This window comes from Drosophila miranda, unplaced genomic scaffold (assembly GCF_003369915.1).
Source record: "Drosophila miranda strain MSH22 unplaced genomic scaffold, D.miranda_PacBio2.1 Contig_AX12_pilon, whole genome shotgun sequence".
Classification (NCBI taxonomy): Eukaryota; Metazoa; Arthropoda; class Insecta; order Diptera; family Drosophilidae; genus Drosophila; species Drosophila miranda.
Genome location: NW_022881657.1, coordinates 995 through 71,490, shown reverse-complemented (window position 1 = coordinate 71,490; position 70,496 = coordinate 995). Strand labels below are relative to the sequence as shown.

The window sequence follows — 70,496 nt, the reverse complement described above, 5'->3', positions numbered from 1 at the left end:
GTAGCATGGTTACACAGGCCATCAGCACGATGCAAAACGAGGTGGTAGCCCAGCTCACGGACAAAATGGCTCAAATCATTCAGTCCAGCATAGCAGCACATTTCCAAGAGACTGGCAATAGCATTCCTCAAGGGAATAGACGTGGGGAAGCGGATAATCCGGTCCAACAAAATAGGGACAGAGAAGGGGAGGAAACATTCCGACAGGGACTGAATAGTCAGTATTCAGCACAGTTTACGAGCTACGACCGTCCAAGCAGTGCAGTCTCAGATCTGAGTCAGCGACCGGACAAAGTCGCCCATATCTTCAATAGTTGGAAATTACGTTTTAATGGGACCCAAGAAGGATTGAGCATTGATAATTATACCCGATACTCAAAATGAGTATTGGGGTATATTAGATTTGTGGTAAAAGTGGATGTGTGTAACGTCCAGAAGGAATCGTTTCCGACCCCATAAAGTATATATATTCTTGATCAGCATCAATAGCCGAGTCGATTGAGCCCTGTCTGTCTGTCCGTCTGTCCGTCCGTCCGTCCGTCCGTCCGTCCGTCTGTCCGTCCGTCCCCTTCAGCGCCTAGTGCTCAAAGACTATAAGAGCTAGAGCAACGATGTTTTGGATCCAGACTTCTGCGATATGTCACTGCTACAAAAATATTTCAAAACTTCGCCCCGCCCACTTCCGCCCCCACAAAGGACGAAAATCTGTGGCATCCACATTTTTAAAGATACGATAAAACCAAAAACGCAGAATCGGTGAGGATGACCATATCTTCTACAGTGCAAAATCTGAACCAGATCGAATAATGATTATAGCCAGAATCAAGAAAACAATTTCATTCTTTCTCGCTCTGTCTCTCTCTAACACACAGGTTTCATGGTCGGTTTTGTCAATTGCAAAATATGAGTTCAAGGATCTCAGAACCTATAAGAGCCAGAGCAACCAAATTTGGTATCCACACTCCTGTGATATCGGACCTTGACCGTTTCGTTTCAAAATTTCGCCACACCCCCTTCCGCCCCCGCAAAGGACGAAAATCTGTGGCATCCACAAATCTCAGAGACTATTAAGGCTAGAGTAACCAAATTTGGTACACACACTCCTTTAAGATGTCACTATAAAACGTATATCTCAAAATTTCGCCCCACCCCTTCCGCCCACACAAAGGACGAAAATATGTTGCATCCACAATATTGCAGATTCGAGAAAACTAAAAACGCAGAATCATAGATAATCATAGATCATAGATCTATCAGATTGCTGAATCTGGATAAGATCAGATCATTTTTATAGCCAAAAGGAACAAATCAATTTGCAGTGGCTAACCAGCGCCCGACGTCACGCTAAGACTGATTTTCTGTCTCTCTCGCACGCACTCTTTGTCGTGTCGTTTAATATTAGCGGCGTCTGCCGGAGGAGAGCCGTACTGACTTAGTATCGGGTATAAATTTAGAGTTGCGGTCTCCGCAGCAACTCACAACGTTCCCCCTCGTTTTCTCTATAGGGTAGAGGCTTTGACGCATCAGACTCTCGACGGAAATTTTCCAGTTCTGTGCAGTAACGCCAGTCTGCTTTTTGACGGAAAGGCCAGAGATTTTTATTGGCGTTACCACAAGACTTCCGGATCGATGAGATGGGACCGGTTATGCCAAGCCCTAAGAAAGCAGTTTAGGGATTCTCGAACCGATGTGGATATCAGAGAAGCGATAAGGGACAGGAAGAAAAAAGAAAAAGAAAATTTCGATTCCTTCCACGACGCCCTGATACAGCTGATGGATGATTTGGAAACTCCCATGTCAGAGAAAGCGATTGTGGAAACTTTACGGCGCAATTTGCGACCTGAAATTAGACATGAGCTCCTGAATGTCCAAATCGACTCCGTAGAACGTTTGAGAGAAGTCTGTCGTAGAAGGGAGGGTTTTCTCGACGACGTTAGGCGGAGTCATGGGTACCAGAAATTGATTCCTTTCCGGAAACAGGTTGCGGAATTGGTAGAGGAAGCCCAATTAGAGGAGGCCTCCGAATTCTCGGATGTAGAAGAAGAGGACGAGGTGGCAGCCATGGCACTGATTTGCTGGAACTGCCGAAAGGAGGGGCATCGCTACCACGATTGCGATAGCAAAAGGAAAATTTTTTGCGTTGGTGCGGAGCACCTAATAAATATAAGCCGTCGTGTAGCAAATGCCAAAAAAACGGCAAAGTGAACACCCAGCCTCGCCAGCCGGTCAGTGTTCAGCGCAAGCAGTCGAGTGCAGAGGCGAAATCCCAGTAGGGATACTTAAAACTACCGCCCAGCTTCCGTCTGAGAAATCAGAATCCGACATACACCAAGCTTTAGTCTGGCCACAACTAGTCCATGCCAGATCCCATTCGCTTTTCACCAACGACCAACCCACAAGGAGTGCAAGAAGGATGAGAGCGTTCCGGAAGGCGGCGAAAGCGATAAATTGCATTCGTTACAAGCAGAAGGACAAGCGTCCATATGCGGAAGTTCGCCTGTTGGATCAAACGGTCCTTGGTCTATTGGACACCGGAGCAGCTATGAGTGTTATAGGCGGAAAGTTAGCAGAACGCGTAATCCAAAGCCGAATTCCTTTTAAGAGAGGAGTTGTAAATGCTTCCACTTCCACAGGCAAGAGGTAGTGGGACGACTGCGGACACCGGTGCAGTATAAGGGTGCAGTGAAGGACCTTGAGCTGCACATTATTCCATCGCTCAGCCAGGACTTGTATTTAGGGATCGACTTTTGGTCAAGTTTCGATTTATTACCACCCAGCATGTCGCTGGCAGAGATAGTTCATGAACCGCAGAACCTCAGCCGAGGGGAAATGGACCAGTTGCAAGCGACCATCAATTTATTTCCTTCGTTTTCCGTTTCCGGTCTAGGAAAGACGGCTCTGCTTTCGCATTCAATTGATGTAGGTGATGCAAAAGCCGTGAAGCAGAGACACTTCCTTGTATCTCCTGCGGTAGAGAAATTGTTATATGCGGAGATAGATCGGATGCTCAGCTTAGGAGTGATAGAGGAATCCGATAGTGCGTGGTCATCACCGGTAGTATTGGTGCAGAAGCCAGGAAAGGTGAGGCTATGTTTAGATAGTAGGAAAGTTAACGCGGCGACCAAAAAAGACGCGTATCCGTTACCACAAATTGATGGGATTCTAGGACGTCTTCCTAAGGCGTTGTTTATTTCGAGCCTGGATCTTAAGGATGCCTATTGGCAAGTTCCCGTAGAGCCGAGCTCACGCGATAAAACAGCGTTCACGGTTCCGGGGAAACCTCTCTACCAGTATAAGGTAATGCCTTTTGGTCTCACTAATGCTTCGCAGACCATGACAAGGTTGATGGACAAGGTAATTCCGGCCAGTTTAAGAAATGAAGTTTTTGTGTACCTGGACGACCTTTTGATTGTGTCGGACATTTTTGAGTCACATCGGAGGGTGTTGAGTGAAGTGGCAAGTTACATAAAAGCGGCAGGGTTAACGCTGAATGTGGAGAAAAGCAAGTTTTGCATGAAGTCAGTGCGGTATTTGAGGCATATAGTAGGCGAAGGGGTGATTCGTACAGATCCGGATAAGATTTCGGCCATGTCCGATTTTCCTTTGCCAAAATCCCTAAAGTCTCTGCGTCGCTTCCTAGGTATGGTAGGCTGGTACAGGAAGTTTACAGGCAACTTCGCATCGGTAGCCGCGCCTCTCACGGACTTGCTCAAGCCCAGACAGAAATTTTCAATGACTCAAGAGGGTCAGGAGGCTTTTGAAAAGTTGAAGGAGATGCTTTGCTCAGCGACAGTTTTGCGTAGTCCTGATTTTAGCAAACCATTCTATGTTCACTGCGACGCTAGCAAGACAGGCGTTGGGGGAGTGCTGGTGCAGAAGACGCCGGAGGGGGACGAATATCCGATTGCGTTTGTATCGAAAAAACTCAACAAAGCCCAAAAGAATTATTCGGTCACCGAACAAGAATGTCTGGCCGCAATAGTTTGCATAAATAGGTTCAGAGCTTATATCGAGGGGCATGAATTTACTGTAATCACTGATCACGCCTCTTTAAAGTGGCTCATGTCACAAACTGACTTACACTAACGTCTAGCCCGATGGGCATTAAAGCTGCAGAGTTTCTCAATTAAAATCGAGCATCGTAGCGGCAGGCTTAATGTGGTTCCGGATGCTCTTTCTCGCGTAAATGAGGAGGAAGTGGCGACTCTAGACGCGAGCAATGTGTTGTTGGTGGATTTGGAATCGCCAGAATTCAAGGCAGAAGATTACGTGGAGATCGTAGAAAGGGTTAGGGCCAATATTGATAAGTTGCCAGATCTCAAAATTGTAGATAACTTGTTGTATCGTAGGTCAGATCACGCAACAGGAGAGGTGCTACATGATGAACACATGTTCATTTGGAAACTCTGGATTCATCAAGGGTTAGTGGTTGACGTTAAGCTGGTACAGTTGACCGGGGCCAAGAAGAAGATTCTGCCACCGCCGCCGAAGACAAAATACACATGGGACATGCTGCACGAGCCACCGATGACGAGGGCAAGGTCACCCACAAGCGTCCGCCAGCACCCACCTGGAGTCGCAGTAAGTTAGCGTTTTCTGTAGCCAGTGTCTGATCTAATCTAAAATTTTGTGACCCATTTTCAGGCCATGTACGCGGCGAAGCGATTGCCATGCAGAGCCACTGTCCCACCGATGTCATCGACAGCTTCTTCTCGGTGGCCCCCACCACTCCGGACCTGAAACTGATTTTCCCCAACATCGATCCCAGCCAGCTGAAGCGCAACTCCAGCGTGCTCTGGTCCACGCCCCCACGCTACTCGGAGCTCCCAAAATACTAGTTATACACAAACACGTATGTATATAAAATAATCCCCTGTTTTTATACCCGATACTCAAAATGAGTATTGGGGTATATTAGATTTGTGGTAAAAGTGGATGTGTGTAACGTCCAAAAGGAATCGTTTCCGACCCCATAAAGTATATATATTCTTGATCAGCATCAATAGCCGAGTCGATTGAGCCATGTCTGTCTGTCCGTCTGTCCGTCCGTCCGTCTGTCCATCTGTCCGTCTGTCCGTCCCCTTCAGCGCCTAGTGCTCAAAGACTATAAGAGCGAGAGCAACGATATTTTGGATCCAGACTTCTGTGATATGTCACTGCTACAAGAATATTTCAAAACTTTGCCCCACCCCCTTCCGCCCACACAAAGAACGAAAATCTGTTGCATCCACAATATTGAGGATACGAGAAAACTAAAAACGCAGAATCATAGATAATGATCATATATATCAGATTGCTGAATCTGGATCAGATCAGATCATTTTTATAGCCAAAAGGAACAAATCAATTTGCACTGGCTACGCAGCACCCGACGTCACGCTCAGACTGATTTTCTGTCTCTCTCGCACGCACTCCTTGTCGTGTCGTTTAATATTAGCGGCGTCTGCCGGAGGAGAGCCATACTGACTTAGTATCGGGTATAACTGTAGAGTTGCGGTCTCCACAGCAACTCACAACGTTCCCCCTCGTTCTTTCTGTTTTGTTCTATGGAAATATAAATGAAGTTTAAATGTATTTGCGAAAAGTAATGCAAGATACCGCACGATACCACTTCCATTCCACTTGATTCCCTCTGACACTAATACCAAACTGCTTAAGAACTATTAAAGCCGCCGGCGTGCTCAATTCAATTTGGGTTCGTTGGTATGGTCCGGCGATCCGCAATCGTCGGCTATGATACCTAGTAATGTACATTTGCCGAACGAGATTCTTTTCCTAGATGACTGTTTTAGTATGGGCTTATCCCAAGTAAATAATGTTTTTAATAGGCTAAATAAGATTTTAGACTTAATTTTTGTTAGTTCGGATATAGATTGCCATGTTACATGTTGCGAACTCCCCATCGCGGAATGTGACATGCATCATATGCCGTTGGAATTCTTAGTCAAGTTCCATTTTTATTCGCTCTGGGCGGAACCATATTATGAATACTTCTTTTCTAGTGTAAGCCTGAATGCTTGTGTGGTTCGGTTGTCCTTCTTGAAGATAATTTAATTTTTATTGGGCCAACATCGAAAGTAAATGAAACAGAGATAAACAGATAAAGGTACATAAAATAAAATCAAACATAAAACGAAAATAAAAATTCCAAATTCCAAAAATATAGGTACATTTTAGTAGTAATTTCGATAGATAATCTCATCGTGGATTCGGCCACATGCGACTTTCACGTGGCGACGGGAGCTTCAATTGATTGCCAAATCGAGGCCTCTCCTCCTGATTGACCGCCTGCTTTGACGGTGTGTTGGCGGCCGACGCCACCGAATTGTGGTTTACGAGGACATGGCGAATTCGTGGCACAGCCACGCGATTGCGCTGATGCTGAGCCCCGCCGACGGGCAGCACTGAGGAGCGACTCGTGGGCACAAATTCGTCATAGGAGATCCCGGCTTCGCGGTCATTTTCAGTGGTCTCATCGGTCATATACTCGGAATCGCTGGGCGATCTTGTATCCGGCACCGCTGATTTTGTGCGTGGCTTCTTTTTCGAGCGTGTGCCAAGGCTGCGTCTGCCCAATCCCCCGCTGCGACGCAATGTGTTGTCCAGGACGCGGACCCGCCTTAGTGGCGACTTGGACGCCTTCAGCTGGCTGTTGGCCAGCCGATACCCCGAAGAGCTGGCGGCTGCTGATGGATTTAGTCGCTTGTGCAGATTCCCAGTGCTCTTGGTCATATTGGGAGTGATCAGCTGGATTGTTGGGGTCTTGCGCAACGACATTGTCGAGGTCGACATTGAGGACATGTTCTTCAAAGTTCGGGGCGTGCGAGGGGCTGTTGAATCGGCAGTCGGCGGTGGCATCATCAATATGCTGCTGCTGCCCGTCCTCGTGGTGGGCGGGGCCTTCTTGCGGGCCGAGCTCTGCTTGGCCTGCCGATAGTTCTCCCATTCGCCAGCCATCAGCTCCAGTATGTTCTCGCCATAAACCAGAAACGGGCCATGCGATTGCACCTCATAGGCGTGCACCAGTTCAGTGATCTGCTGCTCAATCTTGGGCAGCTTCGAGATGGCCTTGCGTTCCTTTTCCTCTTTAAGGAGCTGGCCGCCACGATTTTTGAAACGATTCGGCTCGTTGGCCTTTGCCTCTAGAGCCTGCATGCGGGACCAAAGTTCTGCACGGCTCTCGTACAGATCGAAAATCTCCTTGTTGCACGTGTAGAAGCTCTTCAGATCATCCAGCTCCAGCTCGTGCAGCTCCAACAGGTCTTCGTTGTAATACTTATTGTAGTAGTTGGAGAAACGCTTGCGCTCCTGCTGGCTCTTGAGCGTTAGATCCCACCACTTGCTTATCTCGACGCGCAGCTGCTCGATGAACGTCTTGGGGTTCTGGCTGCGCAGTGCCTGGCAGCGCTGCAGCTCCGAATGGAGGATGTCATAGGTGCGCTGCGTATTCTCGGTGCATTCGCGCACTCGTCGCATGGCGCTTTCGTCCGTCTCCTGGAGGCGATCCCACAGAACGTAGATCTTCTCGCGCATGTCATGGATTTTGGAGCGCAGCTCCTGGATCTGCTCGGCATAACTGTTGCGCATCTGCCGCAGCCGCTCTAGTGTCTCTGGTGTTAGATTGTGGCTCAGATCGTTCAGTAGGCGATCCTCTGCATCGGTCTGGGGCATCAGCTCGAGCATCTTCATGTCATGCTTGATGGCCTTGCGCAGCTGGTCCAGCTCCGTCTGGCGCACTGCGCGCTGAGAGCGCAGGTTGTCGAGATGGTCGCGAAAGCCGTCCATCTCATCGGGCAGGGGCAGCGGGTCCGCCAGTAGAGGGAGCGGCAGTGCGCCCAGCTCTTCGCAGAGCTGCTCCTGCTGGAGCAGCAGCTCCCCGATCTCCGCCCGACGTTTCGAGAGCTCCTCGCGCAGATGCTCAATGCTTTTGTCCAGCTTCAGCTGCCATATGATCAGTGGCACATCGTCGGGCCTCTGACCAATGTCCACCGTCTCATGGAGGAGTCGGGTGAGGTCGCTGGCCTCGGCTCGGAGTGCGGCTATGTCATCCAGGATGGCCGCCTGCTTCTCCCGCGACTCGGTCAGCAGATCCGTATAGAAATTATCCGCGTGCGCCTTGAGTTTGTGCAGAAAGTCCTCGCATGTCTTCGGCTCGAACATGAGGGACCACATTGAATGGAGCTGCTCCACATGCTCGCCAGTCATCTCAAGGATCTCTCCCTTGATGGAGGTTGGGTCAACCATAGCCAATAGGAATGGGTCTTGTATTCGCGAATGGAAGGAATTTATTTGATGTGTGCAGGATTTCGATTGCACAATGTGTTGCTCAAGGAAAATGCCTCCGCACAGATAAGTGACGCCTCTCGTGTTGGCACAAATTGCACAATGAAAATTTTGTGTTCTTGATTTGACTCATGCCTCAAAGCACAAAACAAGTTGATTCTGATTGATGTGCGGCCAAAAAAACACCTACTTTATATTGCAAATAAGTTCCTTCAAGGTTTTCCAGTTGTAAAGATAATTTAGGATGAGAAATGTGTTTACTAAAGCAGAATGCCACCGCACAGACTCGAATGACGCCAGACAAAATTTCGGTAAATTCAAAATGATGCTATTAGGGATAATATGTTAAATGTTAATTGGGTTCTGTTCTCTCGCATCCTAGTGTAGACACGTCCTATAATGTTTTCCTGCATACGGTCCGTCGTATTATTGGTAACAATGCTTCCAAAAGGGTGCATGGCTCCTATAGACTGCCGTGGTATACGAAGGGTCTTATGAAATATAAGAATCTTCGTAATAAGTACTTTAAACGATTTGGTAAGACCCGGGACCCTGTAGATTGGGCAAGGTATGTGCAACATAAGAGGGAGTTTGCTTTTTTAGGCAAATTTTTGTATAACCAATATATTGCCGACGTTGAGAGGGAACTTTAAGTCAATCCCAGGTCATTTTGGCATTTTATAAAGTCCAAAAGGTCAACGAGCTCTCTTCCTTCCGTTATGAACCTGGGCAGCTTAAGCGCTAATACGGATAATGGTATAGCAAACCTTTTTATACCCGATACTCAAAATGAGTATTGGGGTATATAAGATTTGTGGTAAAAGTGGATGTGTGTAACGTCCAGAAGGAACCGTTTCCGACCCCATAAAGTATATATATTCTTGATCAGCATCAATAGCCGAGTCGATTGAGCCCTGTCTGTCTGTCCGTCTGTCCGTCCGTCCGTCCGTCCGTCCGTCCGTCCGTCCGTCCGTCCGTCCCCTTCAGCGCCTAGCGCTCAAAGACTATAAGAGCTAGAGCAACGATGTTTTGGATCCAGACTTCTGTGATATGTCACTGCTACAAAAATATTTCAAAACTTCGCCCCGCCCACTTCCGCCCCCACAAAGGACGAAAATCTGTGGCATCCACATTTTTAAAGATACGATAAAGCAAAAACGCAGAATCGTAGAAGACGACGATATGTTCTAGAGTGTAAAATCTCAACCAGATCGTACAATTATTATAGCCAGAATCAAGAAAACAATTTCATTCTTTCTCGCTGTGTCTCTTTCTAACACACAGGTTTCATGGTCGGTTTTGTCAATTGCAAAATATGAGTTCAAGGATCTCAGAACCTATAAGAGCCAGAGCAACCAAATTTGTTATCCACACTCCTGTGATATCGGACCTTGACCGTTTCGTGTCCAAATTTCGCCACACCCCCTTCCGCCCCCGCAAAGGACGAAAATCTGGGGCATCCACAAATCTCAGAGACTATTAAGGCTAGAGTAACCAAATTTGGTATCCGCACTTCTGTTAGATCTCACTATAAAACGTTTATCTCAGAAATTCGCCCTACCCCCTTCCGCCCCCACAAAGGACGAAAATCTGTTGCATCCACAATATTGCAGATTCGAGAAAACTAAAAACGCAGAATCATAGATAATGACCATATCTATCAGACTGCTGAATCTGGATCAGATCGGATCATATACCCAAAAGGAACAAATCAATTTGCACTGGCTACGCAGCGCCCGACGTAACGCTCAGACTGATTTTCTGTCTATCTCGCACGCACTCTTTGTCGTGTCGTTTAATATAGCGTTTAATAGCGGCGTCTGCCGGAGGAGAGCCATACTGACTAAGTATCGGGTATAACTGTAGAGTTGCGGTGTCCGCAGCAACTCACAACGTTCCCCCTCGTCTTTTTTAAAATCGTTTCAAATCTGCTTGGATAACAGAATTTGAATAGTAATTCAATTAAATTAAATTAAATATAAATATTTTCACACGTATTCTGCGAGCAGTGGCTCTGGCATGTGGCCTTTGTAGCTCCTGCTGTTGCTGCAGTGGGTACTGCGGGCAGTGCGTGGGCCACGGCTGGTATGTTCACCGTGTTGTGCGATACTTTGGTATAGCAATTCGATTCCTACTATAGTTTAATTTTTTCTTATCCCGCGCCGCAGGACGGCCACTCCTGGGCCACCTCTCCTTGGGCTCTCCAGGAAAGAGATCAAGTACCTCCCTCATGCCTCCTGCAATCTGTGAACGGGAGATCGAATTCCAATGTGTTGTAATAAGTTCGTACTCCGTCGCAGATCAGCCTTTTGTGTGGCTCTCTCACCGGCATTCGAGTCTTGCTAAATTGTCTGCACACACGTTTGGTCCGGGGGAAGACAGCAAAATTTTCAGCAGGGGGGAAGCCCTGCCGTGTGCCGTTCCGAGTCGTGCCCCAGTTTTTGGAGAGGCGACGTCGGTGCTACCGTGAGTGCCTGCTGGTCTTGCAGTTGCAATTGCTGGGGCGTCTGCTGTTGGTTCCTGCTTCTGCTTCCTCCAGAGCGTCCTCCCAGGATATCGTTGATGGAATGCTTTGTGTTCATCTGCTGCTGCTGGTGGTGGCTCCCACATGGGATGTGTGGTGGCAGACCAGGCCACCAGGGCACTCCATCGACGGGATAGAGGGGATGCTGGCAAGGGACCTGCGGCCAGGTAAGGGCTGTCCAGGAGTGAAGGGGCGGCGGCGTCTAGGTGTTGGAGCTGCTGCGGCAGACCGGAAGTCAACAAGTTCAACACAGACTAAAGAAGATTCTCGAACAAAAGGTTCGTTTCTTTTATTAACTTCAACTTTATGCGAATGAGCCGTTCGTTTTAATCCTCGACGAGCTGCATGTTTGTTAGGAAAGGGAATGCTGCCAATGCCCTGTGCTGTGGGACAGCATTGAACCGCGCAAAAATTTGGCGAAGGAGTACACTGAAACTTAGGATGGATTTGGGGCCACTGCTGATCTATGGCAACAACAGAGATTTAAACATAAGCTTGATTCATATTTATTTTGAAGGATGATATGATGCGATGCGAGTGCAGAAAGTCCACGCCGGTTAGGAGCTCACGCGAGAGACGCTACCATGATCGGGATCCCACACAATAGCTAGATAATGCTCATGGCAGGAAGTGGGACATGTGGACGCGGTAAGGGAACCGTTTTCCCAGATTCGTAGATCTGGTAGATACGGTTATTCTCAATAATTCTGCGCTTTTAGTTTTCTCGTATCATTTAACTAGATACTGGATACAAAATTAAGTTTCTCTAGCCTTTAAAGTCTCTGGGATCTAGGCGCTCATCGGTTCGCACAGACGGACATACATACATGGCTAAATCCATTCGGCTATTGATGCTGATCAAGAATATAAATACTTTATGAGGTCGGAAAAAATTAAAATTATCTACCCTTGAAGGAAAGTGATTCATCAATCGGATAAAATTATGAGTTCGGAACTGAGGGTTATTCTTCATCGGCTTAACTCAGGCTGTTGAGCTGTTTCAATTGAGGGTTTTATTGGTAGATTAAGTGGGTTCAGGTGAAGAGGCGACTCTGAGTAAATGCTTAAAGTACGCTTGTAAACATCAAATAAAACTTCCCATTACATTTTTATACCCGATACACAAAATGAGTATTGGGGTATATTAGATTTGTGGTAAAAGTGGATGTGTGTAACGTCCAGAAGGAATCGTTTCCGACCCCATAAAGTATATATATTCTTGATCAGCATCAATAGCCGAGTCGATTGAGCCCTGTCTGTCTGTTTGTCTGTCCGTCTGTCCGTCCGTCCGTCTGTCCGTCCCTATCAGCGCCTAGTGCTCAAAGACTATAAAAGCTAGAGCAACGACGTTTTATATACGGTCTTCTGTGATATGTCACTGCTACAAGTATATTTCAAAACTTTGCCCTGCCCCCTTCCGCCCCCACGAAGGGCGAAAATCTGTGGCATCCACAAATTCAAAGATACGAGAAAACAGAAAACGCAGAATCGTAGGAGATGTCCATATCTTCTAGAGACCAAAATCTAAACCAGATCGTATTATTATTATAGCCAGAATCAAGAAAACAATTTTATTCTTTCTCGCTCTGTCTCTCTCTAACACACAGGTTTCATGGTCGGTTTTGCCAATTGCAAAATATGAGCTCAGGGATCTCAGAACCTATAAAAGCCAGAGCAACCAAATTTGGTATCCACACTCCTGTGATATCGGACCTTGACCGTTTCGTTTCAAAACTTCGCCACACCCCCTTCCGCCCCCGCAAAGGACGAAAATCTGGGGCATCCACAAATCTCAGAGACTATTAAGGCTAGAGTAACCAAATTTGGTACACACACTCCTTTAAGATGTCACTATAAAACGTATATCTCAAAATTTCGCCCCACCCCCTTCCGCCCACACAAAGGACGAAAATCTGTTGCATCCACAATATTGCAGATTCGAGAAAACTAAAAACGCAGAATCATAGATAATCATAGATCATAGATCTATCAGATTGCTGAATCTGGATCAGATCAGATCATTATTATAGCCAAAAGGAACAAATCAATTTGCACTGGCTACGCAGCACCCGACGTCACGCTCAGACTGATTTTCTGTCTCTCTCGCACGCACTCCTTGTCGTGTCGTTTAATATTAGCGGCGTCTGCCGGAGGAGAGCCATACTGACTAAGAAGCTGGTACAGTTGACCGGGGCCAAGAAGAAGATTCTGCCACCGCCGCCGAAGACAAAATACACATGGGACATGCTGCACGAGCCACCGATGACGAGGGCAAGGTCACCCACAAGCGTCCGCCAGCACCCACCTGGAGTCGCAGTAAGTTAGCGTTTTCCTTAGCCAGTGTCTGATCTAATCTAAAATTTTGTGACCCATTTTCAGGCCATGAACGCGGCGAAGCGATTGCCATGCAGAGCCACTGTCCCACCGATGTCATCGACAGCTTCTTCTCGGTGGCCCCCACCACTCCGGACCTGAAACTGATTTTCCCCAACATCGATCCCAGCCAGCTGAAGCGCAACTCCAGCGTGCTCTGGTCCACGCCCCCACGCTACTCGGAGCTCCCAAAATACTAGTTATACACAAACACGTATGTATATAAAATAATCCCCTGTTTTTATACCCGATACTCAAAATGAGTATTGGGGTATATTAGATTTGTGGTAAAAGTGGATGTGTGTAACGTTCAAAAGGAATCGTTTCCGACCCCATAAAGTATATATATTCTTGATCAGCATCAATAGCCGAGTCGATTGAGCCATGTCTGTCTGTCCGTCTGTCCGTCTGTCCGTCCGTCCGTCTGTCCGTCCCCTTCAGCGCCTAGTGCTCAAAGACTATAAGAGCGAGAGCAACGATGTTTTGGATCCAGACTTCTGTGATATGTCACTGCTACAAGAATATTTCAAAACTTTGCCCCGCCCACTTCCGCCCCCACAAAGGGCGAAAATCTGTGGCATCCACAATATTGCAGATTCGATAAAACTAAAAACGCAGAATCATAGATAATCATAGATCATAGATCTATCAGATTGCTGAATCTGGATCAGATCAGATCATTATTATAGCCAAAAGGAACAAATCAATTTGCAGTGGCTAAGCAGCGCCCGACGTCACGCTAAGACTGATTTTCTGTGTTTCTCGCACGCACTCTTTGTCGTGTCGTTCAATATTAGCGGCGTCTGCCAGAGGAGAGCCATACTGACTAAGAAGCTGGTACAGTTGACCGGGGCCAAGAAGAAGATTCTGCCACCGCCGCCGAAGACAAAATACACATGGGACATGCTGCACGAGCCACCGATGACGAGGGCAAGGTCACCCACAAGCGTCCGCCAGCACCCACCTGGAGTCGCAGTAAGTTAGCGTTTTCTTTACCCAGTGTCTGATCTAATCTAAAATTTTGTGACCCATTTTCAGGCCATGTACGCGGCGAAGCGATTGCCATGCAGAGCCACTGTCCCACCGATGTCATCGACAGCTTCTTCTCGGTGGCCCCCACCACTCCGGACCTGAAACTGATTTTCCCCAACATCGATCCCAGCCAGCTGCAGCGCAACTCCAGCGTGCTCTGGTCCACGCCCCCACGCTACTCGGAGCTCCCAAAATACTAGTTATACACAAACACGTATGTATATAAAATAATCCCCTGTTTTTATACCCGATACTCAAAATGAGTATTGGGGTATATTAGATTTGTGGTAAAAGTGGATGTGTGTAACGTCCAAAAGGAATCGTTTCCGACCCCATAAAGTATATATATTCTTGATCAGCATCAATAGCCGAGTCGATTGAGCCATGTCTGTCTGTCCGTCTGTCCGTCCGTCTGTCCGTCTGTCCGTCCCCTTCAGCGCCTAGTGCTCAAAGACTATAAGAGCGAGAGCAACGATGTTTTGGATCCAGACTTCTGTGATATGTCACTGCTACAAGAATATTTCAAAACTTTGCCCCGCCCACTTCCGCCCCCACAAAGAGCGAAAATCTGTGGCATCCACAATTTCGACGATACGATAAAACCAAAAACGCAGAATCGGTGAGGATGACCATATCTTCTACAGTGCAAAATCTGAACCAGATCGAATAATGATTATAGCCAGAATCAAGAAAACAATTTCATTCTTTCTCGCTCTGTCTCTCTCTAACACACAGGTTTCATGGTCGGTTTTGTCAATTGCAAAATATGAGTTCAAGGATCTCAGAACCTATAAGAGCCAGAGAAACCAAATTTGGTATCCACACTCCTGTGATATCGGACCTTGACCGTTTCGTTTCAAAATTTCGCCACACCCCCTTCCGCCCTCGCAAAGGATGAAAATCTGGGGATATTCACAAATCTAAGAGACTATTAAGGCTAGAGTAACCAAATTTGGTATCCGCACTCCTGTTAAATTTCACTATAAAACGTATATCTCAAAATTTCGCCCCACCCCTTTCCGCCCACACAAAGGACGAAAATCTGTTGCATCCACAATATTGCACATTCGAGAAAACTAAAAACGCAGAATCATAGATAATGACCATATCTATCAGATTGCTGAATCTGGATCAGATCAAATCATTTTTATAGCCAATAGGAACAAATCAATTTGCAGTGGCTACGCAGCGCCCGACGTCACGCTCAGACTGATTTTCTGTCTCTCTCGCACGCACTCTTTGTCGTGTCGTTTAATATTAGCGGCGTCTGCCGGAGGAGAGCCATACTGACTTAGTATCGGGTATAACCGTAGAGTTGCGGTGTCCGCAGCAACTCACAACGTTCCCCCTCGTTTCTTCTTTCTTTAGCTCAAATTTTGAGCCATACGCAGCTTGGCACAGTTTCGATGTCTTAAACTCTATACCCTCGGTGGTCAATATTGGTACACTCGATGTATCGGAAGAGGACATTTTGGTGGCAATTGATGAATTCGATAATTCTAATAAACCCGACTGTGATGGCATTTCTGCCTTCCTGCTTCGCAACTGTGTTGTAGCGTTCTGTGAACCTCTCAAAATTCTATTCACAAATTCGCTGTTAACGGGTCAGTTTATTGGTAAGTGGAAAGCTGCCACGATTACGCCAATTTTTAAGAGAGGTACCAAAAATCTCATTTCCAATTATAGACCAATTGCCAAACTCAGCAATGTTTCAAAACTTCTAGAGCGAATCATTGCCAGAAAAATCACCTTCCTCATGAAATCCTACATTAGCCCAAATCAGCATGGTTTTATGCCGGGTAGATCAACAACCACTAATCTCATTGCTTTCAGTAATTTCTGCACTCGTGTCTTTGAAATGCACTCTCAAGTCGACGTTGTGTATACTGACTTTGCTAAAGCCTTTGACAAAGTCTCCCACTGGGCTTTAATAGCCAAGCTGTATCGGTTGGGGATTCATTCCTGCCTGCTCAGTTGGTTTAGGTCGTATCTTGAGCGGCGAGAGTATGTCGTATTGATAAATGGAAAGCCTTCGGCCCCTTAGGGCCAGTCGGTGAGTGAGAGGGAGAAGTGCCCACTCGAATTGGTTTCGTAACATTACGGAGTCAGCAAGCAAGTTAGTTTGTCCATTTCGGACTTATTTTGTATATCGTTTGTATGACACATAGCCAAGTATTTGTAGGAATTTTATACATATATTTCATTTAGCTACTCTTTTAATGTGGGTGATTATATTATGGTATTTGCGGGTAATGATAGTGTTTTAGCCAGTAAGTGAATAAACTTTATAATGTATTAATCTACCGCTTTGCTTTCGCTGGCAAATTCCCCATGTAGGACACCCCGGACAAAGGGGCCATTCCGTCATTAAATCGAACGGTTTGGAATGGCCATGGTAGGGTGGGCGACACGACCTCGACAACACCAGAGGCGGAGTTGAGATACCTTTCCAGCACACATCCACAATTCTATTCAGGGATAAACAGTGTCTCCCGGTTAAGCATTTTCGTCGTGACACGCTACTTCATTCGCGGTATTATGCGTATAGGCCACCAGCAGGAGGGGGGCAAGAACATCACTCCAATAGCCGACGAGCAGAGGCCGGAACCCCAAAGCGTGTGCTTCCCTTCGCTGAATGACAGCTAGCCTGGCAGGATTTATATACACAGACGTGCGTAGATGACACGTTACATCTATGAATCATAGATATAGTATTATAACTAAAAATTGGCGCCCAACGTTGGGCCACACCTATTCAGGTGCGACACCATCAACACTGTGACATCCTTTTTTTTTGTCTTTAAAACTTCCCGATTCAGCATAGACGGCATTGACCAAAATTGTTTCTCTGGAAGTGGTCATTGCTCAAGAATATCTTCTTTTCTCAACACCAAGTAGAGGGCTTGTCAGACGATTCGGAAAACGGAAGCAGAAGTTTTGACTTTTCATCCGGCCACGTCTGAGGAGCGTTTCGAAAAGTGCATCGATCTTAATAATACCCTACTTTTTCTGAGGCAGGAGTCTTAAACATGGTCTTTCGGGCGCATAGGACTGCAGAGGGAATCTCGTTTACTTACGGAACACTGCCCACGGCTGAAGGACTGTGCGGAAGGCTTAGCCATTGCTGCTGATGAGCTTTAGCGCGTTGGACATACTCGGATTAATCTTGATTATAGAATTCCGTTGGCCACGAGTGAAATCAGAAGCAGCATGCTCATTTCAAGTGTAGAGTGCCGAGCCGAGATGTTTGGACGACAGCGGCGCGAATCAAAGCAGCAGCTGGCCACGGCTCGCGCATGCAGTTGTTGTTGGTTTTGATTAGACAGCGACAAGTGCAAGGCGTCTGCGCGCCTACACATTCTTTTCATTTTCTTTTGTGCTTAGGAATTGGGGTCTCAATTAGCATAGGGTCCGTTTCGCATGGGGATTAGCTATGCGTAAGGCAACAATTTTTATGACTTTATTTTATCGTATCATATTCTTTGCGTTCTATTCTTGAGGTTTACATTCCATGTGTGTTATTTGGTAGGGCTGTTGATTTGCTAGCTCTCTCGCTGTACAAGGGAAGCGAGACTTGAGAACAGCTGTGCCGTTTGCTGGGCCATTGACCCTAAGTTGGCAACGTAGGAAGCTATGAATTATAACACGAGGAATCAGTTCTCTTTGCAATTTGAGTTCACGTACAATTACTTATTATTTTTGAATTTTTAGGTCATCTTAGGTTTGCTAGCATAAGTTATCTGACTTTTAACTAGAATACTTAATTTAGTTTTACTATTAACACATTTTTAACTTTGGTTTTGTCTGCGTTTGATAAGTAAGTGTTTAGGTTTTGTCGTGTAGTTTTTGTGGGACATATTTTTGTCAGGACAGTTAGCAATTAAGTTTGATTTATTTTTTTTACAATGGAGAACCCCGATAACGAGCCTGAACCGGCTCCGGCGCCAAAATGCCAGTTGTGTGGGAAAACTTTGGCTTCGGCTCCTACATTGAAAACAAAGTGCAGCCACGAGTTTCACAAAACTTGTATTGAGTCACATGTCAAGACCCATACTACCTGTCCCACATGCAAGACGCTATGCGTCGAAAGAAGTACTCCTCATAATACCAGGTCCCAGGCCAGGCAAAACGATGCAGCAGCCATAACCGCTGAAAGAGTTAGTAGCATGGTTACACAGGCCATCAGCACGATGCAAAACGAGGTGGTAGCCCAGCTCACGGACAAAATGGCTCAAATCATTCAGTCCAGCATAGCAGCACATTTCCAAGAGACTGGCAATAGCATTCCTCAAGGGAATAGACGTGGGGAAGCGGATAATCCGGTCCAACAAAATAGGGACAGAGAAGGGGAGGAAACATTCCGACAGGGACTGAATAGTCAGTATTCAGCACAGTTTACGAGCTACGACCGTCCAAGCAGTGCAGTCTCAGATCTGAGTCAGCGACCGGACAAAGTCGCCCATATCTTCAATAGTTGGAAATTACGTTTTAATGGGACCCAAGAAGGATTGAGCATTGATAATTATACCCGATACTCAAAATGAGTATTGGGGTATATTAGATTTGTGGTAAAAGTGGATGTGTGTAACGTCCAAAAGGAATCGTTTCCGACCCTATAAAGTATATATATTCTTGATCAGCATCAATAGCCGAGTCGATTGAGCCCTGTCTGTCTGTCCGTCTGTCCGTCCGTCCGTCCGTCCCCTTCAGCGCCTAGTGCTCAAAGACTATAAGAGCTAGAGCAACGATGTTTTGGATCCAGACTTCTGCGATATGTCACTGCTACAAAAATATTTCAAAACTTCGCCCCGCCCACTTCCGCCCCCACAAAGAACGAAAATCTGTGGTATCCACATTTTTAAAGATACGATAAAACCAAAAACGCAGAATCGGTGAAGATGACCATATCTTCTACAGTGCAAAATCTGAACCAGATCGTATTATTATTATAGCCAGAATCAAGAAAACAATTTCATTCTTTCTCGCTCTGTCTCTCTCTAACACACAGGTTTCATGGTCGGTTTTGTCAATTGCAAAATATGAGTTCAAGGATCTCAGAACCTATAAGAGCCAGAGCAACCAAATTTGGTATCCACACTCCTGTGATATCGGACCTTGACCGTTTCGTTTCAAAATTTCGCCACACCCCCTTCCGCCCCCGCAAAGGACGAAAATCTGTGGCATCCACAAATCTCAGAGACTATTAAGGCTAGAGTAACCAAATTTGGTACACACACTCCTTTAAGATGTCACTATAAAACGTATATCTCAAAATTTCGCCCCACCCCCTTCCGCCCACACAAAGGACGAAAATCTGTTGCATCCACAATATTGCAGATTCGAGAAAACTAAAAACGCAGAATCATAGATAATCATAGATCATAGATCTATCAGATTGCTGAATCTGGATCAGATCAGATCATTATTATAGCCAAAAGGAACAAATCAATTTGCAGTGGCTAAGCAGCGCCCGACGTCACGCTAAGACTGATTTTCTGTCTCTCTCGCACGCACTCTTTGTCGTGTCGTTTAATATTAGCGGCGTCTGCCGGAGGAGAGCCGTACTGACTTAGTATCGGGTATAAATTTAGAGTTGCGGTCTCCGCAGCAACTCACAACGTTCCCCCTCGTTTTCTCTATAGGGTAGAGGCTTTGACGCATCAGACTCTCGACGGAAATTTTCCAGTTCTGTGCAGTAACGCCAGTCTGCTTTTTGACGGAAAGGCCTGAGATTTTTATTGGCGTTACCACAAGACTTCCGGATCGATGAGATGGGACCGGTTATGCCAAGCCCTAAGAAAGCAGTTTAGGGATTCTCGAACCGATGTGGATATCAGAGAAGCGATAAGGGACAGGAAGCAAAAAGAAAAAGAAAATTTCGATTCCTTCCACGACGCCCTGATACAGCTGATGGATGATTTGGAAACTCCCATGTCAGAGAAAGCGATTGTGGAAACTTTACGGCGCAATTTGCGACCTGAAATTAGACATGAGCTCCTGAATGTCCAAATCGACTCCGTAGAACGTTTGAGAGAAGTCTGTCGTAGAAGGGAGGGTTTTCTCGACGACGTTAGGCGGAGTCATGGGTACCAGAAATTGATTCCTTTCCGGAAACAGGTTGCGGAATTGGTAGAGGAAGCCCAATTAGAGGAGGCCTCCGAATTCTCGGATGTAGAAGAAGAGGACGAGGTGGCAGCCATGGCACTGATTTGCTGGAACTGCCGAAAGGAGGGGCATCGCTACCACGATTGCGATAGCAAAAGGAAAATTTTTTGCGTTGGTGCGGAGCACCTAATAAATATAAGCCGTCGTGTAGCAAATGCCAAAAAAACGGCAAAGTGAACACCCAGCCTCGCCAGCCGGTCAGTGTTCAGCGCAAGCAGTCGAGTGCAGAGGCGAAATCCCAGTAGGGATACTTAAAACTACCGCCCAGCTTCCGTCTGAGAAATCAGAGTCCGACATACACCAAGCTTTAGTCTGGCCACAACTAGTCCATGCCAGATCCCATTGTCTTTTCACCAACGACCAACCCACAAGGAGTGCAAGAAGGATGAGAGCGTTCCGGAAGGCGGCGAAAGCGATAAATTGCATTCGTTACAAGCAGAAGGACAAGCGTCCATATGCGGAAGTTCGCCTGTTGGATCAAACGGTCCTTGGTTTATTGGACACCGGAGCAGCTATGAGTGTTATAGGCGGAAAGTTAGCAGAACGCGTAATCCAAAGCCGAATTCCTTTTAAGAGAGGAGTTGTAAATGCTTCCACTGCGGATGGACGGAGGCAAGAGGTAGTGGGACGACTGCGGACACCGGTGCAGTATAAGGGTGCAGTGAAGGACCTTGAGCTGCACATTATTCCATCGCTCAGCCAGGACTTGTATTTAGGGATCGACTTTTGGTCAAGTTTCGATTTATTACCACCCAGCATGTCGCTGGCAGAGATAGTTCATGAACCGCAGAACCTCAGCCGAGGGGAAATGGACCAGTTGCAAGCGACCATCAATTTATTTCCTTCGTTTTCCGTTTCCGGTCTAGGAAAGACGGCTCTGCTTTCGCATTCAATTGATGTAGGTGATGCAAAAGCCGTGAAGCAGAGACACTTCCCTGTATCTCCTGCGGTAGAGAAATTGTTATATGCGGAGATAGATCGGATGCTCAGCTTAGGAGTGATAGAGGAATCCGATAGTGCGTGGTCATCACCGGTAGTATTGGTGCAGAAGCCAGGAAAGGTGAGGCTATGTTTAGATAGTAGGAAAGTTAACGCGGTGACCAAAAAAGACGCGTATCCGTTACCACAAATTGATGGGATTCTAGGACGTCTTCCTAAGGCGTTGTTTATTTCGAGCCTGGATCTTAAGGATGCCTATTGGCAAGTTCCCGTAGAGCCGAGCTCACGCGATAAAACAGCGTTCACGGTTCCGGGGAAACCTCTCTACCAGTATAAGGTAATGCCTTTTGGTCTCACTAATGCTTCGCAGACCATGACAAGGTTGATGGACAAGGTAATTCCGGCCAGTTTAAGAAATGAAGTTTTTGTGTACCTGGACGACCTTTTGATTGTGTCGGACAGTTTTGAGTCACATCGGAGGGTGTTGAGTGAAGTGGCAAGTTACATAAAAGCGGCAGGGTTAACGCTGAATGTGGAGAAAAGCAAGTTTTGCATGAAGTCAGTGCGGTATTTGAGGCATATAGTAGGCGAAGGGGTGATTCGTACAGATCCGGATAAGATTTCGGCCATGTCCGATTTTCCTTTGCCAAAATCCCTAAAGTCTCTGCGTCGCTTCCTAGGTATGGTAGGCTGGTACAGGAAGTTTATAAGCAACTTCGCATCGGTAGCCGCGCCTCTCACGGACTTGCTCAAGCCCAGACAGAAATTTTCAATGACTCCAGAGGGTCAGGAGGCTTTTGAAAAGTTGAAGGAGATGCTTTGCTCAGCGACAGTTTTGCGTAGTCCTGATTTTAGCAAACCATTCTATGTTCACTGCGACGCTAGCAAGACAGGCGTTGGGGGAGTGCTGGTGCAGAAGACGCCGGAGGGGGACGAATATCCGATTGCGTTTGTATCGAAAAAACTCAACAAAGCCCAAAAGAATTATTCGGTCACCGAACAAGAATGTCTGGCCGCAATAGTTTGCATAAATAGGTTCAGAGCTTATATCGAGGGGCATGAATTTACTGTAATCACTGATCACGCCTCTTTAAAGTGGCTCATGTCACAAACTGACTTACACTCACGTCTAGCCCGATGGGCATTAAAGCTGCAGAGTTTCTCGTTTAAAATCGAGCATCGTAGCGGCAGGCTTAATGTGGTTCCGGATGCTCTTTCTCGCGTAAATGAGGAGGAAGTGGCGACTCTAGACGCGAGCAATGTGTTGTTGGTGGATTTGGAATCGCCAGAATTCAAGGCAGAAGATTACGTGGAGATCGTAGAAAGGGTTAGGGCCAATATTGATAAGTTGCCAGATCTCAAAATTGTAGATAACTTGTTGTATCGTAGGTCAGATCACGCAACAGGAGAGGTGCTACATGATGAACACATGTTCATTTGGAAACTCTGGATTCATCAAGGGTTAGTGGTTGACGTTAAGCTGGTACAGTTGACCGGGGCCAAGAAGAAGATTCTGCCACCGCCGCCGAAGACAAAATACACATGGGACATGCTGCACGAGCCACCGATGACGAGGGCAAGGTCACCCACAAGCGTCCGCCAGCACCCACCTGGAGTCGCAGTAAGTTAGCGTTTTCTGTAGCCAGTGTCTGATCTAATCTAAAATTTTGTGACCCATTTTCAGGCCATGTACGCGGCGAAGCGATTGCCATGCAGAGCCACTGTCCCACCGATGTCATCGACAGCTTCTTCTCGGTGGCCCCCACCACTCCGGACCTGAAACTGATTTTCCCCAACATCGATCCCAGCCAGCTGAAGCGCAACTCCAGCGTGCTCTGGTCCACGCCCCCACGCTACTCGGAGCTCCCAAAATACTAGTTATACACAAACACGTATGTATATAAAATAATCCCCTGTTTTTATACCCGATACTCAAAATGAGTATTGGGGTATATTAGATTTGTGGTAAAAGTGGATGTGTGTAACGTCCAAAAGGAATCGTTTCCGACCCCATAAAGTATATATATTCTTGATCAGCATCAATAGCCGAGTCGATTGAGCCATGTCTGTCTGTCCGTCTGTCCGTCCGTCCGTCCGTCCATCTGTCCGTCTGTCCGTCTGTCCGTCCCCTTCAGCGCCTAGTGCTCAAAGACTATAAGAGCGAGAGCAACGATATTTTGGATCCAGACTTCTGTGATATGTCACTGCTACAAGAATATTTCAAAACTTTGCCCCACCCCCTTCCGCCCACACAAAGAACGAAAATCTGTTGCATCCACAATATTGAGGATACGAGAAAACTAAAAACGCAGAATCATAGATAATGATCATATATATCAGATTGCTGAATCTGGATCAGATCAGATCATTTTTATAGCCAAAAGGAACAAATCAATTTGCACTGGCTACGCAGCACCCGACGTCACGCTCAGACTGATTTTCTGTCTCTCTCGCACGCACTCCTTGTCGTGTCGTTTAATATTAGCGGCGTCTGCCGGAGGAGAGCCATACTGACTTAGTATCGGGTATAACTGTAGAGTTGCGGTCTCCACAGCAACTCACAACGTTCCCCTCGTTCTTTCTGTTTTGTTCTATGGAAATATAAATGAAGTTTAAATGCATTTGCGAAAAGTAATGCAAGATACCGCACGATACCACTTCCATTCCACTTGATTCCCTCTGACACTAATACCCAACTGCTTAAGAACTATTAAAGCCGCCGGCGTGCTCAATTCAATTTGGGTTCGTTGGTATGGTCCGGCGATCCGCAATCGTCGGCTATGATACCTAGTAATGTACATTTGCCGAACGAGATTCTTTTCCTAGATGACTGTTTTAGTATGGGCTTATCCAAGTAAATAATGTTTTTAATAGGCTAAATAAGATTTTAGACTTAATTTTTGTTAGTTCGGATATAGATTGCCATGTTACATGTTGCGAACTCCCCATCGCGGAATGTGACATGCATCATATGCCGTTGGAATTCTTAGTCAATTTCCATTTTTATTCGCCCTGGGCGGAACCATATTATGAATGCTTCTTTTCTAGTGTAAGCCTGAATGCTTGTGTGGTTCGGTTGTCCTTCTTGAAGATAATTTAATTTTTATTGGGCCAACATCGAAAGTAAATGAAACAGAGATAAACAGATAAAGGTACATAAAATAAAATCAAACATAAAACGCAAATAAAAATTCCAAATTCCAAAAATATAGGTACATTTTAGTAGTAATTTCGATAGATAATCTCATCGTGGATTCGGCCACATGCGACTTTCACGTGGCGACGGGAGCTTCAATTGATTGCCAAATCGAGGCCTCTCCTCCTGATTGACCGCCTGCTTTGACGGTGTGTTGGCGGCCGACGCCACCGAATTGTGGTTTACGAGGACATGGCGAATTCATGGCACAGCCACGCGATTGCGCTGATGCTGAGCCCCGCCGACGGGCAGCACTGAGGAGCGACTCGTGGGCACAAATTCGTCATAGGAGATCCCGGCTTCGCGGTCATTTTCAGTGGTCTCATCGGTCATATACTCGGAATCGCTGGGCGATCTTGTATCCGGCACCGCTGATTTTGTGCGTGGCTTCTTTTTCGAGCGTGTGCCAAGGCTGCGTCTGCCCAATCCCCCGCTGCGACGCAATGTGTTGTCCAGGACGCGGACCCGCCTTAGTGGCGACTTGGACGCCTTCAGCTGGCTGTTGGCCAGCCGATACCCCGAAGAGCTGGCGGCTGCTGATGGATTTAGTCGCTTGTGCAGATTCCCAGTGCTCTTGGTCATATTGGGATTGATCAGCTGGATTGTTGGGGTCTTGCGCAACGACATTGTCGAGGTCGACATTGAGGACATGTTCTTCAAAGTTCGGGGCGTGCGAGGGGCTGTTGAACCGGCAGTCGGCGGTGGCATCATCAATATGCTGCTGCTGCCCGTCCTCGTGGTGGGCGGGGCCTTCTTGCGGGCCGAGCTCTGCTTGGCCTGCCGATAGTTCTCCCATTCGCCAGCCATCAGCTCCAGTATGTTCTCGCCATAAACCAGAAACGGGCCATGCGATTGCACCTCATAGGCGTGCACCAGTTCAGTGATCTGCTGCTCAATCTTGGGCAGCTTCGAGATGGCTTTGCGTTCCTTTTCCTCTTTAAGGAGCTGGCCGCCACGATTTTTGAAACGATTCGGCTCGTTGGCCTTTGCCTCTAGAGCCTGCATGCGGGACCAAAGTTCTGCACGGCTCTCGTACAGATCGAAAATCTCCTTGTTGCACGTGTAGAAGCTCTTCAGATCATCCAGCTCCAGCTCGTGCAGCTCCAACAGGTCTTCGTTGTAATACTTATTGTAGTAGTTGGAGAAACGCTTGCGCTCCTGCTGGCTCTTGAGCGTTAGATCCCACCACTTGCTTATCTCGACGCGCAGCTGCTCGATGAACGTCTTGGGGTTCTGGATGCGCAGTGCCTGGCAGCGCTGCAGCTCCGAATGGAGGATGTCATAGGTGCGCTGCGTATTCTCGGTGCACTCGCGCACTCGTCGCATGGCGCTTTCGTCCGTCTCCTGGAGGCGATCCCACAGAACGTAGATCTTCTCGCGCATGTCATGGATTTTGGAGCGCAGCTCCTGGATCTGCTCGGCATAACTGTTGCGCATCTGCCGCAGCCGCTCTAGTGTCTCTGGTGTTAGATTGTGGCTCAGATCGTTCAGTAGGCGATCCTCTGCATCGGTCTGGGGCATCAGCTCGAGCATCGTCATGTCATGCTTGATGGCCTTGCGCAGCTGGTCCAGCTCCGTCTGGCGCACTGCGCGCTGAGAGCGCAGGTTGTCGAGATGGTCGCGAAAGCCGTCCATCTCATCGGGCAGGGGCAGCGGGTCCGCCAGTAGAGGGAGCGGCAGTGCGCCCAGCTCTTCGCAGAGCTGCTCCTGCTGGAGCAGCAGCTCCCCGATCTCCGCCCGACGTTTCGAGAGCTCCTCGCGCAGATGCTCAATGCTTTTGTCCAGCTTCAGCTGCCATATGATCAGTGGCACATCGTCGGGCCTCTGACAAATGTCCACCGTCTCATGGAGGAGTCGGGTGAGGTCGCTGGCCTCGGCTCGGAGTGCGGCTATGTCATCCAGGATGGCCACTTGCTTCTCCCGCGACTCGGTCAGCAGGTCCGTATAGAAATTATCCGCGTGCGACTTGAGTTTGTGCAGAAAGTCCTCGCATGTCTTCGGCTCGAACATGAGGGACCACATTGAATGGAGCTGCTCCACATGCTCGCCAGTCATCTCAAGGATCTCTCCCTTGATGGAGGTTGGGTCAACCATAGCCAATAGGAATGGGTCTTGTATTCGCGAATGGAAGGAATTTATTTGATGTGTGCAGGATTTCGATTGCACAATGTGTTGCTCAAGGAAAATGCCTCCGCACAGATAAGTGACGCCTCTCGTGTTGGCACAAATTGCACAATGAAAATTTAGTGTGCTTGATTTGACTCATGACTCAAAGCACAAAACAAGTTGATTCTGATTGATGTGCGGCCAAAAAAACACCTACTTTATATTGCAAATAAGTTCCTTCAAGGTTTTCCAGTTGTAAAGATAATTTAGGATGAGAAATGTGTTTACTAAAGCAGAATGCCACCGCACAGACTCGAATGACGCCAGACAAAATTTCGGTAAATTCAAAATGATGCTATTAGGGATAATATGTTAAATGTTAATTGGGCTTCTGTTCTCTCGCATCCTAGTGTAGACACGTCCTATAATGTTTTCCTGCATACGGTCCGTCGTATTATTGGTAACAATGCTTCCAAAAGGGTGCATGGCTCCTATAGACTGCCGTGGTATACGAAGGGTCTTATGAAATATAAGAATCTTCGTAATAAGTACTTTAAACGATTTGGTAAGACCCGGGACCCTGTAGATTGGGCAAGGTATGTGCAACATAAGAGGGAGTTTGCTTTTTTAGGCAAATTTTTGTATAACCAATATATTGCCGACGTTGAGAGGGAACTTTAAGTCAATCCCAGGTCTTTTTGGCATTTTATAAAGTCCAAAAGGTCAACGAGCTCTCTTCCTTCCGTTATGAACCTGGGCAGCTTAAGCGCTAATACGGATAATGGTATAGCAAACCTTTTTATACCCGATACTCAAAATGAGTATTGGGGTATATAAGATTTGTGGTAAAAGTGGATGTGTGTAACGTCCAGAAGGAATCGTTTCCGACCCCATAAAGTATATATACTCTTGATCAGCATCAATAGCCGAGTCGATTGAGCCCTGTCTGTCTGTCCGTCTGTCCGTCCGTCCGTCCGTCCGTCCCCTTCAGCGCCTAGTGCTCAAAGACTATAAGAGCTAGAGCAACGATGTTTTGGATCCAGACTTCTGTGATATGTCACTGCTACAAAAATATTTCAAAACTTCGCCCCGCCCACTTCCGCCCCCACAAAGGACGAAAATCTGTGGCATCCACATTTTTAAAGATACTATAAAGCAAAAACGCAGAATCGTAGAAGACGACGATATGTTCTAGAGTGTAAAATCTCAACCAGATCGTACAATTATTATAGCCAGAATCAAGAAAACAATTTCATTCTTTCTCGCTCTGTCTCTTTCTAACACACAGGTTTCATGGTCGGTTTTGTCAATTGCAAAATATGAGTTCAAGGATCTCAGAACCTATAAGAGCCAGAGCAACCAAATTTGTTATCCACACTCCTGTGATATCGGACCTTGACCGTTTCGTGTCCAAATTTCGCCACACCCCCTTCCGCCCCCGCAAAGGACGAAAATCTGGGGCATCCACAAATCTCAGAGACTATTAAGGCTAGAGTAACCAAATTTGGTATCCGCACTTCTGTTTGATCTCACTATAAAACGTATATCTCAGAAATTCGCCCTACCCCCTTCCGCCCCCACAAAGGACGAAAATCTGTTGCATCCACAATATTGCAGATTCGAGAAAACTAAAAACGCAGAATCATAGATAATGACCATATCTATCAGACTGCTGAATCTGGATCAGATCGGATCATTTTTATAGCCAATAGGAACAAATCAATTTGCAGTGGCTACGCAGCGCCCGACGTCACGCTCAGACTGATTTTCTGTCTATCTCGCACGCACTCTTTGTCGTGTCGTTTAATATTAGCGGCGTCTGCCGGAGGAGAGCCATACTGACTAAGTATCGGGTATAACTGTAGAGTTGCGGTGTCCGCAGCAACTCACAACGTTCCCCCTCGTCTTTTTTAAAATCGTTTCAAATCTGCTTGGATAACAGAATTTGAATAGTAATTCAATTAAATTAAATTAAATATAAATATTTTCACACGTATTCTGCGAGCAGTGGCTCTGGCATGTGGCCTTTGTAGCTCCTGCTGTTGCTGCAGTGGAAACTGCGGGCAGTGCGTGGGCCACGGCTGGTATGTTCACCGTGTTGTGCGATACTTTGGTATAGCAATTCGATTCCTACTATAGTTTAATTTTTTCTTATCCCGCGCCGCAGGACGGCCACTCGTGGGCCACCTCTCCTTGGGCTCTCCAGGAAAGAGATCAAGTACCTCCCTCATGCCTCCTGCAATCTGTGAACGGGAGATCGAATTCCAATGTGTTGTAATAAGTTCGTACTCCGTCGCAGATCAGCCTTTTGTGTGGCTCTCTCACCGGCATTCGAGTCTTGCTAAATTGTCTGCACACACGTTTGGTCCGGGGGAAGACAGCAAAATTTTCAGCAGGGGGGAAGCCCTGCCGTGTGCCGTTCCGAGTCGTGCCCCAGTTTTTGGAGAGGCGACGTCGGTGCTACCGTGAGTGCCTGCTGGTCTTGCAGTTGCAATTGCTGGGGCGTCTGCTGTTGGTTCCTGCTTCTGCTTCCTCCAGAGCGTCCTCCCAGGATATCGTTGATGGAATGCTTTGTGTTCATCTGCTGCTGCTGGTGGTGGCTCCCACATGGGATGTGTGGTGGCAGACCAGGCCACCAGGGCACTCCATCGACGGGATAGAGGGGATGCTGGCCAGGGACCTGCGGCCAGGTAAGGGCTGTCCAGGAGTGAAGGGGCGGCGGCGTCCAGGTGTTGGAGCTGCTGCGGCAGACCGGAAGTCAACAAGTTCAACACAGACTAAAGAAGATTCTCGAACAAAAGGTTCGTTTCTTTTATTAACTTCAACTTTATGCGAATGAGCCGTTCGTTTTAATCCTCGACGAGCTGCATGTTTGTTAGGAAAGGGAATGCTGCCAATGCCCTGTGCTGTGGGACAGCATTGACCCGCGCAAAAATTTGGCGAAGGAGTACACTGAAACTTAGGATGGATTTGGGGCCACTGCTGATCTATGGCAACAACAGATATTTAAACATAAGCTTGATTCATATTTATTTCGAAGGATGATATGATGCGATGCGAGTGCAGAAAGTCCACGCCGGTTAGGAGCTCACGCGAGAGACGCTACCATGATCGGGATCCCACACAATAGCTAGATTCGTAGATCTGGTAGATACGGTTATTCTCAATAATTCTGCGCTTTTAGTTTTCTCGTATCATTTAACTAGATACTGGATACAAAATTAAGTTTCTCTAGCCTTTAAAGTCTCTGGGATCTAGGCGCTCATCGGTTCGCACAGACGGACATACATACATGGCTAAATCCATTCGGCTATTGATGCTGATCAAGAATATAAATACTTTATGAGGTCGGAAAAAATTAAAATTATCTAGCCTTGAAGGAAAGTGATTCATCAATCGGATAAAATTATGAGTTCGGAACTGAGGGTTATTCTTCATCGGCTTAACTCAGGCTGTTGAGCTGTTTCAATTGAGGGTTTTATTGGTAGATTAAGTGGGTTCAGGTGAAGAGGCGACTCTGAGTAAATGCTTAAAGTACGCTTGTAAACATCAAATAAAACTTCCCATTACATTTTTATACCCGATACACAAAATGAGTATTGGGGTATATTAGATTTGTGGTAAAAGTGGATGTGTGTAACGTCCAAAAGGAATCGTTTCCGACCCCATAAAGTATATATATTCTTGATCAGCATCAATAGCCGAGTCGATTGAGCCATGTCTGTCTGTCCGTCTGTCCGTCCGTCCGTCTGTCCGTCCCCTTCAGCGCCTAGTGCTCAAAGACTATAAGAGCGAGAGCAACGATGTTTTGGATCCAGACTTCTGTGATATGTCACTGCTACAAGAATATTTAAAAACTTTGCCCCGCCCACTTCCGCCCCCACAAAGGGCGAAAATCTGTGGCATCCACAATATTGCAGATTCGAGAAAACTAAAAACGCAGAATCATAGATAATCATAGATCATAGATCTATCAGATTGCTGAATCTGGATCAGATCAGATGATTATTATAGCCAAAAGGAACAAATCAATTTGCACTGGCTACGCAGCACCCGACGTCACGCTCAGACTGATTTTCTGTCTCTCTCGCACGCACTCCTTGTCGTGTCGTTTAATATTAGCGGCGTCTGCCGGAGGAGAGCCATACTGACTAAGAAGCTGGTACAGTTGACCGGGGCCAAGAAGAAGATTCTGCATCCGCCGCCGAAGACAAAATACACATGGGACATGCTGCACGAGCCACCGATGACGAGGGCAAGGTCACCCACAAGCGTCCGCCAGCACCCACCTGGAGTCGCAGTAAGTTAGCGTTTTCCTTAGCCAGTGTCTGATCTAATCTAAAATTTTGTGACCCATTTTCAGGCCATGAACGCGGCGAAGCGATTGCCATGCAGAGCCACTGTCCCACCGATGTCATCGACAGCTTCTTCTCGGTGGCCCCCACCACTCCGGACCTGAAACTGATTTTCCCCAACATCGATCCCAGCCAGCTGAAGCGCAACTCCAGCGTGCTCTGGTCCACGCCCCCACGCTACTCGGAGCTCCCAAAATACTAGTTATACACAAACACGTATGTATATAAAATAATCCCCTGTTTTTATACCCGATACTCAAAATGAGTATTGGGGTATATTAGATTTGTGGTAAAAGTGGATGTGTGTAACGTCCAAAAGGAATCGTTTCCGACCCCATAAAGTATATATATTCTTGATCAGCATCAATAGCCGAGTCGATTGAGCCATGTCTGTCTGTCCGTCTGTCCGTCCGTCCGTCTGTCCGTCCCCTTCAGCGCCTAGTGCTCAAAGACTATAAGAGCGAGAGCAACGATGTTTTGGATCCAGACTTCTGTGATATGTCACTGCTACAAGAATATTTAAAAACTTTGCCCCGCCCACTTCCGCCCCCACAAAGGGCGAAAATCTGTGGCATCCACAATATTGCAGATTCGAGAAAACTAAAAACGCAGAATCATAGATAATCATAGATCATAGATCTATCAGATTGCTGAATCTGGATCAGATCAGATCATTATTATAGCCAAAAGGAACAAATCAATTTGCAGTGGCTAAGCAGCGCCCGACGTCACGCTAAGACTGATTTTCTGTGTTTCTCGCACGCACTCTTTGTCGTGTCGTTCAATATTAGCGGCGTCTGCCAGAGGAGAGCCATACTGACTAAGAAGCTGGTACAGTTGACCAGGGCCAAGAAGAAGATTCTGCCACCGCCGCCGAAGAAAAATACACATGGGACATGCTGCACGAGCCACCGATGACGAGGGCAAGGTCACCCACAAGCGTCCGCCAGCACCCACCTGGAGTCGCAGTAAGTTAGCGTTTTCCTTAGCCAGTGTCTGATCTAATCTAAAATTTTGTGACCCATTTTCAGGCCATGAACGCGGCGAAGCGATTGCCATGCAGAGCGACTGTCCCACCGATGTCATCGACAGCTTCTTCTCGGTGGCCCCCACCACTCCGGACCTGAAACTGATTTTCCCCAACATCGATCCCAGCCAGCTGAAGCGCAACTCCAGCGTGCTCTGGTCCACGCCCCCACGCTACTCGGAGCTCCCAAAATACTAGTTATACACAAACACGTATGTATATAAAATAATCCCCTGTTTTTATACCCGATACTCAAAATGAGTATTGGGGTATATTAGATTTGTGGTAAAAGTGGATGTGTGTAACGTCCAAAAGGAATCGTTTCCGACCCCATAAAGTATATATATTCTTGATCAGCATCAATAGCCGAGTCGATTGAGCCATGTCTGTCTGTCCGTCTGTCCGTCTGTCCGTCCGTCCGTCTGTCCGTCCCCTTCAGCGCCTAGTGCTCAAAGACTATAAGAGCGAGAGCAACGATGTTTTGGATCCAGACTTCTGTGATATGTCACTGCTACAAGAATATTTCAAAACTTTGCCCCGCCCACTTCCGCCCCCACAAAGGGCGAAAATCTGTGGCATCCACAATATTGCAGATTCGATAAAACTAAAAACGCAGAATCATAGATCATAGATCTATCAGATTGCTGAATCTGGATCAGATCAGATCATTATTATAGCCAAAAGGAACAAATCAATTTGCAGTGGCTAAGCAGCGCCCGACGTCACGCTAAGACTGATTTTCTGTGTTTCTCGCACGCACTCTTTGTCGTGTCGTTCAATATTAGCGGCGTCTGCCAGAGGAGAGCCATACTGACTAAGAAGCTGGTACAGTTGACCGGGGCCAAGAAGAAGATTCTGCCACCGCCGCCGAAGACAAAATACACATGGGACATGCTGCACGAGCCACCGATGACGAGGGCAAGGTCACCCACAAGCGTCCGCCAGCACCCACCTGGAGTCGCAGTAAGTTAGCGTTTTCTTTACCCAGTGTCTGATCTAATCTAAAATTTTGTGACCCATTTTCAGGCCATGTACGCGGCGAAGCGATTGCCATGCAGAGCCACTGTCCCACCGATGTCATCGACAGCTTCTTCTCGGTGGCCCCCACCACTCCGGACCTGAAACTGATTTTCCCCAACATCGATCCCAGCCAGCTGAAGCGCAACTCCAGCGTGCTCTGGTCCACGCCCCCACGCTACTCGGAGCTCCCAAAATACTAGTTATACACAAACACGTATGTATATAAAATAATCCCCTGTTTTTATACCCGATACTCAAAATGAGTATTGGGGTATATTAGATTTGTGGTAAAAGTGGATGTGTGTAACGTCCAAAAGGAATCGTTTCCGACCCCATAAAGTATATATATTCTTGATCAGCATCAATAGCCGAGTCGATTGAGCCATGTCTGTCTGTCCGTCTGTCCGTCCGTCTGTCCGTCTGTCCGTGCCCTTCAGCGCCTAGTGCTCAAAGACTATAAGAGCGAGAGCAACGATGTTTTGGATCCAGACTTCTGTGATATGTCACTGCTACAAGAATATTTCAAAACTTTGCCCCGCCCACTTCCGCCCCCACAAAGAGCGAAAATCTGTGGCATCCACAATTTCGACGATACGAGAAAACTAAAAACGCAGAATCGTAGAAGATGACTATATCTTCTAGAGTGCAAGATCTGAACCAGATCGTATAATTATTATAGCCAGAATCAAGAAAACAATTTCATTTTTTCTCGCCCTGTCTCTCTCTAACACACACGTAGCATAGGCGGCTTTGCTTAGAGTAAAACATTAGCGCCTAGATCTCAGAGACTATAAAAGCTAGAGCAACCAAATTTGGTATCCACACTCCTAATAATTCGGACCGAGACGAGTTTGTTTCAAAATTTCGCCACACCCCCTTCCGCCCCCGCAAAGGATGAAAATCTGGGGATATTCACAAATCTAAGAGACTATTAAGGCTAGAGTAACCAAATTTGGTATCCGCACTCCTGTTAGATTTCACTATCAAACGTATATCTCAAAATTTCGCCCCACCCCTTTCCGCCCACACAAAGGACGAAAATCTGTTGCATCCACAATATTGCACATTCGAGAAAACTAAAAACGCAGAATCATAGATAATGACCATATCTATCAGATTGCTGAATCTGGATCAGATCAAATCATTTTTATAGCCAATAGGAACAAATCAATTTGCAGTGGCTACGCAGCGCCCGACGTCACGCTCAGACTGATTTTCTGTCTCTCTCGCACGCACTCTTTTTCGTGTCGTTTAATATTAGCGGCGTCTGCCGGAGGAGAGCCATACTGACTAAGAAGCTGGTACAGTTGACCGGGGCCAAGAAGAAGATTCTGCCACCGCCGCCGAAGACAAAATACACATGGGACATGCTGCACGAGCCACCGATGACGAGGGCAAGGTCACCCACAAGCGTCCGCCAGCACCCACCTGGAGTCGCAGTAAGTTAGCGTTTTCTTTACCCAGTGTCTGATCTAATCTAAAATTTTGTGACCCATTTTCAGGCCATGTACGCGGCGAAGCGATTGCCATGCAGAGCCACTGTCCCACCGATGTCATCGACAGCTTCTTCTCGGTGGCCCCCACCACTCCGGACCTGAAACTGATTTTCCCCAACATCGATCCCAGCCAGCTGAAGCGCAACTCCAGCGTGCTCTGGTCCACGCCCCCACGCTACTCGGAGCTCCCAAAATACTAGTTATACACAAACACGTATGTATATAAAATAATCCCCTGTTTTTATACCCGATACTCAAAATGAGTATTGGGGTATATTAGATTTGTGGTAAAAGTGGATGTGTGTAACGTCCAAAAGGAATCGTTTCCGACCCCATAAAGTATATATATTCTTGATCAGCATCAATAGCCGAGTCGATTGAGCCATGTCTGTCTGTCCGTCTGTCCGTCCGTCTGTCCGTCTGTCCGTCCCCTTCAGCGCCTAGTGCTCAAAGACTATAAGAGCGAGAGCAACGATGTTTTGGATCCAGACTTCTGTGATATGTCACTGCTACAAGAATATTTCAAAACTTTGCCCCGCCCACTTCCGCCCCCACAAAGAGCGAAAATCTGTGGCATCCACAATTTCGACGATACGAGAAAACTAAAAACGCAGAATCGTAGAAGATGACTATATCTTCTAGAGTGCAAAATCTGAACCAGATCGCATAATTATTATAGCCAGAATCAAGAAAACAATTTTATTTTTCTCGCCCTGTCTCTCTCTAACACACACGTAGCATAGGCGGCTTTGCTTAGAGTAAAACATTAGCGCCTAGATCTCAGAGACTATAAAAGCTAGAGCAACCAAATTTGGTATCCACACTCCTAATAATTCGGACCGAGACGAGTTTGTTTCAAAATTTCGCCAAACCCCCTTCCGCCCCCGCAAAGGATGAAAATCTGGGGATATTCACAAATCTAAGAGACTATTAAGGCTAGAGTAACCAAATTTGGTATCCGCACTCCTGTTAAATTGCACTATAAAACGTATATCTAAAAATTTCGCCCCACCCCTTTCCGCCCACACAAAGGACGAAAATCTGTTGCATCCACAATATTGCACATTCGAGAAAACTAAAAACGCAGAATCATAGATAATGACCATATCTATCAGATTGCTGAATCTGGATCAGATCAAATCATTTTTATAGCCAATAGGAACAAATCAATTTGCAGTGGCTACGCAGCGCCCGACGTCACGCTCAGACTGATTTTCTGTCTCTCTCGCACGCACTCTTTGTCGTGTCGTTTAATATTAGCGGCGTCTGCCGGAGGAGAGCCATACTGACTTAGTATCGGGTATAACCGTAGAGTTGCGGTGTCCGCAGCAACTCACAACGTTCCCCCTCGTTTCTTCTTTCTTTAGCTCAAATTTTGAGCCATACGCAGCTTGGCACAGTTTCGATGTCTTAAACTCTATACCGTCGGTGGTCAATATTGGTACACTCGATGTATCGGAAGAGGACATTTTGGTGGCAATTGATGAATTCGATAATTCTAATAAACCCGACTGTGATGGCATTTCTGCCTTCCTGCTTCGCAACTGTGTTGTAGCGTTCTGTGAACCTCTCAAAATTCTATTCACAAATTCGCTGTTAACGGGTCAGTTTATTGGTAAGTGGAAAGCTGCCACGATTACGCCAATTTTTAAGAGAGGTACCAAAAATCTCATTTCCAATTATAGACCAATTGCCAAACTCAGCAATGTTTCAAAACTTCTAGAGCGAATCATTGCCAGAAAAATCACCTTCCTCATGAAATCCTACATTAGCCCAAATCAGCATGGTTTTATGCCGGGTAGATCAACAACCACTAATCTCATTGCTTTCAGTAATTTCTGCACTCGTGTCTTTGAAATGCACTCTCAAGTCGACGTTGTGTATACTGACTTTGCTAAAGCCTTTGACAAAGTCTCCCACTGGGCTTTAATAGCCAAGCTGCATCGGTTGGGGATTCATTCCTGCCTGCTCAGTTGGTTTAGGTCGTATCTTGAGCGGCGAGAGTATGTCGTATTGATAAATGGAAAGCCTTCGGCCCCTTAGGGCCAGTCGGTGAGTGAGAGGGAGAAGTGCCCACTCGAATTGGTTTCGTAACATTACGGAGTCAGCAAGCAAGTTAGTTTGTCCATTTCGGACTTATTTTGTATATCGTTTGTATGACACATAGCCAAGTATTTGTAGGAATTTTATACATATATTTCATTTAGCTACTCTTTTAATGTGGGTGATTATATTATGGTATTTGCGGGTAATGATAGTGTTTTAGCCAGTAAGTGAATAAACTTTATAATGTATTAATCTACCGCTTTGCTTTCGCTGGCAAATTCCCCATGTAGGACACCCCGGACAAAGGGGCCATTCCGTCATTAAATCGAACGGTTTGGAATGGCCATGGTAGGGTGGGCGACACGACCTCGACAACACCAGAGGCGGAGTTGAGATTCCAGCACACATCCACAATTCTATTCAGGGATAAACAGTGTCTCCCGGTTAAGCATTTTCGTCGTGACACGCTACTTCATTCGCGGTATAATAGGTATAATAGGTAATATAGGCCACCAGCAGGAGGGGGGCAAGAACATCACTCCAATAGCCGACGAGCAGAGGCCGGAAACCCAAAGCGTGTGCTTCCCTTCGCTGAATGACAGCTAGCCTGGCAGGATTTATATACACAGACGTGCGTAGATGACACGTTACATTTAGGAATCATAGATATATTTCATTTAGCTACTCTTTTAATGTGGGTGATTATATTATGGTATTTGCGGGTAATGATAGTGTTTTAGCCAGTAAGTGAATAAACTTTATAATGTATTAATCTACCGCTTTGCTTTCGCTGGCAAATTCCCCATGTAGGACACCCCGGACAAAGGGGCCATTCCGTCATTAAATCGAACGGTTTGGAATGGCCATGGTAGGGTGGGCGACACGACCTCGACAACACCAGAGGCGGAGTTGAGATACCTTTCCAGCACACATCCACAATTCTATTCAGGGATAAACAGTGTCTCCCGGTTAAGCATTTTCGTCGTGACACGCTACTTCATTCGCGGTATAATAGGTATAATAGGTAATATAGGCCACCAGCAGGAGGGGGGCAAGAACATCACTCCAATATAACTAAAAATTGGCGCCCAACGTTGGGCCACACCTATTCAGGTGCGACACCATCAACACTGTGACATCCTTTTTTTTTGTCTTTAAAACTTCCCGATTCAGCATAGACGGCATTGACCAAAATTGTTTCTCTGGAAGTGGTCATTGCTCAAGAATATCTTCTTTTCTCAACACCAAGTAGAGGGCTTGTCAGACGATTCGGAAAACGGAAGCAGAAGTTTTGACTTTTCATCCGGCCACGTCTGAGGAGCGTTTCGAAAAGTGCATCGATCTTAATAATACCCTACTTTTTCTGAGGCAGGAGTCTTAAACATGGTCTTTCGGGCGCATAGGACTGCAGAGGGAATCTCGTTTACTTACGGAACACTGCCCACGGCTGAAGGACTGTGCGGAAGGCTTAGCCATTGCTGCTGATGAGCTTTAGCGCGTTGGACATACTCGGATTAATCTTGATTATAGAATTCCGTTGGCCACGAGTGAAATCAGAAGCAGCATGCTCATTTCAAGTGTAGAGTGCCGAGCCGAGATGTTTGGACGACAGCGGCGCGAATCAAAGCAGCAGCTGGCCACGGCTCGCGCATGCAGTTGTTGTTGGTTTTGATTAGACAGCGACAAGTGCAAGGCGTCTGCGCGCCTACACATTCTTTTCATTTTCTTTTGTGCTTAGGAATTGGGGTCTCAATTAGCATAGGGTCCGTTTCGCATGGGGATTAGCTATGCGTAAGGCAACAATTTTTATGACTTTATTTTATCGTATCATATTCTTTGCGTTCTATTCTTGAGGTTTACATTCCATGTGTGTTATTTGGTAGGGCTGTTGATTTGCTAGCTCTCTCGCTGTACAAGGGAAGCGAGACTTGAGAACAGCTGTGCCGTTTGCTGGGCCATTGACCCTAAGTTGGCAACGTAGGAAGCTATGAATTATAACACGAGGAATCAGTTCTCTTTGCAATTTGAGTTCACGTACAATTACTTATTATTTTTGAATTTTTAGGTCATCTTAGGTTTGCTAGCATAAGTTATCTGACTTTTAACTAGAATACTTAATTTAGTTTTACTATTAACACATTTTTAACTTTGGTTTTGTCTGCGTTTGATAAGTAAGTGTTTAGGTTTTGTCGTGTAGTTTTTGTGGGACATATTTTTGTCAGGACAGTTAGCAATTAAGTTTGATTTATTTTTTTTACAATGGAGAACCCCGATAACGAGCCTGAACCGGCTCCGGCGCCAAAACGCCAGTTGTGTGGGAAAACTTTGGCTTCGGCTCCTACATTGAAAGAAAAGTGCAGCCACGAGTTTCACAAAACTTGTATTGAGTCACATGTCAAGACCCATACTACCTGTCCCACATGCAAGACGCTATGCGTCGAAAGAAGTACTCCTCATAATACCAGGTCCCAGGCCAGGCAAAACGATGCAGCAGCCATAACCGCTGAAAGAGTTAGTAGCATGGTTACACAGGCCATCAGCACGATGCAAAACGAGGTGGTAGCCCAGCTCACGGACAAAATGGCTCAAATCATTCAGTCCAGCATAGCAGCACATTTCCAAGAGACTGGCAATAGCATTCCTCAAGGGAATAGACGTGGGGAAGCGGATAATCCGGTCCAACAAAATAGGGACAGAGAAGGGGAGGAAACATTCCGACAGGGACTGAATAGTCAGTATTCAGCACAGTTTACGAGCTACGACCGTCCAAGCAGTGCAGTCTCAGATCTGAGTCAGCGACCGGACAAAGTCGCCCATATCTTCAATAGTTGGAAATTACGTTTTAATGGGACCCAAGAAGGATTGAGAATTGATAATTATACCCGATACTCAAAATGAGTATTGGGGTATATTAGATTTGTGGTAAAAGTGGATGTGTGTAACGTCCAGAAGGAATCGTTTCCGACCCCATAAAGTATATATATTCTTGATCAGCATCAATAGCCGAGTCGATTGAGCCCTGTCTGTCTGTCCGTCTGTCCATCCGTCCGTCCGTCCGTCCGTCCGTCCGTCCGTCCGTCCGTCCGTCCGTCCGTCCCCTTCAGCGCCTAGTGCTCAAAGACTATAAGAGCTAGAGCAACGATGTTTTGGATCCAGACTTCTGCGATATGTCACTGCTACAAAAATATTTCAAAACTTTGCCCCGCCCACTTCCGCCCCCACGAAGGGCGAAAATCTGTGGCATCCACAAATTCAAAGATACGAGAAAACTAAAAACGCAGAATCGTAGAAGATGACTATATCTTCTAGAGTGCAAAATCTGAACCAGATCGTATAATTGTTATAGCCAGAATCAAGAAAACAATTTCATTTTTTCTCGCCCTGTCTCTCTCTAACACACACGTAGAATAGGCGGCTTTGCTTAGAGTAAAACATTAGCGCCTAGATCTCAGAGACTATAAAAGCTAGAGCAACCAAATTTGGTATCCACACTCCTAATAATTCGGACCGAGACGAGTTTGTTTCAAAATTTCGCCACACCCCCTTCCGCCCCCGCAAAGGATGAAAATCTGGGGATATTCACAAATCTTAGAGACTATTAAGGCTAGAGTAACCAAATTTGGTACACACACTCCTTTAAGATGACACTATAAAACGTATATCTCAAAATTTCGCCCCACCCCCTTCCGCCCACACAAAGGACGAAAATCTGTTGCATCCACAATATTGCAGATTCGAGAAAACTAAAAACGCAGAATCATAGATAATCATAGATCATAGATCTATCAGATTGCTGAATCTGGATCAGATCAGATCATTATTATAGCCAAAAGGAACAAAACAATTTGCAGTGGCTAAGCAGCGCCCGACGTCACGCTAAGACTGATTTTCTGTCTCTCTCGCACGCACTCTTTGTCGTGTCGTTTAATATTAGCGGCGTCTGCCGGAGGAGAGCCGTACTGACTTAGTATCGGGTATAAATTTAGAGTTGCGGTCTCCGCAGCAACTCACAACGTTCCCCCTCGTTTTCTCTATAGGGTAGAGGCTTTGACGCATCAGACTCTCGACGGAAATTTTCCAGTTCTGTGCAGTAACGCCAGTCTGCTTTTTGACGGAAAGGCCAGAGATTTTTATTGGCGTTACCACAAGACTTCCGGATCGATGAGATGGGACCGGTTATGCCAAGCCCTAAGAAAGCAGTTTAGGGATTCTCGAACCGATGTGGATATCAGAGAAGCGATAAGGGACAGGAAGCAAAAAGAAAAAGAAAATTTCGATTCCTTCCACGACGCCCTGATACAGCTGATGGATGATTTGGAAACTCCCATGTCAGAGAAAGCGATTGTGGAAACTTTACGGCGCAATTTGCGACCTGAAATTAGACATGAGCTCCTGAATGTCCAAATCGACTCCGTAGAACGTTTGAGAGAAGTCTGTCGTAGAAGGGAGGGTTTTCTCGACGACGTTAGGCGGAGTCATGGGTACCAGAAATTGATTCCTTTCCGGAAACAGGTTGCGGAATTGGTAGAGGAAGCCCAATTAGAGGAGGCCTCCAAATTCTCGGATGTAGAAGAAGAGGACGAGGTGGCAGCCATGGCACTGATTTGCTGGAACTGCCGAAAGGAGGGCATCGCTACCACGATTGCGATAGCAAAAGGAAAATTTTTTGCTTTGGGTGCGGAGCACCTAATAAATATAAGCCGTCGTGTAGCAAATGCCAAAAAAACGGCAAAGTGAACACCCAGCCTCGCCAGCCGGTCAGTGTTCAGCGCAAGCAGTCGAGTGCAGAGGCGAAATCCCAGTAGGGATACTTAAAACTACCGCCCAGCTTCCGTCTGAGAAATCAGAATCCGACATACACCAAGCTTTAGTCTGGCCACAACTAGTCCATGCCAGATCCCATTCGCTTTTCACCAACGACCAACCCAGTAATAAGTCCCTCACAAGGAGTGCAAGAAGGATGAGAGCGTTCCGGCAGGCGGCGAAAGCGATAAATTGCATTCGTTACAAGCAGAAGGACAAGCGTCCATATGCGGAAGTTCGCCTGTTGGATCAAACGGTCCTTGGTCTATTGGACACCGGAGCAGCTATGAGTGTTATAGGCGGAAAGTTAGCAGAACGCGTAATCGAAAGCCGAATTCCTTTTAAGAGAGGAGTTGTTAATGCTTCCACTGCGGATGGACGGAGGCAAGAGGTAGTGGGACGACTGCGGACACCGGTGCAGTATAAGGGTGCAGTGAAGGACCTTGAGCTGCACATTATTCCATCGCTCAGCCAGGACTTGTATTTAGGGATCGACTTTTGGTCAAGTTTCGATTTATTACCACCCAGCATGTCGCTGGCAGAGATAGTTCATGAACCGCAGAACCTCAGCCGAGGGGAAATGGACCAGTTGCAAGCGACCATCAATTTATTTCCTTCGTTTTCCGTTTCCGGTCTAGGAAAGACGGCTCTGCTTTCGCATTCAATTGATGTAGGTGATGCAAAAGCCGTGAAGCAGAGACACTTCCCTGTATCTCCTGCGGTAGAGAAATTGTTATATGCGGAGATAGATCGGATGCTCAGCTTAGGGGTGATAGAGGAATCCGATAGTGCGTGGTCATCATCGGTAGTATTGGTGCAGAAGCCAGGAAAGGTGAGGCTATGTTTAGATAGTAGGAAAGTTAACGCGGTGACCAAAAAAGACGCGTATCCGTTACCACAAATTGATGGGATTCTAGGACGTCTTCCTAAGGCGTTGTTTATTTCGAGCCTGGATCTTAAGGATGCCTATTGGCAAGTTCCCTTAGAGCCGAGCTCACGCGATAAAACAGCGTTCACGGTTCCGGGGAAACCTCTCTACCAGTATAAGGTAATGCCTTTTGGTCTCACTAATGCTTCGCAGACCATGACAAGGTTGATGGACAAGGTAATTCCGGCCAGTTTAAGAAATGAAGTTTTTGTGTACCTGGACGACCTTTTGATTGTGTCGGACAGTTTTGAGTCACATCGGAGGGTGTTGAGTGAAGTGGCAAGTTACATAAAAGCGGCAGGGTTAACGCTGAATGTGGAGAAAAGCAAGTTTTGCATGAAGTCAGTGCGGTATTTGAGGCATATAGTAGGCGAAGGGGTGATTCGTACAGATCCGGATAAGATTTCGGCCATGTCCGATTTTCCTTTGCCAAAATCCCTAAAGTCTCTGCGTCGCTTCCTAGGTATGGTAGGCTGGTACAGGAAGTTTATAAGCAACTTCGCATCGGTAGCCGCGCCTCTCACGGACTTGCTCAAGCCCAGACAGAAATTTTCAATGACTCAAGAGGGTCAGGAGGCTTTTGAAAAGTTGAAGGAGATGCTTTGCTCAGCGACAGTTTTGCGTAGTCCTGATTTTAGCAAACCATTCTATGTTCACTGCGACGCTAGCAAGACAGGCGTTGGGGGAGTGCTGGTGCAGAAGACGCCGGAGGGGGACGAATATCCGATTGCGTTTGTATCGAAAAAACTCAACAAAGCCCAAAAGAATTATTCGGTCACCGAACAAGAATGTCTGGCCGCAATAGTTTGCATAAATAGGTTCAGAGCTTATATCGAGGGGCATGAATTTACTGTAATCACTGATCACGCCTCTTTAAAGTGGCTCATGTCACAAACTGACTTACACTAACGTCTAGCCCGATGGGCATTAAAGCTGCAGAGTTTCTCGTTTAAAATCGAGCATCGTAGCGGCAGGCTTAATGTGGATCCGGATGCTCTTTCTCGCGTAAATGAGGAGGAAGTGGCGACTCTAGACGCGAGCAATGTGTTGTTGGTGGATTTGGAATCGCCAGAATTCAAGGCAGAAGATTACGTGGAGATCGTAGAAAGGGTTAGGGCCAATATTGATAAGTTGCCAGATCTCAAAATTGTAGATAACTTGTTGTATCGTAGGTCAGATCACGCAACAGGAGAGGTGCTACATGATGAACACATGTTCATTTGGAAACTCTGGATTCCTCAAGGGTTCGTGGTTGACGTTTTGCGTAACGCGGACGACAATCCACTGGCTTCCCATGGAGGCATTCACAAAACCCTAGAAAGGATACGGCGGTATTATTACTGGCCTGGTTTGGTTGCCGATGTGAAGAAGTATATCCAGGCTTGTGATGTCTGCAAGACTACCAAGGCCCCCAAAACAATCCAGAGACCGAAGATTGGAATTGCGCCCGAGTCACAACGTTTCTTCCAGAAATTATATGTAGATTTCCTGGGGCCATATCCCCGTTCAAGAAGTGGACATATAGGCATCTTTATCGTCCTCGATCACTATTCTAAATATGTGTTTAAATAGCGGCGTCTGCCAGAGGAGAGCCATACTGACTAAGAAGCTGGTACAGTTGACCGGGCCAAGAAGAAGATTCTGCCACCGCCGCCGAAGACAAAATACACATGGGACATGCTGCACGAGCCACCGATGACGAGGGCAAGGTCACCCACAAGCGTCCGCCAGCACCCACCTGGAGTCGCAGTAAGTTAGCGTTTTCTTTAGCCAGTGTCTGATCTAATCTAAAATTTTGTGACCCATTTTCAGGCCATGTACGCGGCGAAGCGATTGCCATGCAGAGCCACTGTCCCACCGATGTCATCGACAGCTTCTTCTCGGTGGCCCCCACCACTCCGGACCTGAAACTGATTTTCCCCAACATCGATCCCAGCCAGCTGAAGCGCAACTCCAGCGTGCTCTGGTCCACGCCCCCACGCTACTCGGAGCTCCCAAAATACTAGTTATACACAAACACGTATGTATATAAAATAATCCCCTGTTTTTATACCCGATACTCAAAATGAGTATTGGGGTATATTAGATTTGTGGTAAAAGTGGATGTGTGTAACGTCCAAAAGGAATCGTTTCCGACCCCATAAAGTATATATATTCTTGATCAGCATCAATAGCCGAGTCGATTGAGCCATGTCTGTCTGTCCGTCTGTCCGTCTGTCCGTCCGTCCGTCTGTCCGTCCCCTTCAGCGCCTAGTGCTCAAAGACTATAAGAGCGAGAGCAACGATGTTTTGGATCCAGACTTCTGTGATATGTCACTGCTACAAGAATATTTCAAAACTTTGCCCCGCCCACTTCCGCCCCACGAAGGGCGAAAATCTGTGGCATCCACAAATTCAAAGATACGAGAAAACTAAAAACGCAGAATCGTAGAAGATGACTATATCTTCTAGAGTGCAAAATCTGAACCAGATCGTATAATTGTTATAGCCAGAATCAAGAAAACAATTTCATTTTTTCTCGCCCTGTCTCTCTCTAACACACACGTAGAATAGGCGGCTTTGCTTAGAGTAAAACATTAGCGCCTAGATCTCAGAGACTATAAAAGCTAGAGCAACCAAATTTGGTATCCACACTCCTAATATATCGGACCGAGACGAATTTGTTTCAAAATTTCGCCACACCCCCTTCCGCCCCCGCAAAGGATGAAAATCTGGGGATATTCACGAATCTCAGAGACTATTAAGGCTAGAGTAACCAAATTTGGTATCCGCACTCCTGTTAGATCTCACTATAAAACGTATATCTCAAAATTTCGCCCCACCCCCTTTCGCCCACACAAAGGACGAAAATCTGTTGCATCCACAATATTGAGGATACGAGAAAACTAAAAACGCAGAATCATAGATAATGATCATATATATCAGATTGCTGAATCTGGATCAGATCAGATCATTTTTATAGCCAAAAGGAACAAATCAATTTGCACTGGCTACGCAGCACCCGACGTCACGCTCAGACTGATTTTCTGTCTCTCTCGCACGCACTCCTTGTCGTGTCGTTTAATATTAGCGGCGTCTGCCGGAGGAGAGCCATACTGACTTAGTATCGGGTATAACTGTAGAGTTGCGGTCTCCACAGCAACTCACAACGTTCCCCCTCGTTCTTTCTGTTTTGTTCTATGGAAATATAAATGAAGTTTAAATGTATTTGCGAAAAGTAATGCAAGATACCGCACGATTCCACTTCCATTCCACTTGATTCCCTCTGACACTAATACCCAACTGCTTAAGAACTATTAAGGCCGCCGGCGTGCTCAATTCAATTTGGGTTCGTTGGTATGGTCCGGCGATCCGCAATCGTCGGCTATGATACCTAGTATTGTACATTTGCCGAACGAGATTCTTTTCCTAGATGACTGTTTTAGTATGGGCTTATCCCAAGTAAATAATGTTTTTAATAGGCTAAATAAGATTTTAGACTTAATTTTTGTTAGTTCGGATATAGATTGCCATGTTACATGTTGCGAACTCCCCATCGCGGAATGTGACATGCATCATATGCCGTTGGAATTCTTAGTCAATTTCCATTTTTATTCGCCCTGGGCGGAACCATATTATGAATGCATCTTTTCTAGTGTAAGCCTGAATGCTTGTGTGGTTCGGTTGTCCTTCTTGAAGATAATTTAATTTTTATTGGGCCAACATCGAAAATAAATGAAACAGAGATAAACAGATAAAGGTACATAAAATAAAATCAAACATAAAACGAAAATAAAAATTCCAAATTCCAAAAATATAGGTACATTTTAGTAGTAATTTCGATAGATAATCTCATCGTGGATTCGGCCACATGCGACTTTCACGTGGCGACGGGAGCTTCAATTGATTGCCAAATCGAGGCCTCTCCTCCTGATTGACCGCCTGCTTTGACGGTGTGTTGGCGGCCGACGCCACCGAATTGTGGTTTACGAGGACATGGCGAATTCGTGGCACAGCCACGCGATTGCGCTGATGCTGAGCCCCGCCGACGGGCAGCACTGAGGAGCGACTCGTGGGCACAAATTCGTCATAGGAGATCCCGGCTTCGCGGTCATTTTCAGTGGTCTCATCGGTCATATACTCGGAATCGCTGGGCGATCTTGTATCCGGCACCGCTGATTTTGTGCGTGGCTTCTTTTTCGAGCGTGTGCCAAGGCTGCGTCTGCCCAATCCCCCGCTGCGACGCAAAGTGTTGTCCAGGACGCGGACCCGCTTTAGTGGCGACTTGGACGCCTTCAGCTGGCCGTTGAACCGGCAGTCGGCGGTGGCATCATCAATTTGCTGCTGCTGCCCGTCCTCGTGGTGGGCGGGGCCTTCTTGCGGGCCGAGCTCTGCTTGGCCTGCCGATAGATCTCCCATTCGCCAGCCATCAGCTCCAGTATGTTCTCGCCATAAACCAGAAACGGGCCATGCGATTGCACCTCATAGGCGTGCACCAGTTCAGTGATCTGCTGCTCAATCTTGGGAGCTTCGAGATGGCCTTGCGTTCCTTTGCCTCTTTAAGGAGCTGGCCGCCACGATTTTTGAAACGATTCGGCTCGTTGGCCTTTGCCTCTAGAGCCTGCATGCGGGACCAAAGTTCTGCACGGCTCTCGTACAGATCGAAAATCTCCTTGTTGCACGTGTAGAAGCTCTTCAGATCATCCAGCTCCAGCTCGTGCAGCTCCAACAGGTCTTCGTTGTAATACTTATTGTAGTAGTTGGAGAAACGCTTGCGCTCCTGCTGGCTCTTGAGCGTTAGATCCCACCACTTGCTTATCTCGACGCGCAGCTGCTCGATGAACGTCTTGGGGTTCTGGCTGCGCAGTGCCTGGCAGCGCTGCAGCTCCGAATGGAGGATGTCATAGGTGCGCTGCGTATTCTCGGTGCACTCGCGCACTCGTCGCATGGCGCTCTCGTCCGTCTCCTGGAGGCGATCCCACAGCACGTAGATCTTCTCGCGCATGTCATGGATTTTGGAGCGCAGCTCCAGTCAGCAGATCCGTATAGAAATTATCCGCGTGCGCCTTGAGTTTGTGCAAAAAGTCCTCGCATGTCTTCGGCTCGAACATGAGGGACCACATTGAATGGAGCTGCTCCACATGCTCGCCAGTCATCTCAAGGATCTCTCCCTTGATGGAGGTTGGGTCAACCATAGCCAATAGGAATGGGTCTTGTATTCGCGAATGGAAGGAATTTATTTGATGTGTGCAGGATTTCGATTGCACAATGTGTTGCTCAAGGAAAATGCCTCCGCACAGATAAGTGACGCCTCTCGTGTTGGCACAAATTGCACAATGAAAATTTTGTGTGCTTGATTTGACTCATGCCTCAAAGCACAAAACAAGTTGATTCTGATTGATGTGCGGCCAAAAAAACACCAACTTTATATTGCAAATAAGTTCCTTCAAGGTTTTTCAGTTGTAAAGATAATTTAGGATGAGAAATGTGTTTACTAAAGCAGAATGCCACCGCACAGACTCGAATGACGCCAGACAAAATTTCGGTAAATTCAAAATGATGCTATTAGGGATAATATGTTAAATGTTAATTGGGCTTCTGTTCTCTCGCATCCTAGTGTAGACACGTCCTGTAATGTTTTCCTGCATACGGTCCGTCGTATTATTGGTAACAATGCTTCCAAAAGGGTGCATGGCTCCTATAGACTGCCGTGGTATACGAAGGGTCTTATGAAATATAAGAATCTTCGTAATAAGTACTTTAAACGATTTGGTAAGACCCGGGACCCTGTAGATTGGGCAAGGTATGTGCAACATAAGAGGGAGTTTGCTTTTTTAGGCAAATTTTTGTATTACCAATATATTGCCGACGTTGAGAGGGAACTTTAAGTCAATCCCAGGTCTTTTTGGCATTTTATAAAGTCCAAAAGGTCAACGAGCTCTCTTCCTTCCGTTATGAACCTGGGCAGCTTGAGCGCTAATACGGATAATGGTATAGCAAACCTTTTTTCTTCTTTCTTTAGCTCAAATTTTGAGCCATACGCAGCTTGGCACAGTTTCGATGTCTTAAACTCTATACCCTCGGTGGTCAATATTGGCACACTCGATGTATCGGAAGAGGACATTTTGGTGGCAATTGATGAATTCGATAATTCTAATAAACCCGACTGTGATGGCATTTCTGCCTTCCTGCTTCGCAACTGTGTTGTAGCGTTCTGTGAACCTCTCAAAATTCTATTCACAAATTCGCTGTTAACGGGTCAGTTTATTGGTAAGTGGAAAGCTGCCACGATTACGCCAATTTTTAAGAGAGGTACCAAAAATCTCATTTCCAATTATAGACCAATTGCCAAACTCAGCAATGTTTCAAAACTTCTAGAGCGAATCATTGCCAGAAAAATCACCTTCCTCATGAAATCCTACATTAGCCCAAATCAGCATGGTTTTATGTTGGGTAGATCAACAACCACTAATCTCATTGCTTTCAGTAATTTCTGCACTCGTGTCTTTGAAATGCACTCTCAAGTCGACGTTGTGTATACTGACTTTGCTAAAGCCTTTGACAAAGTCTCCCACTGGGCTTTAATAGCCAAGCTGCATCGGTTGGGGATTCATTCCTGCCTGCTCAGTTGGTTTAGGTCGTATCTTGAGCGGCGAGAGTATGTCGTATTGATAAATGGAAAGCCTTCGGCCCCATTCTTGGCTACTTCCGGCCTTCCACAGGGAAGTGCACTTGGTCCACTTCTGTTCTTAATTATACCCGATACTCAAAATGAGTATTGGGGTATATTAGATTTGTGGTAAAAGTGGATGTGTGTAACGTCCAAAAGGAATCGTTTCCGACCCTATAAAGTATATATATTCTTGATCAGCATCAATAGCCGAGTCGATTGAGCCATGTCTGTCTGTCCGTCTGTCCGTCTGTCCGTCCGTCCGTCTGTCCGTCTGTCCGTCCCCTTCAGCGCCTAGTGCTCAAAGACTATAAGAGCGAGAGCAACGATGTTTTGGATCTAGACTTCTGTGATATGTCACTGATACAAGAATATTTCAAAACTTTGCCCCGCCCACTTCCGCAACCACAAAAGGCGAAAATCTGTGGCATCCACAATTTCGACGATACGAGAAAACTAAAAACGCAGAATCGTAGAAGATGACTATATCTTCTAGAGTGCAAAATCTGAACCAGATCGTATAATTGTTATAGCCAGAATCAAGAAAACAATTTCATTTTTTCTCGCCCTGTCTCTCTCTAACACACACGAAGCATAGGCGGCTTTGCTTAGAGTAAAACATTAGCGCCTAGATCTCAGAGACTATAAAAGCTAGAGCAACCAAATTTGGTATCCACACTCCTAATATATCGGACCGAGACGAGTTTGTTTCAAAATTTCGCCACACCCCCTTCCGCCCTCGCAAAGGATGAAAATCTGGGGATATTCACAAATCTCAGAGACTATTAAAGCTAGAGTAACCAAATTTGGTATCCGCACTTCTGTTAGATCTCACTATAAAACGTATATCTCAAAATTTCGCCCCACCCCCTTCCGCCCCCACAAAAGACGAAAATCCGTTGCATCCACAATATTGAGGATACGAGAAAACTAAAAACGCAGAATCATAGATAATGATCATATATATCAGATTGCTGAATCTAGATCAGATCAGATCATTTTTATAGCCAAAAGGAACAAATCAATTTGCACTGGCTACGCAGCACCCGACGTCACGCTCAGACTGATTTTCTGTCTCTCTCGCACGCACTCCTTGTCGTGTCGTTTAATATTAGCGGCGTCTGCCGGAGGAGAGCCATACTGACTTAGTATCGGGTATGCGGTCTCCACAGCAACTCACAACGTTCCCCCTCGTTCTTTCTGTTTTGTTCTATAGAAATATAAATGAAGTTTAAATGTATTTGCGAAAAGTAATGCAAGATACCGCACGATACCACTTCCATTCCACTTGATTCCCTCTGACACTAATACCCAACTGCTTAAGAACTATTAAAGCCGCCGGCGTGCTCAATTCAATTTGGGTTCGTTGGTATGGTCCGGCGATCCGCAATCGTCGGCTATGATACCTAGTAATGTACATTTGCCGAACGAGATTCTTTTCCTAGATGACTGTTTTAGTATGGGCTTATCCCAAGTAAATAATGTTTTTAATAGGCTAAATAAGATTTTAGACTTAATTTTTGTTAGTTCGGATATAGATTGCCATGTTACATGTTGCGAAATGTGACATGCATCATATGCCGTTGGAGTTCTTAGTCAATTTCCATTTTTATTCGCCCTGGGCGAATATATTGGTTATACAAAAATTTGCCTAAAAAAGCAAACTCCCTCTTATGTTGCACATACCTTGCCCAATCTACAGGGTCCCGGGTCTTACCAAATCGTTTAAAGTACTTATTACGAAGATTCTTATATTTCATAAGACCCTTCGTATACCACGGCAGTCTATAGGAGCCATGCACCCTTTTGGAAGCATTGTTACCAATAATACGACGGACCGTATGCAGGAAAACATTATAGGACGTGTCTACACTAGGATGCGAGAGAACAGAAGCCCAATTAACATTTAACATATTATCCCTAATAGCATCATTTTGAATTTACCGAAATTTTGTCTGGCGTCATTCGAGTCTGTGCGGTGGCATTCTGCTTTAGTAAACACATTTCTCATCCTAAATTATCTTTACAACTGGAAAACCTTGAAGGAACTTATTTGCAATATAAAGTAGGTGTTTTTTTGGCCACACATCAATCAGAATCAACTTGTTTTGTGCTTTGAGGCATGAGTCAAATCAAGCACACAAAATTTTCATTGTGCAATTTGTGCCAACACGAGAGGCGTCACTTATCTGTGCGGAGGCATTTTCCTTGAGCAACACATTGTGCAATCGAAATCCTGCACACATCAAATAAATTCCTTCCATTCGCGAATACAAGACCCATTCCTATTGGCTATGGTTGACCCAACCTCCATCAAGGGAGAGATCCTTGAGATGACTGGCGAGCATGTGGAGCAGCTCCATTCAATGTGGTCCCTCATGTTCGAGCCGAAGACATGCGAGGACTTTTTGCACAAACTCAAGGCGCACGCGGATAATTTCTATACGGATCTGCTGACCGAGTCGCGGGAGAAGCAGGCGGCCATCCTGGATGACATAGCCGCACTCCGAGCCGAGGCCAGCGACCTCACCCGACTCCTCCATGAGACGGTGGACATTGGTCAGAGGCCCGACGATGTGCCACTGATCATATGGCAGCTGAAGCTGGACAAAAGCATTGAGCATCTGCGCGAGGAGCTCTCGAAACGTCGGGCGGAGATCGGGGAGCTGCTGCTCCAGCAGGAGCAGCTCTGCGAAGAGCTGGGCGCACTGCCGCTCCCTCTACTGGCGGACCCGCTGCCCCTGCCCGATGAGATGGACGGCTTTCGCGACCATCTCGACAACCTGCGCTCTCAGCGCGCAGTGCGCCAGACGGAGCTGGACCAGCTGCGCAAGGCCATCAAGCATGACATGAAGATGCTCGAGCTGATGCCCCAGACCGATGCAGAGGATCGCCTACTGAACGATCTGAGCCACAATCTAACACCAGAGACACTAGAGCGGCTGCGGCAGATGCGCAACAGTTATGCCGAGCAGATCCAGGAGCTGCGCTCCAAAATCCATGACATGCGCGAGAAGATCTACGTGCTGTGGGATCGCCTCCAGGAGACGGACGAGAGCGCCATGCGACGAGTGCGCGAGTGCACCGAGAATACGCAGCGCACCTATGACATCCTCCATTCGGAGCTGCAGCGCTGCCAGGCACTGCGCAGCCAGAACCCCAAGACGTTCATCGAGCAGCTGCGCGTCGAGATAAGCAAGTGGTGGGATCTAACGCTCAAGAGCCAGCAGGAGCGCAAGCGTTTCTCCAACTACTACAATAAGTATTACAACGAAGACCTGTTGGAGCTGCACGAGCTGGAGCTGGATGATCTGAAGAGCTTCTACACGTGCAACAAGGAGATTTTCGATCTGTACGAGAGCCGTGCAGAACTTTGGTCCCGCATGCAGGCTCTAGAGGCAAAGGCCAACGAGCCGAATCGTTTCCAAAATCGTGGCGGCCAGCTCCTTAAAGAGGAAAAGGAACGCAAGGCCATCTCGAAGCTGCCCAAGATTGAGCAGCAGATCACTGAACTGGTGCACGCCTATGAGGTGCAATCGCATGGCCCGTTTCTGGTTTATGGCGAGAACATACTGGAGCTGATGGCTGGCGAATGGGAGAACTATCGGCAGGCCAAGCAGAGCTCGGCCCGCAAGAAGGCCCCGCCCACCACGAGGACGGGCAGCAGCAGCAAATTGATGATGCCACCGCCGACTGCCGGTTCAACGGCCCCTCGCACGCCCCGAACTTTGAAGAACATGTCCTCAATGTCGACCTCGACAATGTCGTTGCGCAAGACCCCAACAATCCAGCTGATCACTCCCAATATGACCAAGAGCACTGGGAATCTGCACAAGCGACTAAATCCATCAGCAGCCGCCAGCTCTTCGGGGTATCGGCTGGCCAACAGCCAGCTGAAGGCGTCCAAGTCGCCACTAAGGCGGGTCCGCGTCCTGGACAACACATTGCGTCGCAGCGGGGGATTGGGCAGACGCAGCCTTGGCACACGCTCGAAAAAGAAGCCACGCACAAAATCAGCGTTGCCGGATACAAGATCGCCCAGCGATTCCGAGTATATGACCGATGAGACCACTGTGTATCGGGTATAAAAATGTAATGGAAAGTTTTATTTGATGTTTACAAGCGTACTTTAAGCATTTACTCAGAGTCGCCTCTTCACCTGAACCCACTTAATCTACCAATAAAACCCTCAATTGAGACAGCTCAACAGCCTGAGTTAAGCCGATGAAGAATAACCCTCAGTTCCGAACTCATAATTTTATCCGATTGATGAATCACTTTCCTTCAAGGCTAGATAATTTTAATTTTTTCCGACCTCATAAAGTATTTATATTCTTGATCAGCATCAATAGCCGAATGGATTTAGCCATGTATGTATGTCCGTCTGTGCGAACCGATGAGCGCCTAGATCCCAGAGACTTTAAAGGCTAGAGAAACTTAATTTTGTATCCAGTATCTAGTTAAATGATACGAGAAAACTAAAAGCGCAGAATTATTGAGAATAACCGTATCTACCAGATCTACGAATCTGGGAAAACGGTTCCCTTACCGCGTCCACATGTCTCACTTCCTGCCATGAGCATTATCTAGCTATTGTGTGGGATCCCGATCATGGTAGCGTCTCTCGCGTGAGCTCCTAACCGGCGTGGACTTTCTGCACTCGCATCGCATCATATCATCCTTCGAAATAAATATGAATCAAGCTTATGTTTAAATCTCTGTTGTTGCCATAGATCAGCAGTGGCCCCAAATCCATCCTAAGTTTCAGTGTACTCCTTCGCCAAATTTTTGCGCGGGTCAATGCTGTCCCACAGCACAGGGCATTGGCAGCATTCCCTTTCCTAACAAACATGCAGCTCGTCGAGGATTAAAACGAACGGCTCATTCGCATAAAGTTGAAGTTAATAAAAGAAACGAACCTTTTGTTCGAGAATCTTCTTTAGTCTGTGTTGAACTTGTTGACTTCCGGTCTGCCGCAGCAGCTCCAACACCTGGACGCCGCCGCCCCTTCACTCCTGGACAGCCCTTACCTGGCCGCAGGTCCCTGGCCAGCATCCCCTCTATCCCGTCGATGGAGTGCCCTGGTGGCCTGGTCTGCCACCACACATCCCATGTGGGAGCCACCACCAGCAGCAGCAGATGAACACAAAGCATTCCATCAACGATATCCTGGGAGGACGCTCTGGAGGAAGCAGAAGCAGGAACCAACAGCAGACGCCCCAGCAAATGCAACTGCAAGACCAGCAGGCACTCACGGTAGCACCGACGTCGCCTCTCCAAAAACTGGGGCACGACTCGGAACGGCACACGGCAGGGCTTCCCCCCTGCTGAAAATATTGCTGTCTTCCCCCGGACCAAACGTGTGTGCAAACAATTTAGCAAGACTCGAATGCCGGTGAGAGAGCCACACAAAAGGCTGATCTGCGACGGAGTACGAACTTATTACAACACAATGGAATTCGATCTCCCGTTCACAGATTGCTGGAGGCATGAGGGAGGTACTTGATCTCTTTCCTGGAGAGCCCAAGGAGAGGTGGCCCACGAGTGGCCGTCCTGCGGCGCGGGATAAGAAAAAATTAAACTATAGTAGGAATCGAATTGCTATACCAAAGTATCGCACAACACGGTGAACATACCAGCCGTGGCCCACGCACTGCCCGCAGTACCCACTGCAGCAACAGCAGGAGCTACAAAGGCCACATGCCAGAGCCACTGCTCGCAGAATACGTGTGAAAATATTTATATTTAATTTAATTTAATTGAATTAATATTCAAATTCTGTTATCCAAGCAGATTTGAAACGATTTTAAAAAAGAAAATGCGGCGCATCGAATTTGAGGATAATAACATTGAAACATACTTTTGACGATTTTATTATTGGCCGTTTCCGTTTCCAACCCGATTCAGTTACCAAACCCGTTTCCATATTTTTCCGTACGACTTATTTGAAGCTGCGGAAAAGGGTACCCGACTAACATGTGGTCTATATCAAACACATATTAAAAGTTACTCATCAATACAAAATTTAGTACAAGTCCGGGTACGTTAAACTGACCAAACATGGCGAGTACCCTGCCAAGTATTTTTATGGACAGAAAACGGCTGCGACAAGCATGTCCGGATGTGTCTTGTTGATATTGCCCAATAATTGCGGTTTTTTTTGTATTTGTATTTCACTTTTAGCGACTGTCCGAATGTCTTCAGCTTTCGGCTATTAAAGTGGCTCAGCCGGGATGGTAGGGCTAATTTTCGCAGAACATTGCAGTTCCAATCATTACCATTACATAACATGGAACGGAATGGGCAACATTCTGCATACACTGGGGAAAAGGATATTATAGAATTGAAGAAATATTTGTCATCTAAGTCGCCAATGAATGCAGAATCTAGTCAGTATCTGTTTAAGGCTATCACAACGAAATTTTTCAGTTTATTGTTTTATCACAGAGACCAAGAATTTATTTATTTATTTATTATTCGCCAACGGAATCAAAAAATCCTTAACTGGCTAGGCTAACTTATTTCTATATTAACAAATAAAAAAAATAGCATTAGTAAATTAATTATGTAGCAGGAAGAAATCCACAAGCAACCGTCTGACGGCTCCCTTCCCCTGGCAAAAGTCAAAGTGCATTCCAGCTGGCAGCGCATTGTGCTGCCGAAGCGCCCTACTGATGGGCTCATGAAAGCCATAATTGGTCCGGTGGAGATCAACTGCAAAGGGTGCATGGGTCCTGAGGCTCCTGGCGGGCGTAGTGAAGCTAATCCTTCTAAGTAGGTCAGGGCAATCGATATTACCCACTAAAAGGTCAAAAATAAATATTTGAGCCGCAATGGTCCTACGATCCTCGAGAGAGGAGAGATGCACGAGGCGACATCTGCACTCATAGGACGGCAACGGAATGGAAAATGGCAGAGGCTGAAGTGCAAATTTCAGAAACTTTCTTTGGAATGCGTACAGACTGAGCCTTGTATATGGGTCCTTGAATTGGGATGAATTGCGCTTAACAAAGCCGAACATTGCATAGGCTTTTGGCAATATTAAATTCATATGCCCTGCAAACAGAAATCTAGAGTCAAATAAGACCCCGAGGTCAAGTATCTCCGTCTGCTTTAAGAGAGGATGGCCATCTATTGAATATGAGGCCAGCACATTAAAGACACGCTTGCTAAAAGAAACAAAGTAACATTTACTAATGTTGAGTGGGAGCGAATTAAGTCTGCACCAACGAGCAACTCTATCCAGGTCGCGCTGCAGAAGGATACTATCGCCTAAGGTTTTGACAGATCGGAAGATTTTAAGATCATCAGCATAAAGCAGATGCTCAGAAGCTTGAATGCTGAGACATATGTCGTTAATAAAAATTAAGAACAGAAGTGGACCAAGTGCACTTCCCTGTGGAAGGCCGGAAGTAGCCAAGAATGTGGCCGAAGGCTTTCCATTTATCAATACGACATACTCTCGCCGCTCAAGATACGACCTAAACCAACTGAGCAGGCAGGAATGAATCCCCAACCGATGCAGCTTGGCTATTAAAGCCCAGTGGGAGACTTTGTCAAAGGCTTTAGCAAAGTCAGTATACACAACGTCGACTTGAGAGTGCATTTCAAAGACACGAGTGCAGAAATTACTGAAAGCAATGAGATTAGTGGTTGTTGATCTACCCGGCATAAAACCATGCTGATTTGGGCTAATGTAGGATTTCATGAGGGAGGTGATTTTTCTGGCAATGATTCGCTCTAGAAGTTTTGAAACATTGCTGAGTTTGGCAATTGGTCTATAATTGGAAATGAGATTTTTGGTACCTCTCTTAAAAATTGGCGTAATCGTGGCAGCTTTCCACTTACCAATAAACTGACCCGTTAACAGCGAATTTGTGAATAGAATTTTGAGAGGTTCACAGAACGCTACAACACAGTTGCGAAGCAGGAAGGCAGAAATGCCATCACAGTCGGGTTTATTAGAATTATCGAGTTCATCAATTGCCACCAAAATGTCCTCTTTCGATACATCGAGTGTACCAATATTGACCACCGAGGGTATAGAGTTTAAGACATCGAAACTGTGCCAAGCTGCGTATGGCTCAAAGTTTGAGCTAAAGAAAGAAGAAACGAGGGGGAACGTTGTGAGTTGCTGCGGACACCACAACTCTATGGTTATACCCGATACTAAGTCAGTATGGCTCTCCTCCGGCAGACGCCGCTAATATTAAACGACACGACAAAGAGTGCATGCGAGAGAGACAGAAAATCAGTCTGAGCGTGACGTCGGGCGCTGCGTAGCCACTGAAAATTGATTTCTTGCTTTTGGCTACAAAAATTATCCGATCTGATCCAGATTCAGCATTCTGATAGATATGGTCATTATCTATGATTCTGCGTTTTTAGTTTTCTCGAATGTGCAATATTGTGGATGCAACAGATTTTCGTCCTTTGTGTGGGCGGAAGGGGGTGGGGCGAAATTTCGAGATACACGTTTTATAGTTAGATCTAACAGGAGTGCGGATACCAAATTTGGTTACTCTAGCCTTAATAGTCTCTGAGATTTTTGAATATCCCCAGATTTTCGTCCTTTGCGGGGGCGGAAGGGGGTGTGGCGAAATTTTGAAACAAACTCGTCTCGGTCCGATATATTAGGAGTGTAGATACCAAATTTGGTTGCTCTAGCTTTTGTAGTCTCCGAGATCTAGGCGCTAATGTTTTACTCTAAGCAAAGCCGCCTATGCTACGTGTGTGTTAGAGAGAGACAGGGTGAGAAAAAATGAAATTGTTTTCTTGATGCTGGCTATAATAATAATACGAGCCAATTCAGATTCCGCAGTCTTAAAGATATGGTCATTCTCTACATTCTACATTCTACGTTTTTGGTTTTCTCATATCTTTAAAATTGTGGATGCCACAGATTTTCGTCCTTTGTGGGGGCGCAAGTGGGCGGGGCGAAGTTTTGAAATATTTTTGTAGCTGTGACATATCACAGAAGTTTGGATCCAAAACATCGTTGCTCTAGCTCTTATAGTCTTTGAGCACTAGGCGCTGTAGGGGACGGACAGACGGACAGACGGACGGACGGACAGACGGACAGACAGACATGGCTCAATCGACTCGGCTATTGATGCTGTCTTGATCATATATATACTTTATGGGGTCGGAAACGATTCCTTCTGGACGTTACACACATCCACTATTACCACAAATCTAATATACCCCAATACTCATTTTGAGTATCGGGTATAAAAATGCGGCGCATCGAATTTGAGGATAATAACATTGAAACACACTTTTGACGATTTTATTATTGGCCGTTTCCGTTTCCAACCCGATTCAGTTACCAAACCCGTTTCCATATTTTTCCGTACGACTTATTTGAAGCTGTGGAAAAGGGTACCCGACTAACATGTGGTCTATATCAAACACATATTAAAAGTTACTCATCAATACAAAATTTAGTACAAGTCAGATTTTCGTCCTTTGTGGGGGCGGAAGTGGGCGGGGCGAAGTTTTGAAATATTTTTGTAGCAGTGACATATCACAGAAGTCTGGATCCAAAACATCGTTGCTCTAGCTCTTATAGTCTTTGAGCACTAGGCGCTGAAGGGGACGGACGGACGGACGGACAGACGGACAGACGGACAGACGGACGGACGGACGGACGGACAGACGGACAGACAGACAGGGCTCAATCGACTCGGCTATTGATGCTGATCAAGAATATATATACTTTATGGGGTCGGAAACGATTCCTTCTGGACGTTACACACATCCACTTTTACCACAAATCTAATATACCCCAATACTCATTTTGAGTATCGGTTATAAAAAGGTTTGCTATACCATTATCCGTATTAGCGCTCAAGCTGCCCAGGTTCATAACGGAAGGAAGAGAGCTCGTTGACCTTTTGGACTTTATAAAATGCCAAAAAGACCTGGGATTGACTTAAAGTTCCCTCTCAACGTCGGCAATATATTGGTTATACAAAAATTTACCTAAAAAAGCAAACTCCCTCTTATGTTGCACATACCTTGCCCAATCTACAAATCGTTTAAAGTACTTATTACGAAAATTCTTATATTTCATAAGACCCTTCGTATACCACGGCAGTCTATAGGAGCTGTTCGGGCCAGCCGCTGAAGAATAACCGTAACTTTAACATTATTATTGTATGAGCAGAGAGAGCCGCCTATGTTGTAAAACGTTGACGTTCTGCAGAGCTGCTGCGCTCTCCCGCTAAAGGGCTCTCTGCCGCCGCCACTTCGGCAACTACTTTGATCTGCTGCCACCACTTCGGCAATCACTTTGATCTAACGCCGTCGTCTATAGTTTAGTTCTATGCTAACACCTCTGCGCATTGGTAGCATATCGATCTCGCATAAAGTTTATCTGGCAATAGCAAGCAATCGGCTTCCGCTAAGCCACCAAGATTAAATACGAATTATAAAGTTTAACCCAAAATCTCTTTTCATTTTTGAAACACATAGGTGCCAAAAAAGCTTGGCATCTCAAACATTGGTGACCCCGACGTGATATAAAACCATTGCTTAATCGCGTTCCGTTAAAACACTTATTATTTATACAATATTTTGTTGTTGGGTAGTTTAACTACCAACAAATACATTTGGGTGCACGTTGAAAAACAGTTTAAAGTGCAAATTCAGTGAGAGGGCGGCTGAAATATTTATAGACAAATTCCGGTACTTTAAGCGTCGAATCTCTCATTCTCTGCGCAGCTGCAGCCGCGGTTCTTGACTTTTCGTGTCTTGCATTCTCGCTCTCGTGTCTATACATCGTCGCTTAAGCGGTATTTCATTTTCCGTTGTTGTGTCGAATTGCACAACGGTTAACATGGACAACGATCCGAATACAGGCGCGGGCGGAAATATTGTGGTGGCTGATTCCAGACTGAGTCTGTATAAGCGTAAAAGTCAGTCATTATATGATCGATTGCACAGGCTTGGCGAATCCTTCGCGGGGAATAAAATCGATAAGCTGACCGCCGCGGAAGTCGAGGTGCGCCTTGATATGTTGGCAGAAATTCGAGAGGAATTGAATAAGGCCCATAATGAGTTGGAGGCTCTTGATCAAAACGAGATTGGGAGTGAGCTGCGCGAAATCTTCGATACTCTTTTCATATCGTTGAAAGCTGAGTTGCTGGCTGCTGTTGAAGTAAGCCAGTCACACGCCGCTGCCCATTCTACGGACATAGTACCATCATCATGGCTCACAAGCAGCGACTTCCTGAGCTGAAGGTGCCTACATTTTCTGGTGGATACGTCGAGTTCTCGGATTTTATGGCAATGTTCAAATCGGTGATTGAAGCGGATGCGGATCTCAGTGACATCGAGAAATTCCAGCACCTTCGCTCTTGCCTCGCTGATGCGGCTTTGGATTCGGTTCGATCGTTAGAGCTCTCCAGTGCCAATTATCGTACGACTCTGGATATACTTAATAAACGCTTTAATAACAAAAGACTTGTTTTCCAGGCACACATCAAAAAGATTCTTGGGCTAAAGAGGGTAGACTCGCCTTCTGCTAAAAGGCTTCGAGAGTTTTCGGATGCAGTCAATTTACGCATGCGAGCGTTGCAGACATTGGGAACTGCTGAGGAGATTTCAGGATTCATGGTCATCAACATGCTGCTGCAGAAGTTGGATTCGAAGACACAAACCAAATGGGAGGAGCACACATCGTCGGATGCTATACCTACCGCAGAGGAATTCTTCGAATTCTTGCAGCAACGCTGCCAGAAAATGGAGCGGTTGGAATATGCTACAGCGACACACGCTAGTAGCGATCAGGTGGGAAAAAACCATTCCTATACGCAGGTTAAGAAAACGTTTGTAGCTTCCAACTCTTCCGCCGACCCGTCTGTATGCGTCTTTTGCCACTCAGCGGGCCATGGAATATACTCGTGCAAGATATTCGGAAATCTCTCACCGTTGCTGCGCCACAAAGAAGTGAAGAAGCTTTCCCTATGCTTCAATTGCCTAAAGCCGGGGCACCGGACCCGCGCATGCAATAGTGGAAAATGTCGAGTATGCGGCGGTAGGCATCATAGTTTGTCGCACTTCGATAGTATACAGCCCACAACACAAGGCTGCCCAGGTATTACTCCTCCCGATCTGGCCGTTCAACCGGACACTCTTTCCGTTGCTCAAAATTCTGCTAGCAGCTCGTCTCTTCCTTCGTCTACCTCTCTTGCTGCCCAAGGTCTTCACTCTGATGTCGTGCTTCTGGCTACAGCCGTGGTTCTCGTAAAGAATCGGTCTGGCGTTTTAGTTCCTTGTCGTGCCATCTTAGATTCAGGATCGCAGCTGCATCTCGTCACATCCAGGTTCGCCCAGCAGCTTCAGCTTAGGAGAACTCAATCGTCTGCACTTGTGTCTGGGCTGGGCGATACCAGCGTTTCTACTGAGGGATCCACCATAAGCATTTGTATGCATTCTCGCACCTCTGCTTACACAACTACACTTACTGCTCTCATCGCCCCCACGATTACCGATTCTCAACCAAGTATGACAGTAAATGTATCCGATTGGCGTATTCCATCTAACATTCAGCTCGCTGATCCTGCATTTTTCAATCCTCAACGGGTTGATCTTCTCATTGGTGCGAGCGTTTTTTATGATCTCCTCTGCGTAGGGCAAATCAAACTCACCGATGGACTGCCTCTTCTGCAGAAGACCCGGCTTGGGTGGATCGTATCTGGCGGTGGACAGAAGGTATCAAGCTCGGCGTTTTTGGCTACGCACAATTGTCCAGATTCGATAACTGAGATGGAAGCAAGGTTGGATAAAACTCTTCGTATGTTTTGGGAAGTCGAGAATTGTGTGGAGGCTGGTTTGAATACCAAAGAAGAAGACGATTGTGAAGCACATTTCGTAAGCCACCTTTCACGGTTGCCATCCGGGGAGTATGCAGTTCGTCTGCCGCTAAATAACAATACTGATCGTTTAGGAGAATCTTATGCTCAGGCTTATCGACGGTTCATCAGTCTGGAGCGAAAACTGGAGCGTAATCCTACACTCAAGGAGCGGTATTCCGCCTTTATGAGGGAGTACATTGATTTGCATCATATGCACCAAGTCAACCCTGATTCCCGTAGTCTCTGCAAATATTTCTTGCCTCATCACTGTGTCCTAAAGGAGGACAGTACGACGACAAAACTCCGTGTCGTTTTCGACGGATCCGCAGCTACATCAACTGGATATTCTCTAAATGATGTGATGATGACAGGCCCTGTTATTCAGGCTGCATTGTTTAACATATTGATTCGCTTTCGAACATATCCAGTCGCTCTCACTGGGGACATTTGTAAAATGTACCGCTGCGTACGAGTGTCTCCACCCGACAATTTGTATCAGTGCATCCTATGGCGAGATTCCATCGAGTCCGAGGTTCAAGTCTACACATTAGACACCGTCACATACGGGACGAGGGCTGCATCATTTTTAGCGGTCCGCGCAATGCACCAGCTGGCCATCGACGAGGGTGAGTCCTACCCTCTTGGCTCAGCTGCTCTGCGGCAGGAGTTTTACGTGGATGACCTTATTTCGGGCGGTAATTCGGTCGCACAGGTCATGGACAAGATGCACCAAACATCAGCTTTACTGTCCCGAGGTAATTTTAGACTTAGGAACTTCCAGTCACCAGGAAGTACTTGAGGGAACCCCTGAAGATGACATAGAGAAGTTCCTAAAGTTTAATGATGGAAGCGACATTGCCAAAACTCTCGGCTTAGCGTGGGACCCTGCTTCGGATCAGCTGCTTTTTGCCTTGTCCGCACTGGACACAAACTCAAAGCCATCAAAGCGGTCGGTTTTATCTACGATTGCGCGGTTCTACGACCCTCTTAGATTGATAAATCCAGTCATTGTCAGGTGCAAAATCTTCCTTCAGCAGCTTTGGAGAGAAAATTTGGATTGGGATGAAAGCCTACCCTCAGCGTTGCATTCAACTTGGATGGACTTGAGAAATAGTTTGGCAAGCATTTCTCGGATCTCATTTCCTCGCTTGGTTCTTCGTTCTAGTGTGGCTACAGAAGTTCACGGATTCTGTGATGCCAGCTTGAAAGCATATGGCGCTTGCGTCTATGTCGTGTCCAGGGAAGCCCAGTCTTTGAGCCACGTTTTGTGCTCAAAGTCGCGAGTGGCGCCGCTAAAGACTATATCGATTCCTAAGCTGGAATTAAGTGGAGCCCATTTGCTTGCGAAAATCATGCAGAATGTAAAGGACATGGGAATCTTTACAGGTCGGTTCTATTGCTGGTCGGATTCGTCAACAGCATTATCTTGGATTAGGGACGAGCCAGCTAAATTTCAAGTTTTCGTGGCAAATCGAGTGGCATCAATTCAGGAGTTGACGGCAGCCATGGAATGGCGCTATGTTCCCACATCGTTAAATCCTGCTGATATTCTCTCGAGAGGCTCGCTTCCCAACCATCTTATCCAGTCAGAGCTATGGTTTCACGGCCCATCCTTTTTGCTAGACTCCAAGGATAAGTGGCCTGTATCTCCATCTAACAACATAGCAACTTTGGAGCTTCGCAAGAGAGGATTGCTAATCACGTCTCCACATGCCGATCTCACGTCCGGATACAAATTTGCGAATTCATTCTTTCGCATGCAGCGCACATTCGCCTACATGCATAAATTTATACATCGTCTTAGGCATCCAGGACTCACCGTTTCTGATATTCGGCAAGGAACGCATCTTCTAATTCGACACATTCAGCTGGCAAATTTGTGGATGGACATAAAGGAGATTCGGCGCAATGGTCAAGTCATGAAATCCAGTTCTATTAGTTCGCTCAACCCGTTCATCGATCATTCTGGACTACTTAGAGTTGGAGGTCGTCTTGGCAACTCATCGCTAGGATTTGACGCTCAGCACCCGCTCATTCTGCCAAAGGGACATTCCATTACCTTTGCGCTGATAAGATATTATCATGAAAGAAACCTCCATGCCGGACCTCGCGCCTTGCTATCCAAAATTCGGCTGGAATATTGGCCCATTGGAGGTGTTAAGGCAGTGTCAAGGGTCGTCAGCAGATGTGTGAGATGCTTCAGGACTAGGCCGCGCATGGTCGAACACATCATGGGAGACCTACCTAAGGAACGTTTGGAAGGATCTCGAGCTTTTGAAGTCACTGGAGTAGATTACTGTGGACCTTTTTTCTACCGATCAGAAATCCGCACGAGGCCTCCGATCAAGTGCTACATTAGCGTATTCATCTGTTTCACTTCTAAGGCTATACACATGGAGCTCGTAAAGGATTTGACCACCGCATCGTTTCTAGGCGCACTAAAGCGTTTTACTTCCACTCGAGGAAGGCCAAGTCAAATTTGGTCGGACAATGCGACAAACTTCGTTGGGGCCAAGAACGAGCTTCTGGAGCTAAAGAAGCTTTGTCTGAGCGAACCGCATATGAAGGAGGTCCACGAATCCTGCTTGGCTGACTCGATCGACTGGCGTTTCATCCCACCTCGCTCTCCGCATTTTGGCGGGTTGTGGGAAGCGGCCGTGAAGACCGCAAAATATCACCTGTACCGCTCAGTTGGACCATCTGTGCTTAGCTTCGACGAGCTGCGCACTCTGATCTGTCAGATCACTGCAATTGTTAACTCTCGCCCTTTGCTCTCGCTTTCAGAAAATCCTGATGATTTAGACGTTTTGACTCCTGCTCATCTGCTTTTAGGCGGCCCCCATGAGCAAATCCTCGAGCCTGACCTAACGAAGCTGAACTACAATCGTCTGGATGGCTGGCAGCGGGTCACCCAACTACAGCAAATATTTTGGAGCCGTTGGCGCGAAGAGTATCTCACTCTTTTGCAAGAGCGCGCGAAGTGGCGTACCCCCGCGCAAAACATCTGCAAGAACGACCTCGTTCTGGTGAAGGACGAAAATCTTCCTCCAATGCGTTGGCCACTGGCTAGAGTGGTCGATGTCGTTTTGGGCAAGGACGGAGTGTGTCGCGTCGCTGACCTGAAGACATCCTCAGGAAACATCAGGAGGGCCGTCACTCGGCTATGTTTGCTGCCCCTTAAGGAATCTGTTGAGAGACTAGCTCCCAACGGGGGAGTATGTTCGGGCCAGCCGCTGAAGAATAACCGTAACTTTAACATTATTATTGTATGAGCAGAGAGAGCCGCCTATGTTGTAAAACGTTGACGTTCTGCAGAGCTGCTGCGCTCTCCCGCTAAAGGGGCTCTCTGCCGCCGCCACTTCGGCAACTACTTTGATCTGCTGCCGCCACTTCGGCAATCACTTTGATCTAACGCCGTCGTCTATAGTTTAGTTCTATGCTAACCCCTCTGCGCATTGGTAGCATATCGATCTCGCATAAAGTTTATCTGGCAATAGCAAGCAATCGGCTTCCGCTAAGCCACCAAGATTAAATACGAATTATAAAGTTTAACCCAAAATCTCTTTTCATTTTTGAAACACATAGGTGCCAAAAAAGCTTGGCATCTCAAACAGGAGCCATGCACCCTTTTGGAAGCATTGTTACCAATAATACGACGGACCGTATGCAGGAAAACATTATAGGACGTGTCTACACTAGGATGCGAGAGAACAGAAGCCCAATTAACATTTAACATATTATCCCTAATAGCATCATTTTGAATTTACCGAAATTTTGTCTGGCGTCATTCGAGTCTGTGCGGTGGCATTCTGCTTTAGTAAACACATTTCTCATCCTAAATTATCTTTACAACTGGAAAACCTTGAAGGAACTTATTTACAATATAAAGTAGGTGTTTTTTTGGCCGCACATCAATCAGAATCAACTTGTTTTGTGCTTTGAGGCATGAGTCAAATCAAGCACACAAAATTTTCATTGTGCAATTTGTGCCAACACGAGAGGCGTCACTTATCTGTGCGGAGGCATTTTCCTTGAGCAACACATTGTGCAATCGAAATCCTGCACACATCAAATAAATTCCTTCCATTCGCGAATACAAGACCCATTCCTATTGGCTATGGTTGACCCAACCTCCATCAAGGGAGAGATCCTTGAGATGACTGGCGAGCATGTGGAGCAGCTCCATTCAATGTGGTCCCTCATGTTCGAGCCGAAGACATGCGAGGACTTTCTGCACAAACTCAAGGCGCACGCGGATAATTTCTATACGGATCTGCTGACCGAGTCGCGGGAGAAGCAGGCGGCCATCCTGGATGACATAGCCGCACTCCGAGCCGAGGCCAGCGACCTCACCCGACTCCTCCATGAGACGGTGGACATTGGTCAGAGGCCCGACGATGTGCCACTGATCATATGGCAGCTGAAGCTGGACAAAAGCATTGAGCATCTGCGCGAGGAGCTCTCGAAACGTCGGGCGGAGATCGGGGAGCTGCTGCTCCAGCAGGAGCAGCTCTGCGAAGAGCTGGGCGCACTGCCGCTCCCTCTACTGGCGGACCCGCTGCCCCTGCCCGATGAGATGGACGGCTTTCGCGACCATCTCGACAACCTGCGCTCTCAGCGCGCAGTGCGCCAGACGGAGCTGGACCAGCTGCGCAAGGCCATCAAGCATGACATGAAGATGCTCGAGCTGATGCCCCAGACCGATGCAGAGGATCGCCTACTGAACGATCTGAGCCACAATCTAACACCAGAGACACTAGAGCGGCTGCGGCAGATGCGCAACAGTTATGCCGAGCAGATCCAGGAGCTGCGCTCCAAAATCCATGACATGCGCGAGAAGATCTACGTGCTGTGGGATCGCCTCCAGGAGACGGACGAGAGCGCCATGCGACGAGTGCGCGAGTGCACCGAGAATACGCAGCGCACCTATGACATCCTCCATTCGGAGCTGCAGCGCTGCCAGGCACTGCGCAGCCAGAACCCCAAGACGTTCATCGAGCAGCTGCGCGTCGAGATAAGCAAGTGGTGGGATCTAACGCTCAAGAGCCAGCAGGAGCGCAAGCGTTTCTCCAACTACTACAATAAGTATTACAACGAAGACCTGTTGGAGCTGCACGAGCTGGAGCTGGATGATCTGAAGAGCTTCTACACGTGCAACAAGGAGATTTTCGATCTGTACGAGAGCCGTGCAGAACTTTGGTCCCGCATGCAGGCTCTTGAGGCAAAGGCCAACGAGCCGAATCGTTTCAAAAATCGTGGCGGCCAGCTCCTTAAAGAGGAAAAGGAACGCAAGGCCATCTCGAAGCTGCCCAAGATTGAGCAGCAGATCACTGAACTGGTGCACGCCTATGAGGTGCAATCGCATGGCCCTTTCTGGTTTATGGCGAGAACATACTGGAGCTGATGGCTGGCGAATGGGAGAACTATCGGCAGGCCAAGCAGAGGTCGGCCCGCAAGAAGGCCCGCCCACCACGAGGACGGGCAGCAGCAGCAAATTGATGATGCCACCGCCGACTGCCGGTTCAACGGCCCTCGCACGCCCCGAACTTTGAAGAACATGTCCTCAATGTCGACCTCGACAATGTCGTTGCGCAAGACCCCAACAATCCAGCTGATCACTCCCAATATGACCAAGAGCACTGGGAATCTGCACAAGCGACTAAATCCATCAGCAGCCGCCAGCTCTTCGGGGTATCGGCTGGCCAACAGCCAGCTGAAGGCGTCCAAGTCGCCACTAAAGCGGGTCCGCGTCCTGGACAACACATTGCGTCGCAGCGGGGGATTGGGCAGACGCAGCCTTGGCACACGCTCGAAAAAGAAGCCACTCACAAAATCAGCGGTGCCGGATACAAGATCGCCCAGCGATTCCGAGTATATGACCGATGAGACCACTGAAAATGACCGCGAAGCCGGGATCTCCTATGACGAATTTGTGCCCACGAGTCGCTCCTCAGTGCTGCCCGTCGGCGGGGCTCAGCATCAGCGCAATCGCGTGGCTGTGCCACGAATTCGCCATGTCCTCGTAAACCACAATTCGGTGGCGTCGGCCGCCAACACACCGTCAAAGCAGGCGGTCAATCAGGAGGAGAGGCCTCGATTTGGCAATCAATTGAAGCTGGCCGAATCCACGATGAGATTATCTATCGAAATTACTACTAAAATGTACCTATATTTTTGGAATTTGGAATTTTTATGTTTGATTTTATTTTATGTACCTTTATCTGTTTATCTCTGTTTCATTTATTTTCGATGTTGGCCCAATAAAAATTAAATTATCTTCAAGAAGGACAACCGAACCACACAAGCATTCAGGCTTACACTAGAAAAGAAGCATTCATAATATGGTTCCGCCCAGGGCGAATAAAAATGGAAATTGACTAAGAATTCCAACGGCATATGATGCATGTCACATTCCGCGATGGGGAGTTCGCAACATGTAACATGGCAATCTATATCCGAACTAACAAAAATTAAGTCTAAAATCTTATTTAGCCTATTAAAAACATTATTTACTTGGGATAAGCCCATACTAAAACAGTCATCTAGGAAAAGAATCTCGTTCGGCAAATGTACATTACTAGGTATCATAGCCGACGATTGCGGATCGCCGGACCATACCAACGAACCCAAATTGAATTGAGCACGCCGGCGGCTTAATAGTTCTTAAGCAGTTGGGTATTAGTGTCAGAGGGAATCAAGTGGAATGGAAGTGGTATCGTGCGGTATCTTGCATTACTTTTCGCAAATACATTTAATAAACTTCATTTATATTTCCATAGAACAAAACAGAAAGAACGAGGGGGAACGTTGTGAGTTGCTGTGGAGACCGCAACTCTACAGTTATACCCGATACTAAGTCAGTATGGCTCTCCTCCGGCAGACGCCGCTAATATTAAACGACACGACAAGGAGTGCGTGCGAGAGAGACAGAAAATCAGTCTGAGCGTGACGTCGGGTGCTGCGTAGCCAGTGCAAATTGATTTGTTCCTTTTGGCTATAAAAATGATTTGATCTGATCTAGATTCAGCAATCTGATATATATGATCATTATCTATGATTCTGCGTTTTTAGTTTTCTCGTATCCTCAATATTGTGGATGCAACGGATTTTCGTCTTTTGTGGGGGCGGAAGGGGGTGGGGCGAAATTTTGAGATATACGTTTTATAGTGAGATCTAACAGAAGTGCGGATACCAAATTTGGTTACTCTAGCTTTAATAGTCTTTGAGATTTGTGAATATCCCCAGATTTTCATCCTTTGCGAGGGCGGAAGGGGGTGTGGCGAAATTTTGAAACAAACTCGTCTCGGTCCGATATATTAGGAGTGTGGTTACCAAATTTGGTTGCTCTAGCTTTTATAGTCTCTGAGATCTAGGCGCTAATGTTTTACTCTAAGCAAAGCCGCCTATGCTACGTGTGTGTTAGAGAGAGACAGGGCGAGAAAAATGAAATTGTTTTCTTGATTCTGGCTATAATAATTATACGATCTGGTTCAGATTTTGCACTCTAGAAGATATAGTCATCTTCTACGATTCTGCGTTTTTAGTTTTCTCGTATCGTCGAAATTGTGGATGCCACAGATTTTCGCCTTTTGTGGTTGCGGAAGTGGGCGGGGCAAAGTTTTGAAATATTCTTGTAGCAGTGACATATCACAGAAGTCTGGATCCAAAACATCGTTGCTCTCGCTCTTATAGTCTTTGAGCACTAGGCGCTGAAGGGGACGGACAGACGGACGGACGGACAGACGGACAGACGGACAGACAGACATGGCTCAATCGACTCGGCTATTGATGCTGATCAAGAATATATATACTTTATGGGGTCGGAAACGATTCCTTCTGGGCATTACACACATCCACTTTTACCACAAATCTAATATACCCCAATACTCATTTTGAGTATCGGGTATAAAAATAACATTAGTAAATTAATTATGTAGCGGGAAGAAATCCACAAGAAACCGTCTGACGGCTCCCTTCCCTGGCAAAAGTCAAAGCGCATTCCAGCTGGCAGCGCATTGTGCTGCCGAAGCGCCCTACTGATGGGCTCATGAAAGCCATAATTGGTCCGGTGGAGATCAACTGCAAAGGGTGCATGGGTCCTGAGGCTCCTGGCGGGCGTAGTGAATCTAATCCTACTAAGTAGGTCAGGGCAATCGATATTACCCACTAAAAGGTCAAAAATAAATATTTGAGCCGCAATGGTCCTACGATCCTCGAGAGAGGAGAGATGCACGAGGCGACATCTGCACTCATAGGACGGCATCGGAATGGAAAATGGCAGAGGCTGGAGTGCAAATTTCAGAAACTTTCTTTGGAGTCGTTCGATACGCGAAATTTGGACGACCCGGTGGGATTCCAGACCATGGAAGCGTACTCAAGGAGCGAGCGCACAAGGAATGCGTACAGACTGAGCCTTGTATATGGGTCTTGAATTGGGATGAATTGCGCTTAACAAAGCCGAACATTGCATAGGCTTTTGGCAATATTAAATTCATATGCCCTGCAAACAGAAATCTAGAGTCAAATAAGACCCCGAGGTCAAGTATCTCCGTCTGCTTTAAGAGAGGATGGCCATCTATTGAATATGAGGCCAGCACATTAAAGACACGCTTGCTAAAGAAACAAAGTAACATTTACTAATGTTGAGTGGGAGCGAATTAAGTCTGCACCAACGAGCAACTCTATCCAGGTCGCG

The 70,496-nt window shown here is 46.6% G+C and overlaps 6 protein-coding genes across 7 annotated transcripts; all 6 read left to right on the top strand.

Annotated features, from left to right (window-relative positions):
* Positions 1-4,433: 4,433 nt before the first annotated feature.
* LOC117195240 (inner centromere protein-like) lies at positions 4,434-4,886 on the top strand. The gene is made up of 2 exons (XM_033399868.1): positions 4,434-4,580; positions 4,644-4,886. The coding sequence occupies exons 1-2, from the start codon at positions 4,502-4,504 to the stop codon at positions 4,835-4,837; spliced, it is 273 nt and encodes a 90-aa protein (XP_033255759.1). The 5' UTR covers positions 4,434-4,501; the 3' UTR covers positions 4,838-4,886.
* A 9,116-nt stretch (positions 4,887-14,002) lies between these two features.
* LOC117195241 (inner centromere protein-like) lies at positions 14,003-14,462 on the top strand. Its single transcript, XM_033399869.1, has 2 exons — positions 14,003-14,154; positions 14,218-14,462. Exons 1-2 carry the CDS (start codon positions 14,076-14,078, stop codon positions 14,409-14,411), a joined length of 273 nt encoding a protein of 90 aa, XP_033255760.1. The 5' UTR covers positions 14,003-14,075; the 3' UTR covers positions 14,412-14,462.
* An 8,327-nt stretch (positions 14,463-22,789) lies between these two features.
* LOC117195238 (inner centromere protein-like) lies at positions 22,790-23,242 on the top strand. Its single transcript, XM_033399864.1, has 2 exons — positions 22,790-22,936; positions 23,000-23,242. Exons 1-2 carry the CDS (start codon positions 22,858-22,860, stop codon positions 23,191-23,193), a joined length of 273 nt encoding a protein of 90 aa, XP_033255755.1. The 5' UTR covers positions 22,790-22,857; the 3' UTR covers positions 23,194-23,242.
* Positions 23,243-31,823: 8,581 nt separating this feature from the next.
* On the top strand, positions 31,824-33,274 carry LOC117195239 (inner centromere protein-like). Of its 2 annotated transcripts, none has more exons than XM_033399867.1 (2): positions 31,824-31,940; positions 33,026-33,274. In XM_033399867.1, the coding sequence occupies exons 1-2, from the start codon at positions 31,862-31,864 to the stop codon at positions 33,217-33,219; spliced, it is 273 nt and encodes a 90-aa protein (XP_033255758.1). In that variant the 5' UTR covers positions 31,824-31,861; the 3' UTR covers positions 33,220-33,274. The 2 variants fall into 2 exon arrangements, with proteins under 2 accessions (XP_033255758.1, XP_033255757.1); XM_033399866.1 differs by lacking the exon at positions 31,824-31,940 and adding an exon at positions 32,813-32,962 and having other exon boundaries at positions 33,026-33,269.
* A 1,035-nt stretch (positions 33,275-34,309) lies between these two features.
* LOC117195237 (inner centromere protein-like) lies at positions 34,310-34,764 on the top strand. Its single transcript, XM_033399863.1, has 2 exons — positions 34,310-34,458; positions 34,522-34,764. The coding sequence occupies exons 1-2, from the start codon at positions 34,380-34,382 to the stop codon at positions 34,713-34,715; spliced, it is 273 nt and encodes a 90-aa protein (XP_033255754.1). The 5' UTR covers positions 34,310-34,379; the 3' UTR covers positions 34,716-34,764.
* Positions 34,765-43,907: 9,143 nt separating this feature from the next.
* Positions 43,908-44,347, top strand: LOC117195242 (inner centromere protein-like). The gene is made up of 2 exons (XM_033399870.1): positions 43,908-44,041; positions 44,105-44,347. The coding sequence occupies exons 1-2, from the start codon at positions 43,963-43,965 to the stop codon at positions 44,296-44,298; spliced, it is 273 nt and encodes a 90-aa protein (XP_033255761.1). The 5' UTR covers positions 43,908-43,962; the 3' UTR covers positions 44,299-44,347.
* The last annotated feature ends 26,149 nt before the right edge of the window (positions 44,348-70,496 follow it).

What these genes read in the sequence shown, in the direction of transcription:
- LOC117195240 (XM_033399868.1), top strand. Translation starts at nt 4,502, where the DNA reads ATGGGACATGCTGCACGAGCCACCGATGACGAGGGCAAGGTCACCCAC. An exon ending in AGCACCCACCTGGAGTCGCA is followed by an intron (nt 4,581 to 4,643) that starts GTAAGTTAGCGT and finishes ACCCATTTTCAG; the next exon opens with GCCATGTACGCGGCGAAGCG.
- LOC117195238 (XM_033399864.1), top strand. Translation starts at nt 22,858, where the DNA reads ATGGGACATGCTGCACGAGCCACCGATGACGAGGGCAAGGTCACCCAC. An exon ending in AGCACCCACCTGGAGTCGCA is followed by an intron (nt 22,937 to 22,999) that starts GTAAGTTAGCGT and finishes ACCCATTTTCAG; the next exon opens with GCCATGTACGCGGCGAAGCG.
- LOC117195239 (XM_033399867.1), top strand. Translation starts at nt 31,862, where the DNA reads ATGGGACATGCTGCACGAGCCACCGATGACGAGGGCAAGGTCACCCAC. An exon ending in AGCACCCACCTGGAGTCGCA is followed by an intron (nt 31,941 to 33,025) that starts GTAAGTTAGCGT and finishes ACCCATTTTCAG; the next exon opens with GCCATGTACGCGGCGAAGCG.
- LOC117195242 (XM_033399870.1), top strand. Translation starts at nt 43,963, where the DNA reads ATGGGACATGCTGCACGAGCCACCGATGACGAGGGCAAGGTCACCCAC. An exon ending in AGCACCCACCTGGAGTCGCA is followed by an intron (nt 44,042 to 44,104) that starts GTAAGTTAGCGT and finishes ACCCATTTTCAG; the next exon opens with GCCATGTACGCGGCGAAGCG.
- LOC117195237 (XM_033399863.1), top strand. Translation starts at nt 34,380, where the DNA reads ATGGGACATGCTGCACGAGCCACCGATGACGAGGGCAAGGTCACCCAC. An exon ending in AGCACCCACCTGGAGTCGCA is followed by an intron (nt 34,459 to 34,521) that starts GTAAGTTAGCGT and finishes ACCCATTTTCAG; the next exon opens with GCCATGTACGCGGCGAAGCG.
- LOC117195241 (XM_033399869.1), top strand. Translation starts at nt 14,076, where the DNA reads ATGGGACATGCTGCACGAGCCACCGATGACGAGGGCAAGGTCACCCAC. An exon ending in AGCACCCACCTGGAGTCGCA is followed by an intron (nt 14,155 to 14,217) that starts GTAAGTTAGCGT and finishes ACCCATTTTCAG; the next exon opens with GCCATGTACGCGGCGAAGCG.